This window comes from Arachis ipaensis, chromosome B6 (genome assembly GCF_059453495.1).
Source record: "Arachis ipaensis isolate K30076 ecotype BB chromosome B6, ASM5945349v1, whole genome shotgun sequence".
NCBI lineage: Eukaryota > Viridiplantae > Streptophyta > Magnoliopsida > Fabales > Fabaceae > Arachis > Arachis ipaensis.
The window spans coordinates 137,928,954-137,999,423 of record NC_142441.1 but is presented as its reverse complement, the minus strand read 5'-3'; the positions used below and the strand labels follow the sequence as shown (position 1 = coordinate 137,999,423).

Below are 70,470 nucleotides of genomic sequence, written 5' to 3'. Positions count from 1 at the left end.
TACTAAAAATATATATGTTGTCTTCATTTAAAAATTTATAACATTTGAAATTGAAATTTAAATATGAAGTTAACCTTCATTGTTGCTGGTTTTATTTCCTTTTAATTACAATAATATTGAATTAATCTTATCCACTATAATAATGTTGGAATGTTCAGTTTTGGTTTATTTTGGTTTACTTACCTTGTTCGCTGCTGAATGGGTTGAAACATCAGAACTCATGTTCCTCGTAACTTTCTCCTTCTTTACCGAGACCTTAGCCCTACCTTTCTCTTTTCTCCTTTTGCTAGCTGTTGCCACTCTCGCCTTCCTGCCTTGATCTTCTCTGTGGGTGTTGTCATCCCGATTCTTCCGTCACCACCGTCAACCCAGTTTTCTTTATCCCATCCAATTCATGTTTCTGGATCCTTTCTTGGATTATCCTAGTTTTCTCTCTCTATGTACATTGTGCATCAAGGTTACCGACTTCGATCGACGTTTTTTTGTCTCGAACGACCTCTCAGAACAGTATTGGTATCATCATCGTATTTTTTATGATTTGTTTGCTTTTGTTTCAAATAGAATTCTAATTTACTAATTTTTATACTATAATCTGTTGGTAGATGAAGATGTATAAGAGATCAATTGAGAATACAGCTGGTTTTGGATCTAAAATTGCAACCCAGTTCTACTGAAAATGAAAATGGGGTCAGAAAATTTGCAAGAAAGTTAAGTTAAATAATTTTTCTTCTGATCTATTTGTGTATAAACTATGTTCAATTGTGATCGGTTTTTTCATTTTGCTCACCAACTTTTTGGGTGATTTCGTTTCTTTGTGAGTTTTTTCGGGTACTGAAGGAAACAAGGGATTCAAGTGGGAAGCATGCAAGGGACTATACCGTTTACACAGGGGCTCTTGGGACAGCATACTTCTTTCTCCTTTGTAGATTTTTTTTCCTGTTTGGTCTGAAGAAAATGGTGTCATTAAAATCTATGCTGATAAGAATCAAACTAGGATGTCAAGATTTCTTCAATTGAAATATCTCCAAAGCCTGTTGTTATTGGGAGCTCTACTATCTTTAAAAGCGAAGAATTTGAAAAAGGGATGCCCTTTTTTTGTGTTCATTTCTGTGTTAGGTTAAAAACAAAATTATCGAAGGGGAAAAAAGTGATTAGTTGAATTTGAATTAGTGTGGGTTGGTCTCAAATTTATCTTTTTTTTTTGTGTAGTTTTTACTTTGTTTTTCAGCTCTTTTGGAGTTTCAGCTGAGCTCTTCGGCATGATTCATAAAAGTTTCTAGCTTTTATTTTATTTTTATTTGGGTCAATCTAGATCATGTGTTCTATTTAACTACTCATATTGATGGGGAACAGTATAATTATATAGTCAAAGATAGCATGAATCAATAGGTATGGTTTGTTTATAGATAGATAGATACATGTATATAGATTCATAAATAGGTTGATATGACATAGCTATATATAGAGGTATGAGTATATGTAATTTAATTAGGTATGGACACATTAAATGTCATATGTCAATCAATCAATCAATCAATCTATCCAAGGACTTCAAGAGAAACGTATTTTACAAGCTTTGCCTTACAAGCTTGCTCATTTCTCTGCTATAAGTAGTGATGAGGTGATGGAGTATTGTGTTGATCTCTCAAAAGCTATCACTTGTTCCTTATTTGCCTTTCTTGTTTTGCATTCCCTTCCATTGAGATAAGACTCAGATCCAACACAGTTTTCTGTTGCCAAGATTTTTCTTTTTATTTTTTTCATCTACATTCTTTCATCTCTACTATTTATTATAAGATGAGTCTTACTATTGATGCTCTTGGGAAAATCTCTCCATGGAAGGAAGCTTGGAGTATTGAGGCTAAGATCTTGACCATTTGGGAAGATGCTAGGATTGTTAATGAAAATATGCAGAAACTCTTACATATGGTCTTGATGGATAAGCAGATGAATATGTGTGTGTGTGTGTTTGTGTGTGTGTATGTTCTATCAATAACTCACTTTTTAGTTAACTAAATTCTGTTTTTTAAAATTGTGTATGTGATAATTTTTAGCATGTAATATGTCATGGTATAATATTTATAAAGGCTGAGATGATTTTTTTCTTTTTTATTTTTCAGCACCACAAGATCCAAGCAACTGTTAAGGATGATTTGATCACAACTTTTATTCATAAGTTAAAAGAAGGAGATGTATTCATTATTTTCGACTTTAAAGTGATACCTAATGGTGGATTGGTTAGGGTTACAAGACACCGGTTTCGCATCCTTTTCAAGTGTAGTACCTTTGTTGTTGCAGCTTCAAGTACAGTCATACCTAACCCTAGTTTAAGTCTAACTTCTATGGACCAGATTCTTCAAAAGCGCATTGATTATGAGTACTTAATAGGTAAGTTTCACTTTTTCAAATATGAACCATTATAAAGGTGTTTTAAATTGAAATTAATAAGAATTCAAGGAAATGTCTCATGGTATTCTATCTGAGGGTTTAATCTTGTCTTCTATAATTTTACTAAACAGATTTTGTCGGGGTCCTTTGCGGATTGAAAAAGAGAAGGGATGTTGAGTGTAATGGAAATATATTGAAAGTTATGATCCTTGAAGTTTTTGTTGATGGGTATCGATTATCTTTCTATTTCTGATCCTTTTTTTAAATTACCTTATGCCTCTTTTTCTTGTTTTTTTACTGCTATTGAATTATTCTATTGTTGTCCATCCTTTCCTATAATCATTACCCAGAAAGAAAATCTCCTGCAATCTTGTTGGTGATTGTTCTGCTCATATAGACATGAATAGTTTGAAAAGGTATCAGAGACCACCTGCTGTAATTCTGCAATCTTTCAAGATCAAAGTCAATGGAGGTGAAGAGTTGTCCATGTTGGACATGTCTCAGTTTGATTTGTTTAAATATTTTTTTTCGAATGAATAGTTTCTTTATGAATTAATTTCTTCTTATTGTCTTTTGTGATTTGTAGATAAAGTCAGTCTCTAAAATGTGATCAATATTTCTCAGGTTTCCATCAATCCTGATATGCAAAAAACTATGAATTTTCTGAATCAGTTAGTTGTATTCAAATCTCCTTAACTTTTGTCTCTCTAAACTCAAAATTTGCGCCTTCCTCTCTCTCTCTCTCTCTCTCTCTCTCTCTCTCTCTCTCTCTCTCTCTCTCTCTCTCTCCCTCTATAACTGTCTTGTTGAAATTCTTTTATCCTAATATTAATTAATTTTTTTACATAGATACGGTATTGCAAGCCACCATTTCAGTAGACTCCGTAGTAATGATGTTGGGGATTTAGTATCTGTAATTGATGATGAATCTTTTGATTAGAAACTAATACGAACTATTGATAATCTTAAGGGAAACAATGAGGTGCGCACTATTAGTTTTTTAACATCTTTTAGTGCTATGTAGGAAATACCCGTGTTAATTGATTTTTGAATATTGTAGATATGCCTTACCTATTCAATTCATTAATTTTTTTTTAATAGGATGGACAATTCTTTGTGGTTGGAAAAATTAAGGAGATTGTTGAAGATCCAGAGTGGTGGGTCTTTTTTTGTGTTTACGGTCATCCTATTGTAGGTGATGATAATGTGTTCCATTGTCAGCTGTGGAGCAGAGAGGTCTAGCATTTTATGATCAGGTAAATCGAGCTTATGAGTTACAAATTTTCTTTCGTGTGTTCTAATTCAATAATATAAGTAGCCTTCATGTATCAGCCTCTTCTTAGACTCACAAATAGGTGAATCTCATATTTACTTTCTTTGTTATAGTTACAAGATTAAGATACTTGTTGAAGACAGGACTTCTTGTGGAATGTTTGTCTTGTTAGACAGTGCAGTCACTAAGCTATTAGGGAGAACCTGTTCTGATGTCTTTTTGTTGTTAGAAGATGAAATGGATGTATGGTTTATCCACTTAAATTTTATTGCTATATACTCTATGAATAACTATTTCTTATACTTCAATTTCGTCCGCTAATTAGTGATCACTTTTCAATATCTATGACAGAGAATTGAGCACCAGTACTATCCACAATTTTTTCATCAACTCATTGGAAAAGAAATTGTTTTCAAAGTTCAAGCAAAGAGGATTAGTACTCAGGGTTATTGCGGTACCTTTAAAGTCATTAATGTCATTAGTGATGCACGTTTTTTCAACAAACTTCACGCTGACCAGTGCATCAAGGTTGGTACTCTTTCTTTATGTTAGATATGAATTGGAGGAATCGTTTTTAGATATAGTTTGTTGATCCCCAGTTTCTAATTCTTTGGCTGTTGTTTTGAATGGTATCCTTTACATGCCAACATGATTTTGCCTCATACTTTAAAAAGTTAGTTGTGTTTTATAATTCATGTTTTCCTTCCAAATTTTAAGGATGTTAGTTCTGATTTGGCCTTTAGCCCAATATTTGAAGACTTCTCTCAGTATGGATAGCTTGGAAGTTATACCAACCAAGTCATCTTTGGTGTTCCAATACAAGTGCATACCATTAAAGAGATGCTTGCTGACATTCTTTGTGCTAAAATATATTCTTCTGCATAAAAAAATGTTAGTATTTATGTTTATGTTTTCAGCCATCTGAACTGTATTTCAACATGTGTAGTATGATAAAACATGTTTCATAATATACGAATTACTGTTTTTCTATAGGATCAGATTTGTTTTTTGATCGGTGAGATTATTGATGTGCTGAAACATCAGAAATGGTGGTACTGCTGCTGTTTGTGTAATGCACCCGTTTGTCATGTTGGGAATGTATTTTATTGTTATCTGTGTAGAGTTGAGTGTGTTGATGCCATACGAAGGTATCTATCTTATCTCTCAGAGTTGTTGGTACCAGTTTTATTTTTCCTTTTATTTCATCTTCTGCACATGTTTCTTAGTGTATATCTTTCTTTTGTTTACATTATGTAGGTATCGCATCAAAATTATTGTTTTCCATTCAAATGGCAGCAATATTTTCATACTTGAGGATGATGAGGTGATACAAATACTCAAAAAGAGTTGTTCAAACTTTTTGATAGACGAAAGAAATTCCTCCTAAGTAATCATTTTGGTTTTAATTTCATTTAATTGTCCTTCTTTTCAGTTTAGTATTTATGGTTCAGGTATGTGAATTTTGCTAATCTACCTTTTCTTTTTTTTTCTTAGTCAACGGATGATTACACTATTCCGAATAGCATGATTTCTCAGTTGATGAACAAGAAAATTGTCTTCATAGTGGATCCTAGACCTGTTGAATATGAATTGAATATATCTATTCACGTTGTTCGTGCAATATGTGATGATATTGATATTGTGAAGTTTTTGGAGGACTCCACCCGTGATAATCAACAACAGGTGATAATATTATTATGTAAATATGATGTTGAGTTAGTCCACTTTGTTTCTGATCGAGTCAACCTGAATTGGCTATATTGTTTTGTGTTTTTCATGTGTCATGTGTTAAGAGTTACTGATGTTATTCCTCTGTTGTTCGATTTAGAAATTTGATCTGGATCCCTTTGTTCCTCATTTTTTTTTCGAATTTAAGAATCCAGTTGAGTTTCATTCCAATGCAAGCATTCAATGTTCATCGAGCTCAAGTCCTCTAGTGGGTCAGGTTTCACCGATTTCTATTCTCAACTGGAATTGTTGGGTATTTCTTGACCTAATGCACTTTGATTCTTTATCTCTTAGTAAACTATGTGAACAGTAATACATATATGCATACATATGTATCATTTAAATTTTTTTCTTTATTTGTTTAATATTTGTTTTATTAGTCTTCAAAGTTTGATCATACCTGATTTTTTTCTCATCTCATTTTTTTTGGCTTCTGTATTCGTTGTTCTTATATGTTGCTGTGTTCTCTATAGACGGTTAACCATGATTTTCATGCAAGAATTTCGTCCTCACAAGGTTCCAATTTATTTGGGAATCATCAGCCTCTCACTATTAGGGAAGAGCTTCGGAGTGCCTTTGGTCAATGTGAAAATACTGTTGAGCCTGTTGAAAGGATGGATAAGTGTAGTGGCTAATCATCAGTTTCATTACAATATATATAGATATCTATAATATAATTCCAAGTCTGTAAAGAATTGTCAGTACTTTGGTTAGTTCTGTTAAGTAGTTGGAAAATTGGTAAAGTATGTTGTGAATAGATCTATTTTGATATGTAATGTGAACTGATTCCCAGAGTTGTGATGTTTATGAAACTTATTGTTCTCTTTCGTATACTTAAATTTCTCTGTGTGAGTATGTTTCTCTGTGTTTTTGAATAAAGCATGATTATTATATATAGACATGTGCTTTGTTTGGTGTGTGTATATATATATATATATATATTGTTTTCTTACAAGTTATTAAAATGTATGCAATAATTTAAATAATGAACCCCAAAATCATTAAAAAAAATGTACTTTTTTCAAGCGTGTTATAATTTGTCTTTATTTTTTGGGATAAGTACGATTTTGGTCCCTAACGTTGAGGGCCAGAATCGAAATCGTCCCTCTTGTAATTTTCGAATTAAAATCGTCATTAAAGTTTTTTTCGTATTAAAATCGTCTTTTTTATTTTTTTTGAACAAAAATACCCTCACCACTACCAACATAATTACTTCCTCCACCACCACCACCACCAACACCACAACCTCCACCAACACCAACATACACCACCACCAGCACCACCAATACCACCACCAACGCCGCCGCCGTCCCCCTCTCCCTCCCCGCCTCCCCTTCCCAGCACCCCCACCCCCACCCCGCGTCACCCCCCTCCCTGTTTTCCCTTCCCCTCCCACCCCGCGGTCACCCCCCCTCTCTGTCTCCCCTTCCCAGCACCGCCACCCCCCCTCCCCGTCTTCCCTTCCCAGCACCCCCACCCCCACCCCGTGTCACCCCCTCCCCGTTTTCCCTTCCCCCCACCCCGCGGTCACCCCCCCTCTCCGTCTCCCCTTCCCAGCACCCCCCCACTCCCACCCCGTGTCACCCCTCCCCGTCTTCCCTTCCCAGCACCCCCACCCCCACCCCGCGTCACCCCCCCTCCCCGCCTCCCCTTCCCCCCACCCCAAACAGAAACAGAGAAACAGAAACTCAAGTAACAAATTAACAAATTCAAAACAGAGAAACACAAAGCCAAATCAGAAATTCAAAGCACAAAGAAGAGATCTGGACAGAAGAGAGGCAGCGGCGGGACGGCGAGACTGCGGCGGCGGGACGGCGGCTTACCTTCCCCCTTCATCGTCATCATCATCAGAGTTCTGGAGGAGGCGGCGGCGGCGACCACGGAGGCTCCCTGGCGCCGTCCCCCTTCCCCCTTCCCCTCTTCTCTTCCCCTCCCCTCCCCTCCCCCTTCGTATACCATTTTCTTCTTCCACCCCCAACGCGTTTTTACGCGTTTTTTTTTTTATTTTATTTTATAATTTTTATTATTAAAATAGGAATAGGGGTAGTTTAGGAATAAAACAAAAAATTTTATTAAAAAGTACGATTTTAATACGAAAAAAAATTTTAATGACGATTTTAATTCGAAAATTACAAGAGGGACGATTTCGATTCTGGCCCTCAACGTTAGGGACCAAAATCGTACTTATCCTTTATTTTTTCTTCCCTTTTTTATATAAAGAAAGTTATTTTTCACTGTTAATAGGATATAAATTCAAACATTTTAAATAATTATCACTCTTACATACATTATTTGAATGAGTTTTAAAAAAGAAATTTTTTTTTGAAAACAAGGTATATAGGTTCAGCCCAGATATTTTGATAACAAACAAAATTTTCTAAAAATAGTAAAAAATAAATTTATTTGAATCAATATTAAATAAAATAAGTTTCAATTTTTTTTTCTTGCTAATATTATAGTAGATTTAGAATTATAGTTTGTTTTGGGCAATCTTTCAGATCTTTGAATTTCAATTTTAATACTTTATATGAAACTAGCTGTGCCTTCTTTTTAATTCTGAATACTTTTTTGTTTGTCTTTTCTAGTGCTACATTTTGGTCTTGATCCCTTGAATTTTCACTATAGTACTTAAGGAAATTAGAAACTGCTTTGACAATAAATTCTGGACATATTTGCTTTGAAATATAGTATTTTTCTTTCGATTGTCTGCAAAAGTATTCATTGGTCTCACTTTGGACTTATGTCAATCATAGGCTCATATGGATCTATTCTGCGGTACAAGAGCATTGAACGTTTGAAGCCTATTGAAAAACATTCACTTCTCGGTGCCAGTGGGGAAATAAGTGATTTTCGGGAGATTCTACGCTAACTTGATGAACTTATGTGAGCATTTTTCCCCCAAAGCAAAAATTGTTACGGAGTATGCACTGGAATTTCAAATTAGGGAAAAATAGAAGGTCTTCTTGATTAAATGATTTAGGTCTCTCTTCGCCACTTTCAAACCCTAACGCTTTGGCTCATCCACACTCTTGCGGGGATCACTCTCGAGCTTCAATAGAGCCACCTCAATGTCACTGTAAGTTCACGCGCTTTCTCTCTCTGCCTCAAAACCCTAGCCTTTCTCTCTCTCTAGGAACCTTTTATTATCCCCCTTATTTTATGGCTCAATTTTTTTTTTTGCAAATCTATGGTTGATTCTGTCGCATTCTGCGTTGGGCGTGATTTTGGCAGCTCGTGCAGTCGTTTTTGTGTGTGGTGTGGTGAATTTGAATGCTGATTTTGGCAGCTCGTGCAGTCGTTTTGGGGTAAATTTGAGATTTTGGAGTGATTTTTGGTTTCGGGATGAGATTAGTTGAGGGGTAAGTTGGGGAAAGGGGGTAGTAATTGAGAGATTTTTGTCTGTTCTGCTTCCTCTCATTTTGGTTAGAAGTGGGATATTTTTTAAGAGTTAAGTGAAATTGTGCATAAGATTACATTCTTGGGTTTGGTTGTGGTTTCCTTTTCTCTGTCTCTTAGTTTTTGATTAGGTGTCTCTTAGGTATAATTGTATGCTTCTTGGGTTTCTGATGTACATGGAGGAGAGTTTGAATTATTGGCATCCCGATTGAAGTTAAGCTTCAGCACTTTCATATAGCTATAACTTCGATATGTACTGTAAAGAAAATGAAGGAGAAAGCTTTTTTAATGCAGATATTTTAAAGTAAGTAGATTATAAGGTTATGTGTAATGAGTGGGTTTTTTCTTCCCTTTAAATTTGATTTCCCGTGGATATGGATTCCTTGTGAGTTATTAATCTAGAAGAAATGAATCCGAGTGATGGATTTTAGTGCAGAACCTCAAAATGAAGTGTATGGATATCTCTAGAACTTATTGGGACAATTTTGAGACACTGAATGCTTAGAAGTTCGTGGATGAATGCAATCTTTGGGGTGGTTACTGGTTATGTATTTGCAACAAATGGTGGGTTTTGATTATTATGTATTTACAATCTTTGATTTTTTTGGTTCTGATTGTTAGTTAATTATGTGTTTTGAGAATCAATTTTATGCTTATTAGTTTATAGGAATTCATCATTAACATTAATTAAAACTATGTTAGTATATTTTCTAAGTTCTTCTTCTGATTTGATACATGATAAATAGATCACTCCCAATTTGGATTGCAGAATAGTTCAAGTACTGCTACAGGATGGGAACGAACGAATGGCACATCGAAAGAAGATCTAGCTTTGAAACTAAGTCGACTTCCATCGACGTTTTCTGTCCCAAACGACCTCTCAGAACAATATTGGTATCATCATTGTGTTTTCTATGATTTGTTTTATTTTGTTTCAAATAAATGCTAATTTACTAATTTTTATACTGTAATCTCTTGGTAGATGAAGATGTATAAGAGACCAATTGAGAATGTTGCTGGTTTTGGATCTGAAAAAGCATGTAGGAAGGTGTTTGGCCTCTGTGATATTAAACATCATAGGTCAACTGGTTTACTCATGCACCAAGAATCATAAGGCTGAATGGCGATGCATGCCTATAGAGAAGATCCAAACAGGTATACTGCTGAGCATTAGAGAAGATCTTTTCTTTGCTGCTTTTTCAATTTCATTGAAGTTTGATCTACTTTTCTATTCAATATATTTCACATTAACTTGTGAAAATTTTAATGTCAATTAAATATCGATGTTATGCCATCTATAATTTTTTTTTTTTAATTCTTTCTTAGATATTTTTCATGTTGTAATTTAATTTTATTGGCTTTTCATTTATATGTAGGCCACATTTCATAATTTTTCGTAATCTCTAAAATATGTTGTATAGTAGTTTTCTAAAGTGGTTTCTTGAGTATTTTTCATAAATATACTTTTAATTTGTTGCCTTTTATTTTTTTTTTTGGTATACTTAGTTAGTTGGTTTCTTGGTTAAAAGTCTCAATCTTAACCTCTAATGATATCATTATGTGCTAATAAGAGGTTTTTAGCAACCCAAGAATATTGGCCCAATGCAAAAGAACGGATTTTCAGATTTCTCCTTTTCAATAACCAGGTAACCAAATATATTCTGGAATATTATATCATGCATGTTAACCGATTAAAGAGGTGGGTTAAATCTTTAACTTCGAATGCTTTGTTTTTAATTTATATTCAGTTAGTGGTCTTTTCTACTTTCCTCCTTTTGATAGTTTCTTTTGCCTGTTAGTTAACTTTGATTAGCTAACTCTGACTTCTTGATCTTTCTAATCTGAAATGAGTCTAGACTACAACAACTCTAAAAATATTAATTTTGATAAATTATCAATGTACATTCAAAATAAATAAAGATAATATTTACTAATCATACATATAATGATAGTGAATTTGAAAATCCAACATTTATTAATACGTGAAAACATGATTGGATGTTTATGTAGGTGTTTTGGTTTCAGAATCCATCAAGATAACAGCAATTTCTTTTTCATTATTTCTTTCAAAACTTCAGTATTTTTTCCTCGACATTCAAAAAGACCTGATATGTGTTTCTTACTTAGTTACCTATTTTTGTGATGCTCATTATAATGTCAGTTCATTTAGGTGATTATTGTTCTCTTTTGTTGCTCAGTTGGTAATAATGGTAGATTTAAATGTATATATACCTCTCTTTGCTAAATGATTATGTAATATTATGTGATCCATTTTTAGCATGCTTTGTTAGACATGAATTAACTTTAGGGAAAAAATTGAATATAGGGTGAGAGAGCTCTTCCCCCAACTTTTGTTTCAACTCATGGCGAAGAATTAGGGACAATGTTCTATGTCATTGATGAGCTAGATAATTGTTTAGTGCTGGAAGTGAGAAGAAACAATGGTCAGTTGCTTATAACTGACACCTCATTTGAACAGATTAGATCTTTCTATTTTATCAATAGAGGGGCATCTGTTCAATTTAGATATGTTGGTTTCGGAATTTTTTTTATTTCATCGTGGAATCACAAGAACCAGCCCATCCAAATTCGCCTTGATCCTGACTCATATGTGCCTGAGCTAATGGACCCAGAGACACTTGATAACGTATCAAGAGTGTTCCACATAAAGTATACTAGGATTGATGAGGGCCCATCACCTGATGTGATGGTTCTATCTGGGTCTGAACCATCTGATGATGAGTTTTCATCATATGGTGATGAAAACAATGCTGAAGATGGGACATTGGAAGGGGATAATCCGCATAATCCCATAGATTTGTGTGGTGCAAGCACTTTATCAATGGAGGTCAACGAACAAAGTAATGAGACAAACGAATTTATCTGACCATGGGTAATGCTAAATGTAATTTTTTTTGCTTGTGTTTTCGATTTTAATATCATGTTATAGATCGGTATTTTTTAATGTGGTGACTAACATGTGTAAAATATCCTGAATCAGATACACTCCAGATGTTTATTATCAAAAGACCATCACAAATTCGGATCTGGGTCAATCTAGACTGGTAAGTTGATCTTAAAAGAGTGATTTCTTTATTTTTTTTCTTCCAAACTTATTAAATATTCTTCCTAAATCTGTTATTCATTGGGTATGAAAATACTATGTTTATCTTAACTATGAATTATTCATTGCAGTATCTGTCTTCGAAATTTCTTCATATCTCAAACTATCAAGAGATGGTTCGATTTGGATGATCACTGGTCCACATTCCAATGTAGAGAAGAATGTGTTCTTTTTCCACTTACTCAAGAGTAGAGGAAGAGATGGAGAATGGAAGTTTAGGGTCGGGTGGAATGAATGTTGTAGAGTATACAATTTAAAGGATGGGGACAACATTACCTTGAAACTCGACTCGCTACCTAACCGCCAGATAGAGTTGTCGATTCAACGATGTTAGGCCTCCTATGTATAACTCTGTTTGATAGATATTTTGAAGTATATGTTAAACTGTTTTCGACATATTTTGTTTTTTGATTAATGAACAAATTTATATATGTTATAAATATTTTCTTTTGCTGTCAATAGATATCTTGACAATCTATGTTTTTAAGATTATCCATAAACTACATCTCTCTTGGACTCTTTTTATCTTTTTTTTAGTGTCTAATAATTTTTAATATATTTTATTATCTTAGAAAACATGTTATACTATTTATTGACATATTGAATAATTGTTGTATTCTATTGTGATATTTTAATGTAGTGATAATTTTATTATTATCCAAATTTAATACAACATATGTGTCTTTATAGAATATATTTTAGTTATATTCTTAGTATTTTCCTTTTAAAAACCTTTAAATTACATGAACTTCGTGCAATGCACGGGTTATCACGCTAGTGTAACAAGAATATATGTAATATATATAGTTTAATCTTCATAGTTAACCCCAATTGAAATTATGACAAATTTATAAATTAATATTTTAGCCAAAATTTAACGGTAGTCAATGAATTCTTTTTTTTTAATTTCATTTGCAAATTTTAGCCATAATTTTAACTGTGCTAATTACTATTATATTGTGTCTAGCTAAAAGCCTCCACAATTTTAAAAATCGTTGCTAAAAAAATAACCGTCACAAACTATAAAACTAACGATCCGATTAATCGTAGTCCTATATTAGTGGCTAATTTATGTTAGTCACGATTTTATAAAATTTTAACAATATATAACTAAATGCCAATTTTACTGGCTTTGTAGAATACATTATGAAATTTGCTTGTCTATCTACAGATGAATGTATGATCAATTCTTTGATTTTTGTTCATGGATAATGCGTGAAAATAAACGAAGTCTTGAAAAGCCCGAATGTATACCAAAATGTTGCGTCCTATTTACATGAAAGAACGCAGTCACACATCTATGGAGCATGCAGGAATTATGTCTCGTAAAAAGGTATTTAATAAAAAGAATGGAATAAAAACGTGACTTCTAGTTCTATGTAATATTGTAATTTTCGAAGCTACTTTTCTTTTGCACAGTCATCCCCTATGTCCCTAACTACCTGTCGTGTTCCGTGGAATAATTCCCATTGCCTGAAAATAATCTCTCTCTGCATTAGCCATACGATCTTGAAACAATGTCCATTCTTTATGACACCTTTCTCTCACCTGATGCAAAATAATAATAATAATAATAAAGATTTAATTAGTGACACGAGTTAACTTTATTAATACGTTTATTATGAATTTTGCTAACGTGTATTTTAAAGATATATGTTAAACATATTATAAAAGAAAACATTTTATAAAAATTAATTTTTTTATGTTTTTAATATATTAAATATATCAAAATCATTAAAAAAGTTTTGTTATTATATTTTTAAAATGTGGCCTAAGAACACAAATTAGTTAAATTCAAAAACATTTTAATCTTACATGTTAGCAATACCCCCAATAATAAAAACCGATAACTCAATAAATATTCTCTCTTAATGCATATCTATAAAGATGTAGCATGAATGCCAAGATGTTTCAAATTTCGATGCATATAAGTTTAAACATTTGCATAAATAAAATTTTGTCCATTCATATAAGACATATATGAATGTAAAACAATAAAGAAAAGAAAAATAAAATTTTGTCCATTCATATAAGTTTAAACATCTGCATAAATAAAAAAAAATGGAAAAAGTTTTACAAACACAGACGTATATGAATGATCATAATCCAATTGTGGTAGGAAGACATGCATACATACCCCTTCCCATGGTGCTCTACCATCTTCTGCGTGCCCCTATTGAAGAAAACAAAGAAAGGACCACTTAATCCATGTAAAAGCAAGTGTTGTGATTTGGAAGAAACATTTTAAAGCTTCATTCACCTGGTTCCCTAGAGATGGAACACTTTGATGGACAATCCACTGAGTATCAACAACTCCAATATTCTCATGAGGAATCTGCAACCAAGCACAACAATACTTAATTTTCACCCAAAAATTCATATCAAACAAACACAAACTAGCTTGCTAGCAATAATAACCTTAACGCATCGTCTTAGAGCAAAATCAAGGCCCCATCCATGAATTAGATCATTCTGCGGCACATAATACACGGAGAATAATAGATAATAAGTACTAGTACTACCACTGTTAAAAGCGTAATTATCATTATTTGATATAATTTTATAGTGATAGTAAGTAAGTAATATAATCTATGCTTATATAGATACAAAACTTAGACATAAACCTGTATCATATGCCATACACAACGCCATGCATCTGAAGAAAAGACAGGAGCCATAATCTCCACAAATCTGATAAGCATTTAAAGAATCAAAAGAAAGAATGAGGATATATATATATATATATATATATATATATGCAAGATGGAGAATGGAAGAGAAGAAAAGTTGCGTATTGGCTTTGCTTACCCAGCACAAGGTGGCAAATGTGGATCACTACATTGCCACCACCCGCCATCATCAACCATCCTACACCATAGTTTCAGGGGAGAAAGAATAATTAATAGTTTAGCATCACGCTTAATGAACCAAAGGTAAAGAAATATGGTTTTCACAAAGTAGTATAACTGATTTATTTAACTCACATGTAGGCAACTTCATTGCCTTTGTTATTGAGGATGATAAAGAAGACAGAGGAAACATATCTAATATAAAAAAAGGTTTTCCACTTACTTGTGGACTTCACCTTCATCCTTTTTCTTTGTCATCTGCCATGTAAAACTACTAATTGGATCTAGACCGGGCTGTGATATCTCCAAGTTATGTTTCTTAACCATTTTTAAGTACCTGGAACAATAATGAAACTCAAATTTACGAAATTGTCACTAATACCTATAGTAACATACAAGATGAGTTTCTTGAGACTTACTCCTCTGCATCAAAATGTTCCAAACCTAAGTCCTCATCCCAAATAAAGATATATTCATAAGGAGCCACGATGTGAGGATGCAAAAAACGTTTTGCGTACCACCTTGAAACAAATTTTAAGGTTGTTCATATAAAAAATGAGTTTATAAGAGGTAAAGATCCATAATGCATCCTTTACCAACCATTTAGTTTGCTTGATTGCAGAGATATGGACAGCTCTCTTTGCCCATTCAAATTCATCCCACTCACTAGCCCGCCCATCATAGTGAAACAATACAATTGTGAAGTTTGAAGAGAACTGTGATAATCAAAGAGAGGCACCAAAAGCAATGGTTAGTGGATGAGCACAGATTACAATACATATTGATGATGGAAGGGAGAAACTGAAATTACCTTTTGCACTGCAGCATTAATGTTGTATCTTTGATTATATCCAACAGTGAAGGTTACAAGATACTTTGGCTTGACAATTAGGTCCTGCAAGTGCCACCTCCATCAAAAAGAGAGTCAGATAGGCGAAGATAAAACTGTCAATAGCTCATATTGTCATATATATGAGTGTGAAGCATTTTCCTTTTGTTTTTCACAAAATGTGCATATAAGTATACACACCTCACTGGGTTGGCCCCATAATCGACGAAGAAAGAAATCTGACTGAGGTTTGATTATACCAGGAGGAAGCCTTTCAGCTCCTCGAGGATTTGTAGCTACCCAGATCTGCATCAGAGTCAAAATTATTTACCTTATCAGTGCAATGCTGGTGCCTATAGTTTCCAACATAAGTGTACCATCATCAGTAGAACCATACCTTTGTATCACTTATGTTGTGATGCGCATGCAACATGCTTTTGTTTCCCTTCAATGAAGCCCATGCATCCCAGATTGATTTGGTTGGAAATCCCGTGTACTTATCATTAACATATGTAAGATCAAGGCATGGAAAGAGAGTACATAGATGACAAAAATCATCTAATAAAATTTAGAACTTATGTGCAAAATTCATTACATTAATTTAATAATATAGTTTGTGTATATAGATATAGAGAGAGAGTGAGAGAGAGAGACAGAGTGGGAGTCACCTTAACTAATGATACAGTTGGAAAAGATACTCCTAGAGAAAATCCAAAAACAATTCCAACTAAAGCTGCTAAAGTAAGCCTCATTGTCTCGTTAATATTTCCACTACCACCAAAAAAAAAAGCAAAAGAAAACATCATACATATATATATATATAATGCAAGGTACTATTCCAATCATGTTTAATTTCTCCTCCCTCTTTCTTTTTTACCCTTTCAAGGAAAAAAATCCATTACATATATAAGCATATCATATCACGTTAATACAGAATTTACACCCAAAAAATATAATGCAGACAGTATAACCTGAACTCGTGACATTAAAGTTACACAGACAATTCAAATTGTTAAGACAGAAAAAAAATTACAAAGAATATTCATTCCATGTGAAAAATAATGGAAGTCTTACCTTCTCATGGGAGTTCCCATATTATCATTCACTGTCTTCTATGGCATCTACCATTAAGTATCTCTCATTTTGGGGTTGAATCTGTATATGGTGTCTTATATACCCTTGAAATTAAAATACATGTCAAAAACATGAGAAACCCAACTTGATTATCACTCATGACATCCATAGCCATATGATATCTATAACACAGTGAAGCTGCTGATGAATTTGCAGCATTAATCCCTCACCTGAATCTACTAAGCTAGAACATTTATAGTGCTCCAAAATTATTAAAACGACAAAAAATTCTCAATTACTAGTAGCTCTTCACGGTAGCAAGGGCAGATTAAACATTGAATAGCTAAATATTCAGAATACTAATACATTTGTTATTATAAAGTGTAGTACTGTTATGATGAGTATTCTATTACTGTGTGTAAAAGAAAATTGTGCAAACATTATTGTTCATACATAAATAGCATGTGCATGGGAAAAAAAACCCTCTTTCGTTCTTAGACTTGGCTGAAGAATTTAAAAGTGCAAAACACGGTACACGAGTAGGGTAAGCGAATATATATGCATGACTTTGATCACAGATATCAAAAGAAACCATACACTAGTCACATTGCTTGAATTGAAAAAAAATTAAAAAAATAAATTAAAATAAAATTGTTGCATAGATCATAAACGTGATGACAGAAAAGAAATTATGATCATATTACGAATATATAAAAAAGAAACACACACACACAAACATAAGCGAAATGCAACATACCGCAAGGGATTCTTGCACGTAATTTGGTGTTGTCACGAAAGCTACGTGGAGAGAGAATTAAGAAAAGGATAAAATAAAGAAGGAGTATTCTAAATGGTTAATTAACAATGCAATTAGGATTATATGGTGATTTGAGGGGTTGCAGGTGATTGGGATTGGTTGGAGACGCAAAAATGCTTGCTTTCATTGTTTTTGTTTCTCACAGTGGACAGTGTCGGCGTGCATGAACGAATGCTTAGTCGATGAGGCCGAAGATAGAAAATAATGTAACGTGAGAAGTGTGTGTGCGCGCTTTTATCAGTTTATGGATCAAATGGAACGTACTGTGTTGTGGAGTTGAACCCTTTTTAGGGTGGGCCAACACTACAACAATAGGCCCCGCCTAACTCAATTGAAATTCACAATATTAATTATTATCTCATCATATGGATATGGCTTTGTTCGCCTTTCAAATTATGGGATAGGAAAAATTTGGCCCCTAACACTGCCACAATGGTCCCCAATCTTTTAATTACTTTCTTATAAAATTAAAAAAAATAGTCTTTAATTTTTCTTAAAAATAATATATTTAAGAGATTAAATTGTCTCAAATTCTAAAAGATAAAATATTAAGTTATAACTCAAATGATACAGTCTCATTTTTTCATTAACTAAATTGACAGTTCTTACAAAATAAGTTATAAAATAGTGTTAATAGACATTAAACTAGTACCTCATGGAATAAGAGTGATAAGTTTACCGTCCTTCTCTCTCTCAAATGCAAATTTGATTAAATTATATTTATAAATTAAAAAAATTATTAATTACAATATATTTTTTCATCCATTTTTATAATCTCTAAATCTCCGTACAATAAAAACTTGAAGTGCAAAAGTTTAATTAGATACAAAACTATAAAAACAAAACTAAAAAGAAAAACTTATGAAAAAAAGAAAAAAATAGAAATTTATATAATTATATGATTATTTAACTATGATCAGATAAAAAACTAGTGATTTAATGGTGAAACTAATGACCAATTATATAATTTCGCTCTTTCTTTTTTGCTTTTTCCTTTACTTATAGGTAGAGAGAAGTTATTATATACATTATATAACTATAAACACTATAGAAAAATCACTCAAAATCATCGGATTTTACATAATATTCGACTGAAATAATTATTAAGTTGGTATGTGCTTTGAGTCTCGTAGTCTTAAAAGGATTTAAAGACATAATATCTAAGATTTTAGGTTAGTGTATGATCAAATTTAAATCAACATTTAATTTGGAACACTTAAAAAAATATCTATTTGTACACTTATTCAAATAGTAATAAAAACTCTCAAATTTTATTAATGAAAGGTACGAGACTCCACATTTGAGAGTTTGAGACTAGAAAAAATAGGAATCATACTTCAGAGAGTGAGAAAATGATTTTATTGCCAAAGAATCAATTACATGAGTGTATATAGTTGGATTTGGTTTACTTGTTGTACTAGTCACAATACTAACTATTATTAGTTACAACTGATATCTATTCTTATTAACAACAATTAGTTTTTAACTAATTCTCTTTCATCCTCCCTCAAACTCAGGCTGCTAAAACTTTTTAATCTGCGTTTGTCTCTAAATTCCAAAAACTTATTCGAAGAAATAGCTTTGGACCTTTGGTCATAATATCTACAACTTGCAAATCACCTGGAATATGTTCCACTCAAAGAGTCCCCTTGGCAACATGGTCTCTAAGAAAATAGAGATCCATTTCAAAGTATTTTGAATGAGAATGCTGAACTGGATTGGCTGCCAGGAGTATTGCTTCTTGATTGTCTTAGTGAATCACTAGTACTAGTAGACTTATGTTGATTTCAAGCAAAAGCTTCTTGATTGTCAATAGTTCAGTGGCAAGGCTAAAAACTCCTTTGTATTTAGCTTCGGTGCTAGAGCGAAAGATCGAAGTTTACTTTTTTGATGACCAAGAAATGAGACTCGGACCCATATAGATACAGAAACCTGCCGTGAATTCTTTGTCTTCCATATTAGATACACAGTCCGAGTCGGTATACCCTAAAATGATAAAATCTGAGGCCTTTTGGAGATGTAGTCCTAAGGTACTAGTGCTCTATAAATACCGTAGAATGCGTTTGACAGCTCTCCAATAAACTTCAGTTAGCGCTTGCATAAATTGACACACTTTAATTTGTTAATTGCAAATGCCAATTCAGACTGAGTAATAGTGATATATTACAGACTGCGAACGATGAATCTATAGAGGCTAGGATTCTCAAAAGATGCACCATTGGTGGAGGTTAATCTAAGATTTAATGTCATAGGTGTTGGTAATGTCTTACAATCTTCTCAACCAGCTTTCTTTATCACATCAAGAATATACTTAGATTGTGTGAGTAAGAGAGCATCAAGGTTTGGCCTCCCTTCAATCCATAAGAAATAATGAAGATCCCCTAAATCTTTGAGTGAAAAGCAAGCATTTAAGCTTTTAACCAAGTCTGAAATTGTAGCAGCTGAGCTATCCGTTACGATAATGTCATCCACATAGACAAGCAAGAAAATTGTGGAGTTACCTTTGGTTCTGTGAAAAAAGAGAAACATCTGATTTGGTAGCTGTAAAACCAAGGCTGATAAGAGAGCTAGTGAGCTTAGTGAACCATGCTCTGGGTGCTTGCTTCAACCCATACAGGGATCAAGTTAGTTTGCACACCATTTTATCATTTCCAGCTTTATATCCAAATCAAGTTAGTTTTCACACCATTTTATCATTTCCAGCTTCATATCCAAATAGCTGCTTCATGTAAACTTCTTTCTGCAACTCCCCATTCAAAAATACATTATTAACATCAATTTGCTTGATTAGCCAACCCTTTGACAAGGCGAAAGTCAACAAAATTCTAATTGTTATTAGATGAATCATAGGACTGAATGTCTCTTTGAAGTCAAAATCAGGCCTTTGGTGACAGCCAAGAGCAACGAGCCTTGCTTTGTACTTGTTAATAAAGCCATCCGGGTGATCTTTCATTTTAAACACCCACTTATTTCTGATTGCTCGACGGTTTGGAGGAAGCTCAACAATGTTCCAAGTGTTATTTCTCATCAATGCTGCATATTCTTCATTCATGACTTATTTCCAATGAGGAATGATCAGTGCTTCCTTTGGTAACTTTGGTTTAAGAGGTTATATGATGCAAGTGAAGGTGTTGGGTTTGCTGTTCCCAATCTTTGACCTTGGTCGCATTGGGTGTGTGTTGGTTGTGGGATGAAAAATTAAAGGAAAAGAGGTAGTAATTGGATCAGGGTTGATTGTGGATGAATCTAATGTTGGAGTTTCATGGGTTTGTGGCTGGTCTACAATGGTTGTTGCTGGTTTGGATAGTAGTGTAGGTGTAGGTGGATGGAGTTATGTAGTTGGTGTAAGAATTGGGGGTAAGGGCTGTATTAATAGAATTGAAGGCACTGAATGATGTTGTATTGGAACTGCCGGAGTGAAGCCATAACTCTTGTCTTTGAAGGAAAATACTCTTTCTTTAAACACAACATTTCTCGTGATGATGATCTTGCCTGACTTGGTGAGGCACTTGAATCCCTTATAATGTGGGGATGGTCCTAGGTAAACATAGGCCTCTGATCGGAATTCTAACTTGTCTTTGTTGTACGGCCTCGTGTGAGGGAAGCATAGGCAACCGAATACCTTAAGCATTGATTAAGATAGAGCTTTTCCAAACAGTCTCTGGGATGGTGAGTCAAAATTCAGAACTGAAGTGGGGAGTAAATTAATAAGCTGAGCAGCTGTCACAAATGCCTCTCCCCAAAATTTCTTGGGAAGACCAGCTTCAGCCAAAAGTGTCAACCCTATTGTGGTAATATGCTTATGTTTGCGCTCTGATGTGTTGTTCTGTAAGAACTCGGTTTTCGGTAAACAGATTTTCTGGCCATTTTAAAATTTATTTCGCAAAATTATAAACCACAGCCTAATAAGAAATAGTGAGGCTGGCCCAATAGTAAAAAAAAAACAAAATTAAAGAAAAAATAATAAATTAAATAGAAAAAGAACATTAATAAGGTCAAAATTGATTTTATGAGGGTAATTAATCCCTCTAAGTCAAGTTTGACTAGTAAATAATAAATATTAGTTTACCATTAGTTTATTTTCCTCACTAGAGACTTTTTGAGCCGGAAATTCACTTTTAGTGACGGTTTTGCGTGCGCCAAGAAAAATTCTTGTAACCAAAAACTTCGAAACCAGTGGCAAAAATAATTTCTACCTTAGTAATTGTGTCCCATGATTAATATTAGCCATCTATTCATGATTTATTTCTTTAAAAATAAATCTTAGCCATTAACTATTTTACCACACGGTAAAATTTACTCCAAACCGAATTTCTGACTAGTATTCCGCAAACGACTCTTAGAGGTCCAAAAAAATCTTCTTACTTGCCACCCAAGTAACTTGTCTCTCCTTCTCAGCCTCTGAACTGAGACTATCTCAGCCTTTCATCCCTCTCTGTTATATTTTTAACCTTGAGTAACTAACTGTGGTTAACTGTGGATAAGCTCGACACGCAAGTGCAGACCAAGCTTCCTCGTTTTCACGCCCCTTATTCATTGAAGCCCAGCCCTTGACTACGAAAATTTCAGCCACTTTTATCATCATAAATTTAGCAAGACTTTGATTTTTTATTTAAGGAAGCATTGACCACAAAATTCACAAAATACTTTACACATTTTTAGACTCTTTTGACCGAATTCTTGAGAGAGAAAGAGAGAAAATTCTTGCACCTATTATCTGCGCCCCAGCCCATATTTCAACTCTCATTCCATTTTTCTTAATGTGTTCTTTAAGGACTCAAACCATACAAGCACAAACTCTTGCCCGTTTTCCCTAATCCTTGCGTTTATATCAAAATTTCAGCTAGGTAAACTCTTGTTCTTTCTCCTTTTCTTTTCTTTTTTAAAAATGGTAGCCATGATGAATTCTTACTCTCCTCCATGTACAGAGAACTCCTCTAAAAGCACTCATGGAGCACACCTAAGGAGTTAGAGAGATTCGAGCTCAAAGTGATTAAATTTCGACGTTTTTGCGACACTTTCGGCCAAAATAAAATTGCACCATCACCAGCTGTGCTTCTGCCACTGTGTGCATATTTTCTAGTATGTGAAAGGTTTAATAACTGAATTACATAAGAGATGCAAATTGGCGAGATCTTCTTTAAATTTCTAGCCTTGGGACTAGCGAGCAGTAGTAGCATTACCGAAGGGTTAGAGCGACTTTTTTTACTTCCACATAGCACTTCCGTATTTCTTCAGCTGCCAAGGATCACCACCAGTAGTTATAATAGTAGCAGTGGTGGTAGTAGTCTTTGCCATCACTTTGTATAGACTTTTAGAGGGTTAGGTGCTTTTGTAAATACCTATATAAAGAAGTTAGAACGGGTCCCAGACTAGAGTGACTCTTGTGAGTCGAGGCCTATTAGTATAAATATGGAGTCTGTAAATATTTTCATGAATAAGAAACGACGTAACACGATGTGAATTATGATGTACTAAATGAGCCTTCGGGCATATATGTATGATATTACTATATTTTCTGTATTTTCTATGCTTCATGTATATATTATCTATTTATCTAATACCTATTTCGTTATATCTATATATCTGACACGCGATCTCGACTAGTGCTATAGGCTCATATGTATATATTTAATATAAGGTCTAGAGTCTTTAAGAAAAGCCCTGAAGTAGCGCCTGGTGGCTAGCATCAGTCATGACATGTTGGAAGTTGGGTCGTTACAAATTGTATCAAAGCAGGTCGTCCTTGGTAGAGCCTGGGGATGGACTGACCATGCTTCACCACATGCTCTGCTTGTGTATTTTCATGCTACTAGGGTACCTCTAATGATACATTTTGCATGATGGTCTGAGAGCATTCATTTAGGAAATGTTAGCACTTAAATTAGATATGTTAAGACAGATCACCTTAACGTTGATCGTTTGGTGTTAACAGGACCTCAATGTCTGCAAACAAGTGTAGCCCCCGTCAATTAAGTCCAAGTTTCGAGTTGGCATTTGACTCGGTCGCCTTGTTAGAATCTATGAATGCAATGGCTGCAGTTGTGCGCGATTCCGTCGCTGCAACCAATAGAGCGGTGGAAAGAGTGGAAGACAGCAGAGAACGGTAATGGGAACGGCCATGAAAATGGAAATGTATTGGAAAATAGCGTACCCGAGGGGGATAGGCCAATGACTTTGGCATCTTTTCTTAAAGTTAATCCTCCCAATTTCTTTGGAACCACCAACCTGACTGGGACAGATGATTGGTTTCCTACCATAGAACAGGCTCTGTAGGTGTAACATGTCCCTGAAGGAGAATAATGGAATTTGCCACTTACATGCTGAAAGGGGATGCACAACATTGATGGCAGGGAGTAAGCCAGTTGTTGGGACAAGGAGGCATTGAGATCACTTGGGCTGACTCCGCACTGAGTTCTACAAGAAGTATTTCCCTCCGTCCACTAGCACTGCCAAGGAGTTGGAATTGCTTCATTTGAGACAGGAAAGCATGATGGTGGCTGAGTACTCCTAGATATTCGAGGACGTGTGCCTATTTTCGAAATTGTGCCATGGAAATCTTGCAGAATATGAGGAGTGAAAATGTATTAAGTATGAGAGAGATCTCAGGGAGGAGCTATTAGCCTTAGTGGGTCAAATGGAGATAAGGAACTTTGCTGAATTAGTCAATAAGAGTCAACTGGTAGAGGAATGTTCAAAGAAGTTGGCAGTTGCAGGAGCAAATCATCGAGAGGCTGCACAACAAAGTTTCGATCGGAGACTAGCCCCTCGGGATAGAGATTTCAAATCTAAATGGTAGCAACAGCACTGGAACCGAGCTGGAGGCGACCTTCCCATTCGTTTCAATAGTAGTAATAATAATCATGACCTAGGATGGGTACAGGGAGAACAACCTCAGCAAATTCAGGATGGCCTCATATGCCCAAAGTGTGGGAAAAGTCATGGCGGTAGGCCTTGCTAGTTTGGTACAAATATATGTTACTACTGCAATAAGGAGTGACATCTAGTAAGGGACTGCCGCAAGAGGATTACAGATAGGGCCTCTAGACCCCATCAACAGGGCAGAATTTTACCGTGACTAATAACAAGTGCCACTAGACCCAGGCACTTCTCTTGAGGTGAATGTTACGCTAATTAAGAACCTTAAACATAACATAAGACATGGATGTTCGTATAATTCCTTGTGCATAGCTGAAATTTTTAGGGCAAAATTTTCTTTAAGAAGGGTAGAATGTAAGAACCCGGTTTTCGGTAAACATATTTTTTGGCTATTTTAAAATTTATTTCACGAAATTCTAAACTACAACCCAATAAGAAATAGTGAGGCTGGCCCAATGGTAAAAAAACAAAATTAAAGAAAAAATAAAAAAATTAAATATAAAAAGAACACTAATAAGGTCAAAATTGAATTTATGAGGGTAATTAATCCCCCCTAAGTCAAATTTGACTAGTAAATAATAAATATTAGTTTACCATTAGTTTATTTTTCTCACTAGAGACTTTTTGAGCCGAAAATTCACTTTTTAGTGACGGTTTTACGTGCGCCGAGAAAAACTCTTGTAACCGAAAACTTCAAAACCAGTGGCAAAAATAATTTCTACCTTGGTAATTGTGTCCCAAGATTAATATGAGCCATCCATTTATGATTTATTTCTTTAAGAATAAATCTTAGCCATTAATTATTTTACCACACGGTAAAATTTACTCCAAACCGAATTTCTAACTAGTATTCCGCAAACGACTCCTAGAGGTCCAAAATCTTCTTACTTTCCACCCAAGTAACTTGTCTCTCCTTCTTAGCCTCTGGACCGAGACTATCTCAGTCTTTCATCCCTCTCTGCTGTGTTTTTAACCTCGAGTAACTAACTACGGTTAACTGTGGATAAGCTCGACACACAAGTGCTGACCAAGCTTCCCCGTTTTCACGCCCCTTATTCATTGAAGCCCAGTCCTTGATCACAAAAATTTCAGCCACTTTTACCATCATAAATTCAGCAAGATTTTGATTTTTTTTTTAAAGAAGTATTGACCACAAAATTCACAAAATACTTTACACATTTTTACACTCTTTTGACTGAATTCTTGAGAGAGAAATAGAGAAAATTCTTTCACCTATTCTCTACGCCCCAGCCTATATTTCAACTCTTCTTCCATTTTTCTTTATGTGTTCTTCAAGAACTCAAATCATACAAGCACAAACTCTTGCCCGTTTTCGCTAATCCTTGCGTTTATATCGAAATTTCGGCTAGGTAAACTCTTGTTTTTTTCTCCTTTTCTTTTCTTTTTTAAAAATAGTAGCCATGATGAATTCTTCTCCTCCATGTATAGAGAACTTCTCTCGAAGTACTCATGGAGCACGCCTAAGGAGTTAGAGAGATTCGAGCTCAAAGTGATTAATTTCGACATTTTTGCGATACTTTCGGCCAAAACGAAACTGCACCATCACCAGCTATGCTTCTGCCATTGTGTGCATGTTTTCTAGTGTGTAAAAGGTTTAATAACTGAATTACATAAGAGATGCAAAATGGTGAGATCTTCTTTGATTTTCCAGCCTTGGGACTAGCGAGCAGCAGTAGCATTACCGGAGGGTCAGAGCGACTTCTTTTACTTCCACACAGCACTTTCATGTTTTTTCAGCTGCCAAGAATCACCAGCAATAGTTATAATAGTAGCAGTAGTGGTAGTAGTCTTTTCCCTCACTTTGTATAGACTTTTAAAGGGCTAGGTGCTTTTGTAAATACCTATATAAACAAGTTAGAACGGGACCTAGACTAGAGTGACTCTTGTGAGTCGAGGCCTATTAGTATAAATATGGAGTTTGTAAATATTTTCATGAATAAGCAACGACGTAACACGATGTGAATTCTGATGTACTAAATGAGCCTTCGAGCATATATGTATGATATTACTATGTTCTCTGTATTTTCTATGCTTCATGTATATATTATCTATTTATCTAATACCTATTTCACTATATCTATATATCTGACACGCGATCTCGACTAGTGCTACAGGCTCATATGTATGTATTTAATATAAGGTCTAGAGTCTTTAAGAAAAGCCGTGAAGTAGCGCTTGGTGGCTAGCATTAGTCATGACATGTTGGAAGTTGGGTTGTTACACGTTTTGCTGATGAATATACGGGCAAGAAAACTTGTGCTGAATGCCTTTACAACTCAAATATTTTGTTAAAGCAACATATTCTTGTGCATTGTCTGATTGAATTGCTTTAATTTTAACACCTAATTGGATCTCAACAATTTTCTTAAAATGCATAAAAATAGTGTGCACTTGTGATTTGTGATGCAATAACTAAATCTAGGTAAATCTAGTGTAAGCATCAATGAAATGTAAGTAGTAGCGAGCATCATTTATTGTTGGTACAGGGGCTAGGTCCCAAATATCAGTGTATACAAGCTCTAATGAACTAGTGAACTTGGTTATTGAATCAGGGAATGGAAGCTGTTTTGATTTACCTAAACAACAAGAACTGCAAATAGAATTTGGGTGTTTGAAAGAAATGTTACAGGATTTCAAGATTTTAGATAAAATATTTATGGAAGGATGCTCTATCTCAAGTGCCAAAGCTTGAATGTAGCATTATCCTGAACAATAGTGATATGTGCAGTGGGTGAGATTCGATTTTTATTAGAACCAAAATAGTAAAGTACACGATTAACTAATCCTCGGAGAAGAGTCTCCTTAAAATCCTAGCATTTTACATAAAAGCCATCATCATGAAATTCTATCCATACTCTATTGTCAGTCACAAATTTATATACACTAATAAATTCTTTGTCAAATCAGGCACATGCATCAGTTTATGTAGTTTAAAAGTATGCGAAGAAGAAAATGGTTTGAACAAAGAGTTATCAATATTAGAGATTACCAGAGCATTACCATTTCCAACTTGCACTTGTTCATTTCCTCTATAAGGTGTATATTCTGGCAATTGAGATGCCTCTGGCATCATATGATGCATAGCATTGTAACATTTACAGTTTCATCTAATTGTACACCTATTGAAATCAATGCATCCATAGTTTTCTTTATATCTAACAAGTAATCAGCTATAGATTCCTCTTTCTTTATGCAATTCAGCTTGTTTCTTAATTGATTTTCTTTAGCTCTAGTTTGTGAAGCAAGGAATGTCTCTGACCTTTTCCACACTTGACACACAAAAGTACAACCAATCATTCTTGAAGTGATCGATGCACTCATCGAAGCTAGGAGCCAAGACTTGAGCAACACATCCTGCCATTTTCAGATCTTGTATTCTACAGAGGGGTTTCTATTTCTTCGATCTTCTTCAGAGTTGAACATGATTGGTATATTGACTCCAAAAATGTGATCTATCAGCTCGTAACCTTCAATCGTCGATTTCGCCTGGTCTTTCCATGGCAGATAGTTGTTGTCATCAAGCTTGAGTCTGATCGAGGTGGAGAATGCGTGAACCACTGCTGAATTTTATGGATTCGCCATTTTCAGAACCCTAAAGCTCTCATGCCCTAAAAGGTATCAGACTCCATACTTGAGAGCTTGAGACTAGAAAGAATAGAGATCAGAATTTAGAGAGTGAGATAATGATTTTATTGCCAGAGTTAATTACATAAGTGTATATATATAGTTGGATCTCGTTTGCCTGTTATACCAATCATAACACTAACTACTATTCGTTACAACTGACATCCGTCCTTACTAACAACAATTAATTTCTAACTAATTTCCTTTCAATTAAGGGCTAGACATAGGCTTTTTGAGTTGATCTAATATACTTGTATGTATAAATCTTCTAGATCTTGCCTCTCTTAACTTTCAAATTTTCATCTAGGCTTTATTTAGAAGTTATTTTAAAATGGTTCTCAAGATTTTTCTATAACTTATAAGTGTTTTTACAATTGATAAGAGTTCTACTAAAATATCATAAATTGTTTTATATAATTTGTTAACCTCACAAATAGTTTTAAAATATCTTTACCAAAATTTTTTGAACATTTTCTCACATATTTCATTTTCTATTAAATTCTTAAATTTAATAAACTTTTAAAGTTGATTTATTTGGAAAAGAGTCAGCACAATTTTATTCTCTCTCCATCTATTTTTCTTTCTCTTCACTTCACCATCAGTTTTTTTTAGTTAAAGAATCAATTCTTATAGTTGAAAAGTATTTATTTTTAATAAATTAGTTCAACAATCAATTTTTTTAAAACAATCCATTATTTTCCTTTTTTTTGGCATTCTCCGTATTTTTTATTAAAATGTTTAGATTAGTGCTTTTTAAAACCTTTGTTTATGAATCAATTTTACATGTTATAAAAACCCATATTTTCAAAAAATTTTAATGCATGTATGAAAGAGATATTTAGGGCTTGTTTGGGTGAGCTTTTAAGAAAAGATCTTTTTTCGAGTTATTTTTTTTTAAAAGATCTTATATAGAAGTAAAAGTAATTTTATGTTTGGATATCTCATGTAAAAAGGTCTTTTTATCTATCAATTATGTTTGGGTATAATAATATAAAAGTACTTTTTTTGTTTATTTATTACATGAAAAACATCTTTTTTTTTTAAGGAAAAAAGATCTTTTAAAAAAAGATGTAAATTACAGCTTCTCAAAAAAGATCTTTTTTTTATTTTACTAGTACTTTTACTTTTACTATTAAAAATTTGTCAAACACATTAAAAAATAAAAAAAAAAATTTCATTGAAAAAAAATATTTTTTTTAACAAAATAATGGCGCCCAAACATGCACTTAACTTATGATTCTTAAAAAGAATTGTTTGAGTCCTATATGCTAAGCACTTCATAACTTGAATTTGGCTTTTTTGTTTTGTTTTTTTTTTTTGTTATTTTTGTTGTTGCATGATACTTAAACTCTAATATTTATCAAAATACACATAGACACATGCATGTATGTGCACGCAGGCCACAACACACATATAAAAAGAAAGGAGAGAAGAAAAAGACATAATGAATTAGAGACATAGAAAAAAGAGGAGAAAAACAATTAAAAGCAAAAGAAGAAGGAAAAAGGACAAAAAAAAAATAAAAGAAGACGTTGAAGAAGAATTAGGAGTGAAACAAATAAAAAAAGATGAAAATATATAGAATGAGAATAGATTCTCTTAATTTTTTCTTTTAGTTAAGTATGTCAAGTGTAATTTTTATTATTCAACACTTTTTATATATATATATTTTTTAATTTCACTTAATGAATGTACGATGAGAAATTATATTTTACAACTTCACTTGAAAAAAGTTTTTTGAAAAGAGTCATTTGCTATGCAAAATACTCAAAACTGAGGAAATATATGTAAGAAATGAAAAAAAAATAGATCTGTTTGATTGGACATATATAACTACAAAAGATAAAAGACATATTTTATGTTTACATAAAATATTAAATAGTATTAATGGTTGGATTTGAATAGATTATCATAATTAATTAATTAATATTAATGAATTAGGTAAAATAAATTAGGAAAATTAATCTCAATTTCTAGTAAACAATTTTATCATTTTATTATTAATTTTATCTTATGATGTACGGACTTACACAGCACGACACATGACACATAAACACGCGAATTTAAAATTCTTATAAGATCCAGGGACACGTCGTATATATAAAATATAAAAATTTTTTAAATAAATTATAATGATATTTTGATATTTTATTGATATTAAAATATAAATAATTTTTAATGTCTTTTTTAATTATATAAAATATTTAAAATATTTTTAATAATTAATAATATATATTATTTCTAACTCATTTTAAGAATACATGTTAAGAATAAGGTTTAACACGTTAATACGTGATGGTATTTAGGTGTGTCCAAACGTGTTTGAAAATTTTATTTTTTATTTTTTATTAAGATACGGTTGAATACAGAAAACACACATACATGTCAAACAAATATCGATGAATGTCGTGTCCAAAAATGTCACAAACACCGACAAATAAAAAAATGCCCATATTTCATAGATTTTATCATAAACTTCCAAGCAACGTTCAATTAAAAAATATATATTTTTTACTATTTTTATCCATTTGAAGCAAGCTTTTAAAATGACTAAAAATTTACAAAGAAAGGTTAAACTATGCTTTTTATTTAAAAATAAATAAATATAATCTCAAAAACTATATCAAGGTTTTGGATTTGTAAGTAATAAAAAAAATAAAATTTAACTTTATATCTATAAAAAATAAAATAAATAAAATTATCTAATTTTTAAAAAATTATTTAAAATTATTAAATTATTATATTTTTAACCTAATCGAATTCTGAATTTTTAATTCACAGCTTTTCACCATTACCACACCCACTAGAAGCCACCAACAGCCCCCCCCCCCCCAAATCTATCCTACCTTACCCCTTCATGTCATCACCTGAGATCAAGAAGAACGAGCGAAAATGGGTTATTTCATGTCGAAGAAGTAGAAGAAGATGATGATTGTTGCGCATCGCCACCATCAGAAGATGCAACAGCTCCATTTTTTGTTCAATGTTTCTAATTTAAATAATTCATCGAAATTCTTTTTTCCTCCACCTTAAAGCGCACCGTCTTTATAATAAATTTTTTAGTTTTTTCAACTTAACTTCACTGTAAATCAAAGTACAAAGTACAAAATTTTGTGTATGAGATAGGCTACAGAATTTGAGATCTATTATACGATAATATCTATTCATAAATAAGGACTCTTAGTGTGTGTGATTAAGTTTAAAATCTATATTAGAATTATTAAATTATGTTCTTCGAGATAAGTAGAGATTCTCTTTAAGGTAAAAAGATGACGCACTTAAAAATATTCGTGTAACATTTCGCTAGTTCTTTTAAGATTTCTTGAAATCATACGGAAATATTAATACAGAAAGATTAGAGAAAATTAAGATGAAAAGAATGAATATTCCTATTATATTTATCTAACTGTATGTTAAAAGAGAAGTGCTACTACACATACAAGTCATTTTAGTTTACAAGTCATACAAGTTGGGCCAAACCTAATAAAAAGAACGTTCATCCATACGAGCGTGTCAACACGTGCGCTACTTAATAGTTTTCATAGCGCGCTTCTTCTTCTTCTTCTTCTTCTTCTTCTTCTTCTTCTTCTTCTTCTTCTTCTTCTTCTTCTTCTTCTTCTTCTTCTTCTTCTTCTTCTTCTTCTTCTTCTCCTTCTTCTTTGCGTTTCTCCTCTTTTTTTCTTCATGTGTTTCATCTTCATTGTCGTTTTTACTATTGTTGTTATTTTTTTTTGAACAAGTGAACTCAACACAATAAAGTGGAGCGACAAAGTCACAAACAAAGTCTCAAACATAAAAAACAACCAATCAAAACCTGAAAATAATCCCTAGTGTTATCTCCGGCAATGCCATCTTCTTCTCCTTCTTCTTTGTGTTTCTCCTCTTTTTTTCTTCATGTGTTTCATCTTCATTGTCGTTTTTACTATTGTTGTTATTTTTTTTTGAACAAGTGAACTCAACACAATAAAGTGGAGCGACAAAGTCACAAACAAAGTCTCAAACATAAAAAACAACCAATCAAAACCTGAAAATAATCCCTAGTGTTATCTCCGGCAATGCCATCAACAACCAAAAGGATCCAAACTACACCATTCTCTGTAGCTGGTCAAAGATCTGAGAGACACCTCTTCCACTCCGGTTTCCTTGTTATTAAAGATCCGCCTATTCCTCTCTAGTCATACATTCCAAATAACTCTCGGTCCACCTTTTAATCGAATTTCCGGAAATTTCTCAAACCATTTTACGTTCAATAGAACTCTATCAATACGACTGTAGGAGCGGCCTCTGAACCAAGTAAATTTTCGATCATTCAACAGTAGGTCCACTAACTGCATATCTTGAACTCAATCCTTGAACTCTTCTGCCGATGCTGTAACCTGTCCTGACTTTTCTTCTTTTCAATCTGTATAACCTCATTAAAGTCTCTCATATATCATATAACATATCAGACCTCGACCTAACCCAACTACAAAACTCAGTTCCTCTCATACAGCCAGTTTCTCCGATTTAGTATGAGCACCATATACTAAATAGAACGTATAATTGAACTCATTTTTTAACAGTACTCCTTTAACACATAATCATCTTTCCTCTTTGTAACTATTATTTATTTTAAATTGCATGTCATCCCACATTGATAACAGACCCCCGAATGTGCCTGCCGACTTTACAAACTCCCACCCTACAGCATCGCTCCCCCAAATACGCACTACATCAAACTTAGTCACAACTTGCATCTTAGTTTCAACCAACCCTAACATATTCACTTTTGCTTCTTTTTTAGTTCTTTCACCATACTCAATTTTCCAACACCCCCTAACCCCTTAACAATTCAAGAACTAAAACTCATTTTAAAACTCTTTTACACACCTTTTTGAGATTTTTTGGTCTGCATCTTCGTGCCTTTTCTTTCTGCTTTGCTAATCTCCTCTTCTGTGCTAAAGCCTCATTCTGTTCTCGAAGAATTGCCATGATATCATCTTCATCGTTGTACTGCACGGCTTCTGATTCAACAGCCAGCTCCCACGTCTTCCTATTTTTCAGCATCTGCTCCTCTCGTTCTAAATCCTTACCATCATTGTTCCCTGGATTTTCAACACTAATGTCCCTGACACTCCCAGCCCCGATACTGCCTTTATCAACCCCTGCACCGTTCAAAGTTAAACCGTCTACAGGTGCGTCATCTCCACCTATAACAGGACTAACTTTCGGACTAGCACCATTTTTTCGAGGCACTAGACAATGTACCGCCGCTTCCATGTCAACATCACCGTCCATGAAAGAACGTAACCCCGCCATCGCCGGCGTTGAGTGATACCCTGACGAAGACACAATCTCCAATAGGGGGCGTACCTCCGGTTGAAGATTACAGGCAGCATACACCGCTACAGGCCCGACGGCACCGTCTCCTCCACTAGTCCGTCGCTCCTTGCTAGCTACGAGCTTTCCCAAGCTTCGTTGATCTGTTGTGGCATCACACCCTGAGATCTCCCCTTCAACTTGATAATGAACCGCCGCGCATAACCAGGACTTGGAGCAACTTCGACCTAGTCAACCCTCGCCCGACTCGGATTCACCAGCCCACCTCCTATAGCTGCATCAGCATGAATGTTAGCATGATCTGGGCTTTCAACTAAGAAAAAAAAGTCCAAGCTCTCTCCTTTGGCACACCTGTTACAATAAACTTTTTTGGGTCTACTAAGAAGCCTGCTTTGGGTTTCTGTTAATCCTTATTCTTTAACCCATCATTATTATAATCATAGCTAATTATTTTTTCTGATTCAGCATCATTAATCATCAAATCATTATATCCCATAAAATCCTCACTACCCTCTAAAACAGGATCATCTGTTTCCCTTGCTGTACGAATTTGAATTAAATTACAATTACTCCATTCATTCAAAATATCCTCTAAAATTACTACTCTACCCTTATCTGTTTCTTCCTCCCTTGGCACCGCCATCACCAACTCAGCCACCGGATCTCTACTTTCCACTTGTACCATAGCGCTTGAACTGCTAGCAACCATCTCGCAAGCTTTTGGGAGATAAGGATTACCTACCTCTTCATTCTTGCACTCCACTCCATAACTCTCATGACCAACCTCTTTAACCAGGACATCGAATCCGCTAGTACCAATTGTGACGTGAATCCACTCGTTGATGATGTCCATGATACAAGTATCTATTTGCACCCGTTCCACACTGAATGAGAGGCATGATTCCATGGCTTTGTCACATCTAATAACTTCTCCCTATTGGCTTCCTATTATTCTGAACGTCTCCGTTGACCATGTACGCAGAGGAACACCAAAGCACTCTAACCATACCCTTCGAGTTTCACTGCGCTTCTCCTCATCCCATCTCCATACGCTGTAAAAATTTGTAGTAGGTTGTTCATTTTGAACGTGTAAGCTTTTTCTGCACTCAAGACACTATCAAAAGTCATGAGTGCCTTGTACGCTCCTAGTTCTTGTACTTGCACAACTTGAGAAAAATTCTTCCCAGTCATATACTTCAAAGAAGAAAAGTCTATAGCCTTTGTCGTCCCGCCTATTAGACTCCTCTGTAACCAGTCCAAATTCTCTTTTGCCACCAGAATTTTCATCTTCTTCGTTCACCCATTGCCATGTGGATTCTCTTTTTTTCCTTCCTTCCTCGTCTCTTCCACATTCTTCCTCGGGACTCTTGTACTTTCCTCATGTTGAGTTTGAATCTTGACACTATTTTGGACGACACCCGCCTCATGAATTATCTTTCTATTCTCCCCTTCATTCGTGCGTCGATACCTAACTTCTCCGACTGAAATAACCTTCCTTCGTAACCTCGTTCTATTCATCTCCGCAATAGCCTTCAACGCTCCACCCTTTGTTGTATACCGGATGAACGCAAACACGTGAGTATTACCATTTTTTATTTTCGTGAGAGATAGATATCATTTATACGTCCAGTCCAGTTGAACAAGTGGTACAACTTCCTTTTTGATATATCTACAGGAAGATAATCTACAAAAATAGAGAACGATTCATTTTTCAAATGACAGTACTCTTCTCGATTCTAAACCCTCATATCTCTACTAAATTGCTAATTCTACCCCTCCCGGTGTTTCCCACCCATTCTGGCCCTCTCCCCTCTCGCTCTCTCGTTCTCTAGTTTTGTTAATAAGCATTCTAAGGAAATTACTATTGTTGTTATTGCTGCATTTTTCTCCTTATTCTCTTTCTATTGATTTTGCAACATTATGTATTGGTTTTTTGTTTGATTTTTTCCTCCCAAGAAGAATGATGAGAATATGAAATAAGAAGATGAAGAATAAGAAGCAGCAGAAGATGAGAAGGAGAAAGAAGAAGAGTTTTAAATTATGCAGAAGAATAAAAATACATCCAAATATCTTCGTATTACACTCAAATATCTTCGTGTTACACCCAAATTTGCTGCAAATACAAAAAAATATTTCTTCTAATACTGCACTTTTTTTTCCTTATTTCTTTCTTTCTTTTAGTTAAATGACTGTAAGTTCATCCTCTTCCAAGTAATATTATATCATTATGTGTTTCTTCTTCCTCTTTGTTTGATTTTTTTGTTTTTTATTTTATTTAAGAGAGTAAAACAAGAAGAAACTTAAGAAGGTAAACAAAAAGAAAAAGACGAATAAGAAAAAAAAGAAAAAGATGGTGATGATGAAAAAAAAGAAGAAGAAGCAACAGAAGATGAGGAGGAGGAAGAGGAAGAGTTTTAAATCATGCAAAACTTATCAGAATAAAAATACACCCAAAATTCTTAAAATACACCCAAATATTTTTGTGTTACACCCAAATATCTTCGTATTACACCCAAATTTGCTGCAAATATAGAAAAATATTTCCTCTAATGCTGCATTTTTTCTTCTTATTTTTTTTATTTCTTTCTTTCTTTTTAGTTAAATGAATGTAAGTCCATCCTATTCCAAGTGATTTTGCAGCATTACGTATTTCTTCTTCTTCTTTGTTTGATTTCTTCTTCTTCTTTGTTTGATTTTTTGTTTGTATTTTTGTTAAGAGAGTAAAACAAGAATAAACTTGAGAAGGTAAAACAAAAAGAAAAATATGAATAAAAAAAAAGCAGGAGGAAAAGGAAGAATTTTGAATTATGCATAACTTATCAGAATAAAAATATACCCAAATATTTTCGTGTTATACCCAAATTTGCTGTAAATACAGAAAAATATTTTTTCTAATGTTACATTTTTTCTTCTGAATTGAATCATATCTCAGCCATTTGATTGGATTCAAAACAAAAATCAATTTTGTTCTGATTCAATTGATAATCTGAACATGAATTATTCATTATCTTTAACAACGAGATAATTGATGATGGAGGAGAAAGAGAAAAAGAAAGGAGAAGAAGAAATTCCAATAAAAAAAAAAGAGGAAGAGGAGGAAGAGGAAGAGGTAGTATTGATGACAACGATAATGAAGAATAAAAATAAAGAAGAAGAAGAACGTGCAATAACGATATGGAGCGCATGAATATAAATAGAGTTGAAAAAATTTGTATGAAAAAAACGTTTATATGTGAAGATTAATTCATGTTGAATATCAATTAATAATTATATATATATTTTTGAATAGTTTAATTAAAGTATCAATAAAGATGTGCAAACGGGAATACGGGATGGACTCGAGCAGTCAAGTTAGATAGGTAACCGGCTATTATTGGTTAAGTTTTCTTGTAAGTAGTTAAAGTGTTAAACACAAAAGATAAAAATGCAAAAAAATGCCTAAATTGCAAGCAAATTTTACAAAAATAAAATAAAACAAAACGATGAGTAATATTAAAAAAAAATATTTTTTAATTAATATTGTTTATTTTTTAAATTATTTTATTTATTTTAATCTTTTTAATTTTAATTTTAAATAATAAGCTTAAATCTTAAATTTAGCTGTTAGTTACCTTTTTTGTTAAATAAAAAGTTATTTATACATTATTAATTATTATATATTTGTGTATGATTATGTGTAGTTTAAGTGTTTAATGGTTGTCAATGAATAATAGCTCAAATGATATATAGTCTTTTGATACTCAATTAAGAAATTGCGGGTTCGAGTTTTGTATGTTTGGTAAAAAAAAAAAAAGTGTTTAACGGTTTTTAACGTGTTTTTCTGCATCTGAAGACTGATTTTCTAAATTGATACGTGTGTATTTCAAGTTGCAATGCCTCTGTTCGACGATCTTCGTTGAATCGTTTCTGGTTTGGTTGGAAATTTTAATTGTCACAGCTCTCCACACTTCACCTGATTCGATCCGTCATCATCTCCATCCTCATATTCGATCTTCTACTCCATTTTTCTTGTAAGACGACGATGATTCGTTCGAACCCTAAGCCCCTTTTGCACCTCCTTTTGTTGCCCTTCTTTCTTCACCGTCACTCTTCTCTCTTCAACGTCGCTGTTGCTCAGTAATCTCTCTCCACCTGCTGCAACCTCTGAGCTCGTCGCCGATCTGCTCTCTTCTATTCTTCTGTGCCTCTCTCCGCCGCTGCTCTGTTTTTGCTGCAAATCTGCTCTGGCCGCCGATTAGATATCGCGGCAGCTCTGCTCTTGCCGTTGCTGCTGTGCTCTCTGTCGCCGCCGGTCAATTCTCTCAATCTGTCTGCTCGCTTGTAGATTTCTGTGCCTACGCCGCTGCTCTGTTTTCGCTGCAAATCTTCTCTCACAGCCGTTCAGATCGCTGTCTCTGCTGTTCTTTCTGCTTGCGCAATCTCCGTCGCTTCCTCGTACTCGCTCGCCGCCGGTCAGATCTCTCCTCCGATCTGCTCTCTGCTAGTCCTTTTCTAGTCTTCTGTGCCTCTCTCGAGATATTGTTTTTCTGATTACTTGATCATGAATTATTGAATATTGATGAGTTATGTGCTAACATATATGGATTAGTTCAATTTTTAAATTTCTTTGTTCATCAGGCTATTTTATTAGATTAGTTTTGGTTTTGCTCTTTATGAGATGAAAATTCAGTGTGTCATTAAACCTGATTAAATTTAGCAGGAGCTCTTTACTCTTTGTGCTTAGTTCTGCCCAAATAGAGCCTTAATTTGCTTGCGTGTGAATTAACATTCCGGAGGCTTAATTTGCTTCTATTTTGCTTGTCATTTTCGGTTAATTAAAGACAAATGGAAGGAGGAAGGCCTTAATTTGGTTCTGTTGTGCTTGTCATGTGCGCTGTATAATAGGATTTGCTGCATCTTGATAGGCCATTTCCCCTGAAATTGCTTGCTTTCGTTCTGCTGTAAAAATAATCGGAACTCTCGTCATTTGAAGAAATTTCAATCTACATAAACATAATTAGTAAGAGCAATATGGACGGATCAGTTTGGTACTTGATTTGCTATTGTTTTGTGATTTTCTGTTTCTATTGCTGAGTGATGTGGTGTTACTGATTCGGTCATGTGATCCTGAATTCAACTGTCATTTCTCATTTTTGCTTCCGAACCTTGATTTGCAATTGTTGCATCTGATTCTAATACCAAATTTCTTACTTGACTTTCTAGCAATGATACAACAGAAAACTATTTGAATTTCTCACACACTTCCAATAAAGATTACACAATATGAACTCTTGAAACAATAATTTCTCTTTTTGAGCTTGAAGGACTTCCTTTTATAGGAATTTGCATACTTGAAAAAATGTTATACCCTTGTTATCGGTAATGTTAGTGGCTGAGAAAGAATGTTATACCTTTATTGCACTCTCCTTCCCTTCAAGCAGGCTATAATGAAAGGAATTGAAATAATTAGTATATTTGGAAGAGAAAATTATGAGTGTTGCTCAACTCCCTTTATATAGCCCAATACTTATCCTTTATTTGCTATTGTTATGGGACATGGTCTTGTTGAATGGATGTAGGTGAGTGGTGAGAACATTTCAACTATGGCTGTAGATATATTGGCTTTGATTTTCAACCACAGTAGCCAGTGGTCAATGACACATGCCATGACAATAGTAAACTGTAAAAACATGGCAAGGTTTTTTGGAGAGATTGGTGGCTGTAGGAGGGAAACTCATGTAGGTGTTTCTAAACCAAGCATGCCCAAAGTTGTTGAAAACATACCACATCAGCCAAATTTCCGCACCTATGGTTGTTCTTCTAAGGAGAAGGAAGATTTCCACTTTTCTATTGCCACATCAGAACTACTTATAATATAAAAAATTTAAAAAATAATCAAATAAAAAACAAAGGTCTCTTGAGCCTCAACTCCTTCCCCTCTTCCTCTTTCTTCCCTATCCATGGCACATCTAACTCATCCATGAGGCTACTAATTTCCTTAGTTGATTCTGCTATATTATTTCTTTGTATTTTTTGTTTTGTTTTATTTTGTTTTTCTTTCCAATCAGAATGATGTCGTCTTCAGACATTACTGGAATCTTGGATAACTCAAAGGAGCTTGATCGGTTAAGGAAAGAGCAGGAGGATATTCTGCTTGAGATCAACAGGCTCCACAAGAAGCTTCAAACAGGTCAGTCAGTCATTTTCTTTCTGTTTCTTTAGGTGATGTGTCTTGATCCATTCTGCGATTCAATAAATGTCGAAATCAGTCATTGCTTCTTTTTGCAATTCTAGTAATTGCAAATTTTATTTCTAAATAAAATTTCCACTTTAAGGCATAAGCTTAAATGTCAGGTGTGCTTGCCTTTCTATATATATATATATATATATATATATCATTAATTTTTTGAATGTTTTAATTTTTGAACCCCTTTACTGGTGGCTCAGTCAACAATGATTCTTGGATGCAAATGTGTGTTTTGATATTGATACTGTGATACTAATATAGAGAGACATTCAGATATTGGGAGTGATCATTTCTGCTGAGAAATTGTAGTTAAATATGGTATAAATTTTAAATTAAAAATTAATCATTAGTTTTCGGGTACAATTGTTGATAGTTTCTTCTAATTTTGATGCAGCTCCTGAAGTAGTTGAGAAGCCTGGGGATAATTCATTAGCCAGGCTTAAAATTTTGTATACTCAAGCAAAAGATCTTTCAGATAGTGAAGCACAGTATGTTTATTGTATATGGCTCTGAAGCATTTTATGTAAATGGCATTTTCTTTTCTGTTCACTGATTCATTGTAATCACGAGTATGTATTTTCTAAAACTGGATTGACTCAACTATACTGAGCAGTTCCAGCTTAAACATTTCCATGCCATAATTGATTGTTTCAAATGCATCTTTTTCTTTTTCAAATTAATTTATTGTTGTTGATTGTTGATTTGGTTTTTGGTTTCAGAATTTCCTCTTTACTGATAAACCAACTTGATACACTACTGCCTTCAGGACAAGGTCAACCGCGAAGAAGAATAGGTGTGTCTCAAGTTATTGACACATCAATTTTTTTATTGAAAATGTTGCTTATGTTGTCTTCTTTTTGGTATTTTTGACATATAAAATGTTTGTCCGTTGATTTAAGCTTATAGTCTTATACATTATAATTCATCCATAATTAGAAATAGATGCTTCAATATATATATATATAGGCACAGGGTAAATGAATGATTGGCCAATATTATAGAACCATGGCAAGTATCTAAAGCATTAGACCATAGCTTTTCCATGGAAAGGAAAGTATGAAAAAATAAAATGAGAAGAGTGATAATATGTCTTTCAATCAACCAATCTTTGTGGCTTATTATATGTCAAATTTCCCTAGATTTGTTCAAAGAAGTTGCAGATTCTGATTGTATAGGATTTTCTTTTTTCTTTTGTTTCCTTTTTCTTTTCCAGGGAAAGGTAAAAGTCGACTGCTTTGGATACTCATCAATATAGTTGACGTCTCTGCTGCCATTTTCATGAATCTCATATAGTCAAAGCTACAAGAAGGGAGGAAAGGGGCAGGGAGGGAATGTTAACCTGTAACTTTAAATAAAAAGTTGAAGATAGTGTGTTAACTGATCCAATTTTTAATCTATTCCTTTTCTAAATATATGGTGGACGGAGAATGGTTTGGAAAGCTACGTAGGGTTCATCTACAGTGATCAATGATTTAGCATTGCTGCTTAGACAACTTTTAACTCATTAAGCAGAATGCTTTTGCATCCTCTTGTTAACCCTGGATAATTCATGATGATGTATTGCTTCCCCAACATTGTGCTAATGGCATTCAGTTATAGTATGGAGCTTTGCAAGCATGAGAATCAAAATTTGTTAAGATGTAAAAGGGTTCATGAAATACTTCAGTTGATGTTATATATTTTTTTTGCACCTATTTTTGTCTTTAATTACAAACATAAATTGCATTATTATGACTTAAGTTTCAATGAGATGTCATTTCTTTTTTAAAATTTTTGTGCTTACCGTTACTATGTTACAGAAGGTAATGAGCAGAAAAGGAAACGAGTGAAGACCGAGTCAGATATTTCTAGGATGAGCAATCTTAAGGGTGAGCAGGTATGAAGAATTTCCACGGAGTTTAACTGATATAAATCATTGAACATCAATTTCTGTTTTATTTGTTGATAAAATTTATTTTTCTAGTATGATTCATCTGAATGTTGTGCTTCACTAGGTTAATTTGTTCTTGCTTCTCACTTCTTAGGTAGCAGCTAGGGTCACACCACGTAATGCTGATAAGGATGAATGGTTTGTTGTTAAAGTGATCCATTTTGATAAGGAATCAAAAGAGTAAGTGTACATTCTTTACCTAAGTTGTCAAGTATTATGTTCAAGCTATAAAAAATCAATTTACATTCAGCTTGCATAATATTAAAATTTGAAAATATATTGCCAGATGGCTTTGATATGATATGCTATATAGTTTAGGATACTATATATCATGAATTAAGCTCTAACAAATGCATATTGAGCTTATTCTAGCCAGTGAAAGAATATTGTTTAATGACAAATTGAGTTATTACAGATTATTAGATTTATAATTTTATATGCTTAGCATAGTTCTACTACCAAATGAACGTATAAACAAGGTTCCTTGTATTTTTATTGTGTTTATTCCTATCTCTGAGTTTTTGTTATAGTAGATAAATTCGTTGATCCTACAATAAATTATGGCATATTGTTTCCCCAGGAGGATAATGTACTATATCTTGTCAAAAAATCTCCCAACTTTCTGAGTATCTGCCAAGGAGTAACTAATATTAAGGTGTTATGTAGCACAACCCTGTTAATACCGGGCTTGGTGATTCTGTTATTTTATTCTCTGATATGCTTGCTGAGCCCCTAATTTGCCTAGATTCAGCCTTTGATTACAGTACAAAGGTCAATCATGAGCTTGATGTTAACTTGAGTCTGCTTGGCTGTACTTAATTGAATGAGTTGTTATTTGACCATCTTTAAGTTGTTGGAAGACGTTACATTTCTCGGTGTTAGTTGCTATTTCTTGTGTCTGTCTGGTTTCAAATTGTTGATGCAGAGAATAGTACCAGTGGGACATTCAATCTTTTTGTAATTGCCCTTATCACCATCATTTTGTTGTTTGCTGAATCTTTCGCAACATGATTTTACAGAGTTGAAGTTCTAGATGAAGAACCTGGTGATGATGAAGAGGGAAGCGGCCAAAGGTAACCTAAGAGAAACTGTTTTGTTTTGTTTTGTTTTTAAATCGTGTGAATACCATATTTTTGTCTTAACATATCTAATAACTAATATAGTATATATTTGCATCAATAAGGACTAGATTGCATAAGAAAATAAAAAATATTCTGCACCAATTAGAAAAAGATTGCATTAAAATATAAATATAGAAAAAAAATTCTGTACTTTTTTGTACTTTTTTTGCTCTCTTTTTCCAATGCCCACCGTGATCCCTTCTCTTATTTCTTTTGTGATTTAGGTCCTTATTTGCTTTTCTTTTCATCTTATTTTGTTTTCAAAAAGTATACAGAAAAATTCCGAAGTTTAAACCTTTTAATAAAATCCATCAACATATGATTTTTCCAATTTTTAGAAGAAATACATTGGTTTTGATAGTGTTCTGATAGTGTCCTGTTTGTGTTGCTTTTAACCTTAACATGGGTTCTTTTCTGCTCCATTCAGACAATACAAGCTTCCCATGGGGAATATAATTCCTTTCCCAAAGAGCAATGATCCTTCAGGTGCTCCGGATTTTCCGCCAGGCTCACATGTTTTGGCGGTCTATCCTGGAACTACTGCACTTTACAAAGCAACAGTTGTACATGGCCATCGCAAGGTAATGGTTTCTTTGTTTCCATGTCAAAGGGATTATTTCTTGTTTTTTCATCTAACTTACAGTGAGTTGTAGTGTCTATAATTCCTTCCTAGATAGATAGAATTCTGTTGATGCTGACATGCTACTGAGTACTAACCAGCAATATTGTGCATGTTCTGGGGCAATCTTTTTCATTTCACACTTGTGCAGAGGAAGACAGACGAGTAAGTATAGACTTTATGGAATATGTAATTCTTTAGTTCTAATAGTAAATATAAATTTTGGTAGGAAATCATTTGGCACTATATCTTGGCAAGCATTCATATTTATTATCCCCTTTGGTGGGGTCGGTAACTATAAACAATGGACATGCATCTGAGAGTTCATTTTGTGTGTAAAATAAGATAGGAAAAAGACAAGAATAAGAAGAAAACAGCATTTGATAGCATGAGGCTGGTTCAAATTTCAACACCATATATATATATATATGTTTTTTTTTTTTCTTTTTTTTTCCTTGACAAGAATACTATATGTTTAGTCTTTGGTATTTTACTGCATAATATAATGTTATCGAAGTTGTATTTGTTCTAATTATTTAAGTATAAGTTCATACCAAATTTATTATTTTATTATTTTTATTTCCAATTATAATTGATATAAGATTTTACTAATTTTTCTTCTGTACTCTTATAATTTATATTATTGATTATTTTACACTTTTATAAATTACCAAAATTGAAAGAGTACAATACTTTCTAAGTTATTCTTAATCTTACATGTACTCATCATCTTCACCTTTTATGTAAAATGAAAAGAAAGAAAATGTGCTAAATTAATTAGACAGTTATTAGCATTGAAAATTTGAAATATGATTTGTTGACTTCAAGTTTGCAATGATCTATTAATATTGAAATAGTACAATATTTAGTATTGAAATATTATTGATTTGTTGAAGTATTCACTCCTCAACTGCACTGTTGACTATTGTGTTGTCACTGTGTTATGGTTGTTAACTTCTGACGTGTTTGGCAGCTATGTGTTGGAATTTGATGATGATGAAGAAGATGGGTCTTTGCCTCAAAGGACGGTTCCCTTCCACAAGGTGGTTGCTCTGCCAGAGGGTCATCGCCAATGAATTTAAGCAATTTAGGGTTGGTTTGTGAGTTGGGTTAAAAAGGGAGAAAATGAAAGGTTTGTAATGTAAATTTTAGACTAAATGCTCCGAACTCCAAAGCCAAACTTATGAACAACCCTTATAGTTTGTGTATAAAGTAGGAATGGCGTTGTTGCTTTACGTGCTGGTTGTGTAATATGATTTGTTATATTCTCATTTTTGTGTAATGATCACTGACTAATATACGTTTGGATGGGAAAAAGGTTTGGATGGGAAAAAGATTTTCTTAAGCGAGGAGATTGTAAAGTGATAAAATGAGTAATTTAATTAATTACTATTGAATTTGTAAATTTTATTATATGAGTTTTATTATTTTAATTTCAGAGTGGTAATATATTTAATTTTTTTACTTTACCAACTTCACTTCAGCAGAATTTGATCGAGAAGAATGAATTGTATTTTATTTGTGCTGCTATTGCAATGAAAATATCCAAAATATAGTTGGTGAAAGCTTTATAATCTTTAATGAAGTAGCTTTTCTAAAGATTTTTAAATTTTGGATAATAGTCAAAGCAGTTTGCACATGTCAATTTAATCTTGAGTAATACTATAGGGTTATTAAAATTTAGGATTAAGTACTTTTTTCGTCCTAAGGTCTCGGGCGAAAATTAAATTTATACCCGATCTTTTTTTATTATTAAAATCATCCCTAACGTTAAAAATGTTTTAAAATCATTCTTTCCTCTATTAAACAAAATTTTCTGACACATTTGCCCTTTTTATTGTTATTGGTAGTTGAAGCATTTAATGACTAAAATAATTTTTTTTTTCTATAACTGATTGGAGAGGGTGGGATTAAATCAAAATCTCACCCCAAACCAACGTAATCGAGCGACTGCTAGGGTTCGCGAAGCTGGGTGGAGCCATGGCTGCCGAGAGCTCATGATCGTCTCGTAGTCGGTCGTCTGCGCAGAAGAGGGAACTTCTCTGTGGACATGGTGAGAGACCCGTGCTAAGAATTTCGAAAACGAACCTGGGCGACGATTTTGAGGCTGTGTCTACTATGAGGTTCGTTTTTTAAATTTTTGTTCGTGATTGATGGCAATGTTTTCTTTTTTTGGGTACTGACTCTGGTGGGATGCTGTAGATTAAAGAAGAGTGTGAGTTCTTCCGATGGACAAACCCAGAAGCAGAGAGTGAAGATCCGTAGGTTGCAAGGATGAAGAGGAAAGTTGCGGCCCTGAAAGCAAAAGTGAGGGACATTGAGTGGAAGTTCAAGGTTGCTGCAGTGTTGGGCACGATTGGATGGGTTGGTTTAGTTTTGTTCTGGTTGAATCAGAAGCAGGGGTTACCTTGTGTAATGCCACTGAAATATGCCTGTTGGACCTCTTCCTACCTCTAGTTGCAGATTGCATAGCAGGTTGTGATGAGCACCTCTAAATGTGTCCCCTCCTAGACAAGTGGGACTGGCTGCTGTCCTCAGCTTCATCAGATCCTTTCTTCCTCTTCTTGACTGGTCTGTGGCTAGGCTTTCGATAGGGAGGCGGCATCACATCATCAAAGTCCGTCTTTTTCCACAAATCTGGACCATTTAGAGGGTTGATCACCGAATTATAGCATTTGACATAGGCAGACTTCTTGTAACAGTCATCCCCCTTCTTGTTTGCACTGCATACACTGTTACAGTGTCTTTGAATTCCTCTCTTGAAGCATATACAGTTCCAACCTCCCATTTACAACTCGTCATGTCTTTAACATCTTTGTGAATCGGATACCAAGTAGCTTCATCATTATCATCATCTTGTCTATCCTCCTTATCTGAACCACCACCAACTTCATAATCCAAATCCACTTCCTCACTATTGAAGCCTTCCTCATCACTGAAATCACCGTTCACAACCCCTTTGCCTTTATCAACTCGATCACCATCCGTAGCACCTCTAAGTTCCTCAAACCCACTCTCATCATCGTACTCCTCTTCACTATCTGTAAACTGAACATCATCTGCACTGTCAACCTCAAGATTAGACGGAATAAACTCCTCATCATCGCTATCATCGTCACTGTTTGATTCAACCCGTGCATTTTCAGCCTCTACATCCGGGTACAATTTATCTCCTTCATTAACCTGCTCCGCATTGTCCCTTTCCACCTGTTGATCCTGTTCACCCTCAAAGATCACAAACTGATTCCTAGTATTTTCCTCTGTTTGGCCCTGTTCACCCTGTCCGCCAACATCAATATACCCTACTTCAGGAAAACCTTCAGCATCCTCAACCTTATGCACCACAAAAAGCTCAACATGACTCTTCAACTCCACTATTCTACACATCTCAAGTACATCTCTGTCACCTGCAAATAACTTCAGATCCTTCTCTAACCACTCAAAACTTGGATCCTTATACCACAAAGTTGAAATGTTTTTCTTTGTGTACCCAAACTGTCTCACCTCAGCATATGCCTCAAATACAGACCATCAATCACTCTCAACATCTTCGATCAATGTCTTCTCTCCCCGTATATACTTCAATGTCCCATTGTTATATCCAAATCTTCCCCATGGTAGACATTCTGGTTAAAGGTTCCCATACCTTAAAACGAAAAAATAAAAAACCATAAATCAAACCCTACCAGTTTTTGGAAACTACCGAAACTAATGGTGCATACATACTTGATTCGAGATTACTACAGTGAAACGACCTCCTCCCACACTCTTGCCAACGCAATCCAAATACAATAACGCTACTCCTCTGGTGACGACGAATCTCTATTAGGGCATCATTGAAGGTGAAAGATCAGTTTTCAAGTGTGCAACGTAAATCAGACATTGAAGCCCTTTCGTGAGAAGAAAATGAAGTGTTAAAGGCTTCAGGGGCAAAGGTGTCCAAAAATTTTGTTTAATGGAGGGAAGGATGATTTTAAAGCATTTATGAGTGTTGGAGATGATTTTAATAACAAAAAAAGTCGGGGACGAATTTGATTTTCGCCCCAGAACTTAGAGACGAAAATAGTACTTAATCCTAAAATAAATTATTTTAGTTATCAGTTACTTATTAATGTTTAAAACAATAGGATAAAATATGTTGTTAGATTATTGGAATAAATATACTAGACTAGAAAAATTAAGTTAATAATTAAAAATAATAAATTTTGATTGCTCTCTAACATTTTTCTTTAATCTTCAAAGATTGAGTGTCTCAAATTGATTCTTGAATAGAAAATTAGATGAATTTTTTATTAATTAAATGATGATATATAATATAATTATTTTGTAACAGATTATTATGGAAAGATTAATTTGACTTATTATTATATTTTATTTTTAGGTATTAATTTCATAATTTGAGATATTTAATATTTTAAAAGCTAAATTAATGAACTTGTGATCTTTTAGACATTATTTTGACTATTAGCCCTTTTAAATTTCTATTTTACGTTGCATGAGTTTTTAATTTCTAACACCAGAGAGGCGAAGAAATTTTAAACAGACCGCACCATAATCAGAACAAATACAGTAACATGGAAAAGTTTGTACCTGTAAAAAAAAGCATGAAGATAAATTATATCTCATGTTATTATTCAGGTATACTTAAGTGAAAAAGACCCCACCTACCCTAACAGAGATGGATTTATTAATAATTTAATATAGCTGTGTGGGGCTGTGGGCAATGTCTCCATTAAAATTTTGTAAAAATATTAGAAAGTACATATATATAGTTGTATACTAGTATATATATGCCCATATTATGAAATTTACAGCATCCATGCCTATAACTAACACTAAAACACATGGTAATAGTATTATCTCTACAAATACATGCTACACTCCTACAAGCGTGACCCATAAAGCTTTTCACATGCATATTACACATTTCACGTGTTGGATTTTTGGGTTCCCTTCCTATGTAGAGAAAAAGTTCAAATACTAGTATCCAAATTCATGAATAGTTGAAGTGGCTGAGGTGAGTTAGGGTTGAAAGAGAGAGAGGTCATTTTGAAAGGAGAACACCAAACACTAGAGAGAAAAGAAGAGAGAAAGTTATTTTCGCACATACACAAAGCTGTCTCTGTAAATTGGTCGCTGCAGATTCATTAACCGTTGGATCGAGCTTAAATTTGAACAGTGTATTCTACACATCTGGTTCTTTGATTTCACTGTTCAGATCTTCGATTCAATGTCTAGATGGAGATATTTGGCCACGCACAGTAGCTATGTTTTTGTGGTATTTTCATCTTCTTGTTCTTGTTTTGTAAGTTTTGAAGCTTGAGTTGTTTGGCTTTTTGTATGCACGTTTTGTGCAGTAATTTGTGACTCTCTTGTACCCTATTTTTCATCATAGTGAAGCAATATCCTGGTCTTGGTAACTCGTGATTTTCACTTCTCTCATTGAGGAGGTTTTTCACGTTAAAAATCTTGGTGTGTTAGCTTGTTTCTAATTTCTGGTTTATATGATTTTTCCGCTGCTATTGGGTATTATTGTGCTGGTGTTAATACTTGTTGTGAGTGGATATTGTTGCTCCTCTAATTCTTGCAAGTAGAAAATTGTGTGTTTTATTCTTATTAATTGGTATCAGAGCTCAGTTTTGGGTATTTGGTTATAACTTGCTTGAAAGATGGAAGCAAATAATTCTACTAGGATGATAAGTTTGAATGGCACTAATTACTATCTATGGAAAGGCAAAATGAAAGATTTTTTGTTTGTCAAAAATCTACATTTACCCGTATTTTCTACACAAAAACCAGAATCTAAAACAGATGAAGAATGGGAGTTTGAACACCAACAAGTTTGTGGTTTTATTAGGCAATGGGTGGATAATAATGTTTACAATCACATTGCTAATGAGACTCGTGCTAGGGCTTTGTGGAATCAAATTGAATCCTTGTATGCTTCCAAGTCTGGCAATAATAAATTGTACTTGTTGAATATGTTGATGAATTTGAGTTACAAGGATGGGTCACAAGTATTAGATCACTTGAATGCATTTCAAGGGGTTCTGGATTAGTTGTCAAGCATGGGAATCAAGTTTGAAGATGAGATTCAAGGATTGTGGTTGCTAAATACTCTACCAGATTCTTGAGAGACATTTCGTATCTCTCTTACTAATTCTGCTCCGAATGGTAAAGTGAGCATGCAACTTGTTAAAGGTGGCATTTTAAATGAAGAGATGAGAAGGAGGACACAGAATTCTTCGTCACACTCTGAAATGTTAGTCACTGAAACCAGGGGAAGAAATCAGAATAGAGTTCAAAAGGGTAGAGGTAAAAGCAGGAGCAAATCCAAGGGAAGATACAAGAATGTTGAGTGTCACTACTGTCACAAAATGGGTCACGTTAAAAAATATTGCTATCTTTGGAAAAAGGAAAACAAAGGTAAGCAAGAAAAGAAGGATGATAGTGGTAATGATCGTGTATTTTCTATTTCATATGATCTTCTTACTGTTGATATTGCTGATTATGAGTAAAAGGTCAATCTTATTTCTCATGATGAGTTCAGCTGGGTAATTGATAGTGGCGCCTCAATACATGTTACACCGAAGAAGGAGTTCTTCACTTCTTATACTCCAGGTAATTTTGGAGTGCTTAAGATGGGTAATGATGGCTTGGCCAAGGTTATTGGTGTAGGAGATGTTTGTCTTGAGACTAATATGGGAATGAAGCTGCTACTCAAAGATGTTAGACACGCTCCAGATGTTCGCTTGAATTTGGTTTCAGTTAAAAGGCTTAATAATGAAGGCTTTGTAAACACTTTCGGCTTTGGACAATGGAAGCTTACTAAAGGTAACTTAGTGGTGGCTCGGGAAAAAGGTACTTCAAGTTTTTATATGATGCATGCCATGATTGCAAAAGGTAGTGTGAATGCGATTGAAAGTAAAGAAGTTTGTAGCTTGTGGCACAGACGACTTGGTCATATTAGTGAAAAAGGACTTAATTATTTGGCTCGAAAAGATGCTCTTTCAAGTTTGAAGAATGCAGAGTTGGAGAAATGTTCTCATTGCATGGCTGGCAAACAAAGAAGATTATCCTTCAAGAAGCATCAACCGTCAAGAAAATCAGACTTCTTGAAATTGGTGCACTCCGATATTTGTGGTCCTTTGAAGGTACGGTCTTTTAGCAGAGCTATTTACTTTATTACTTTATTGATGATCATTCAAGAAACCTTTGGACTTATGCTTTGAAAACAAAGAATCAAGCTTTGGAAAAGTTCAAACAATTCCAAGCTTCGGTTGAGAGGCAAACAGGTAAAAAGCTTAAATGTATTCGCACTGATAATGGTGGTGAGTATTGTGGACCATTTGATGTGTATTGCAAGCAGCAAGGCATTAGGCATGAAAAGACACCTCCTAAAACACCTCAGTTGAATGGTTTGGCAGAAAGGATGAATAGAACGTTGATTGAAAGAGTTAGGTGTATGCTTACTGAAGCTAAGCTACCTAAATTCTTTTGGGGTGAAGTGCTACTTACAGCGGCTCATATGATTAATCTGAGTCCTACAATTGCTTTGGACAATGATGTTCCGAATCATGTTTGGTCGGCAAAGATGTCTTGTATGGTCACTTGAGAGTCTTTGGATGCAAAGCATTTGTTCATGTTCCAAAGGATGAGAGGCCCAAGTTGGATGTGAAGACAAGGCAGTGCATTTTTATTGGATATAGTCAAGATGAGTTTGGTTACAGGCTTTATGATCTAGTTGAAAAGAAGCTTGTAAGAAGCCGTGATGTAGAGTTTATTGAAGACCAGACCATTGAGGACATTGATAAGGCAAAGAAGAGTCAATCACAAGAGAGCAGTGACGTGACTGATGTAGATCCAATTCAGCCTTCTTCTTTGTCAGAACTAGCAGAGAATCAAGATCAGGAGCATATGCAGCAAAATGAGCCTTTGGTTCTTGATGACCAGGAGATGGGAGATCCAATTGATGGTCCAGTTGATGATGATGCTGATAATCAACCTGAGCTACCTGAAGATCCACCAGGTTTCTATCCTAGGAGGTCTACTAGAGAGCGACGACCTTCAACGAGGTATCCTTCTAGTGAGTATGTAAGTATGTAACATTTACTGATGGATATGTGACCTTGACTGATGGGGGAAAACCTGAATGTTATGCGGAAGCTATGGAAGGTGACGACAATAAGAAATGGTTTGATGCAATGCAGGATGAAATGAAAATCTTGTATGATAATCAAACATTTGAGCTTGTGAAGTTGCCAAAAGAAAAGAAAGCTTTGCAAAACAGATGTGTTTATAGGTTGAAGCATGAAGAAAATTCTCAGTGTCCAAGGTACAAGGTTAGATTGGTAGTCAAGGGCTACAGGCATAAAAAGGGAGTTGACTATAATGAAATCTTTTCACCGATTGTGAGAAGATCTTCTATTAGGATTGTTTTGAGTTTGGCTGCAAGTCTTGATTTAGAAATAGAGCAGATGGATGTGAAAACTGCTTTCCTTCATGGTGATCTTAAGGATGAAATTTACATGGAACAACCTGAAGGCTTCATGGTAAAAGGCAAAGAGGATCATGTTTGCAAACTGAAGAAGAGCTTGTATGGCTTGAAGCAAGCTCCAAGACAATGGTACAAAAAGTTCGAGTCTGTTATGACAGAACAAGGCTACAAGAAGACTACTTCTGATCATTGTGTATTTGTTAAACATTTTGTTAGTAATGATTTTATTATCCTTTTGATATATGTTGATGACATGCTTATTGTTGGTCAGAATGCTTCTAGGATTGATATGTTGAAGAAGCAACTTGCAATGTCATTTGCAATGAAGGACCTTGGGCCGGCAAAGGAGATTCTTAGTATAAGAATCGAGCGTGATAGAAAGGAGAAGAAACTTTGGTTGTCACAGGAGAAATACATAGAGGCCGAGTTTATTGCCATTATCGAAGCGTGCAATGAGATGTTTTGGATGAAGAAATTCTTGAAAGAACTCGGGTTTAATCAAGGGAGGTATGTGTTGTTTTGTGATAGTCAAAGTGCTATACATCTTGGTAAAAACTCTACTTTTCATTCTCGATCCAAACATATTGATGTGAGGTATCATTGGATACGTGATGTTTTGGATGCTGAGTTGTTAAAACTTAAAAAGGTTCATACTGATGAGAATGGTTTTGATATGATGACCAAGGCATTACTAAGATGGAAGTTTGAAGTTTGTTGCTTAATCGTCGGATTGGCGGTTACCTCCATATAGTCGTGAGGAGGAGATTTGTTGGGTTTTTGGGCTCCCTTCCTATGTGGAGAAAAAATCCAAATGCTAGTATCCAAGCCCATGAATAGTTGAAGTGGCTGAGGTGAGTTAGGGTTGAGAGGGAGAGGTCATTTTGAAAAGAGAACACCAAACACTAGAGAGAAAAGAAGAGAGAAAGTTATTTTCGAACATACACAAAGCTGTCTCTATAAATTAGTAGTTGCAGATTCGTTAACCGTTGGATCAAGCTCAAATTTGGACAGTGTGTTTTATACATTTGGTTCTTTGATTTCACCGTTAGGATCTTTGATTCAATGTCTGTAGCTGGAGATATTTGGCCACGCACAGTAGCTCTGTTTTTGTGGTATTTTCATCTTCTTGTTCTTGTTTTGTAAGCTTTGAAGCTTGGGTTGTTTGGCTTGTTGTAAGCACGTTTTGTGCAGTAATTTGTGACTCTCTTGTACCCTATTTTTCATCATAGTGAAGCTATATCCTGGTCTTGGTGACTCGTGGTTTTTACTTCTCTCATTGAGGTTTTCCACGTTAAAAATATTGGTGTGTTAGCTTGTTTCTAATTTCTAGTTTATGTGATTTTTCCGCTGCTATTGGGTATTATTGTGCTGGTGTTAATACTTGTTGTCAGTGGATATTGTTGCTCCTCTAATTCTTGCAAGTAGGAAATTGTGTGTTTTATTCCTATTATCATGAGAAAATGAATGAATAATGTAGTGTAAAAATGAATTCTGATGTGAAGAAGAGAAAAAAAAAATGAAGAATTAACTGAAATGAAATTTTATTGAATAGTACAAAATACTTAGTGGGTTTAAGGTCTCATGTTGATACCAATGGCATAGCAAGAGGCAAGTTGTAACACAATGACATAATAAAATTGTAGGCTTATCTCCCTGTATAGGTATAGCTAGGGAAATCTTATTACATCAACAAAAGTGAAACACAAAAGGAATAATATAGCGAAATTTGAATGAATCTCAAATGGTAGGAGGGGCTAGAGCACTGACAAGAAACGCCTCGTCGACAGTTTCATCATGGCAGCACTGGAAAGTGGTGAGCATGTGCATGTAGCGGCGGCACTCAGGGCAGCGGAGCTTCTCCGGGATCCTCCCCATTGCGTGGGAGAATTCAAACCTACAACAAGGGTTATCGACTGCATGGAGCTTCCCATAGTGATCGCGAAAACCTGGCTCAAAGCCATCCCTCTCAGCATGCACCCTCCAAATGTCCTCATACTCCATCAGAGTCTGCAATCCTGTGTTGGCATGTCCATTGACTATGATGCGAGATCCTCTTGCGAGAACAATCCAGCCGCCCATCTTGTCATAGCTGAGAAGCCTCTTCACTTCCTGCATCACCAGGTCAGAGTCGTCGTCCGCTTGCTTCAGCTGGATCTTGGAGAACAGCATGCTCTCCAGGCGAGTCCAGAAGAACCATATCATGCTGTGTTCTTGCCAGCTATGACTTGGCAGCTTCTCACGACTTATGGTGTCTAGAACTTTCTGCACTTGATCGCTTTTGTTGCTCTTCCCCACATATACCATCTCTAAGTTTATTTGTGATGCCACCGCAACCCTGCGAGCTTCCCTCACGAATTTTCTAACCCAATCAGGGTCATTCCCTCCATATAAGAAGATGAATTTATCATCCTTGATCTGTCCAAATATCAAAATTAATCATGATTATAAAAAACCAACAAGTCAAGAAAGGCTTTTAATTATGTTATGCTCACCCAGTTCAATATTTCAGAGTCAATGCCATCCACAAGCAGTTCAAGTCTCCAGGTCTCTTCCTTCCACAGAGCTTCTTCTCTAGCGCTTGTGAATGGAAATGCAGCACTTCCCCAAATCCACATCATGTGAATAGCATTAGGACAAGCAACCCTCCCTTGAGGATCAAGAACCACAAGAATTGGCTTATTCTTGTACTTCCATTCCCTCTGGATGAACCAGATCACCGGCTTGCTTATCACCGAAGGATGATAAACAGAGAACCATGGCATGGTTAATTGCAGCTCCTCAAACTGCCTTTGCTTTCTCTGTGTTGATTCACCTTCATTCAGGTCCAGAATTGGGATCCATACAAGCTCATATCTATTTTCATATCTATTATCAAGCCTTGATGATGTGTGTGCCCTTGATTCATTATAGATTTGTTCAAGGATCAGAAGCTCATCATGGGAGAACTCCAACCCTGAAATCAGAAGTAACACATTCTTCCTTCTCAGTGGTTCCAGGCTAACCTGTTTGGTTTCAATTAAATTACACCAATATTAGCTTCACCAACTTGTGAAAATACTAGTGCATCATCATATATGCAATTACAATGTTGGAAAAAATGTAACCCTTTTCTTGGTTGCACCATCATATAGAGGTAGAGTATCGTCCTTCGCAGAAATCAAAGCCTTGAGAACCTTCATGTTGTCAATGAGGGGTGTCGTGAATAATTCGCGCAACATTTCATAAGCTTCAGAGTCCATTCTTTTCTCTGCATTCAATGTTAAACTTAAAATTAGCAGTCATGATCCAAAGAATTTCACTAAATGTATCCAATTGAAACTAAATTAATTAGACCAATCTGTCTGCAGCAGCTATCCAGATTCTTCCTTAGATGTTCAAGTATGTTCTTAAGCTTGTGAGCCAATGTAGATAGCTCCCATGACTCGGTAGTTGATGGCATGAACCTGGAACAATGTTTACTTAAAATGATGAAACAAACACAAAATAAAAGAAATGGAGAACTGAAAGGGAAAACATACTCAAATCCAAGTGTATCTAGGCTTGCAAGCAGAGTTGCGCAGGCGATGATACCCCTGACGCTCCAATAGGTGGCAATGGGGATATGGTTAGAGGCAATGTTGTATGCTGTTGTGTCTTGAGCAATGTAGTGTCTTGGCAGACCATTGAACTTAATGACACACCTTGCCGCCTCCAATATGACCTTAACTAGTTCATTCAGGGCTTCAAACCGGGGTCGCAGCATGCTTACATGCTCCATGTCCTTGATGTTTAGAACTTTCTTCAGATTGGCCATGGATCTTGCAAGCTGGTTTGTTAATTGCATGTCTGCAAGAAGCCAGAATCTACCATATTTCAGAGCAAAAGCAGCCAAAGACAGCACCAACTTCACATCCCACTCATATGTTTGAAGCATATCAAATATTACAAGTGCTCTAGAGTGTGCATCTACACCCGCAAGAGACTTGTACGAAATCTGAAATTTTATTGTACCTTTCATATTGTTAAAATAATGATATATCCTAAAAATTTCAAGCAATGTTATCAAGTGTCAAATTTAATACAAGATCATTGTTTTTGTATAGATTGTCTAGGTTATTCTTGAATCACCTCAGAATCAATTCGATTAATCTCCTCCAGCAAGTTGGTGTAGCCAGGTTGATCGATCACATCTTCGATCTGGTCAACATGCGCAAGCGCACCCTGAAAGAAAGCAGAGTCACTTAGAAGATAGATAAACAAGAAAAAACAATAGAATTGCATGTTCGCAGATGCAACATTTTCTTCGCAATTTCATAAGCAACTAAGGTTTCAAACTATTATTAGAATTAGTATCATACCGTGGAAACACCTTCAGTACTCAAGGTGGAACGTTTAAGAATATCCTCAACAATATGGAGAAGTGGCTTGGCATCATATTCTAGACCATCAGGTTTATGCTCAGCCACTATTTTCTTCACCAGAATGCTGTCATCAGACAATGCCGTCCCCGGCATGGGCCTTTTGCCTCTCAGCTGTTGTTTCATAGCAGCCAATTTGCCAATGTTATCCATCTTGTGCTATAGAAAAACAAAGACGCTAGATAGGAGGCAGAGAACAAAAAACAAGGCTTCTGGTTTTAGCTGCCATGTTGATAGGCCAATATATAATACCCAGAAAGGAATAAAGCAAACATGAATCCACTTCTTTTCTTTCACCATAGTTTAAGGTGTTGGAACGTTAAGAAGAAGAAAGACTTTAGCTTCTTCAGTCTTGTGTCCTTACGCTTCACTCACTTTAGTATGTACCAAGTTAATGACACATGCAGTGGCAATACTACACTTTAGTAGCATACAGTAGCTTTTACAAATGGACCAATGGTCTCAAAGGACAATATCTACAGCTATGGGAAAACCAATGGCTAAATCCTGTGGTGTTACTTGAGATTTGCGGTATGCACCAATTTGGTTTTGAAGTTCCAATTGTACTATTATCATAGTTGAGATTGAGCTCCGGATACTAATAGTCCTTTTCTTTCAATAATGACTCGGCAACTAGAGTGATGAGCCGGAAGTCTGGCACTATCTGTGAAAAAATAATAAAGCTTATTTTAGAAAATATATAAATAAATAATAACTAAATAAAATAAAAGGTAATAAACAATCTTAGTTTATAACCTTAGAATTTTAATAATTGAAAAATAGAAGAATTATATACCTCTATTTAACGGATGGTTCATATTGAAGAGACTCACCTATAAATTGAGTTTTTCTTTAATTCATTTCAATCAAGTCATCCAGATAGAATAACATAATATTTCTTTGAGTAGTTTACTTCTATATATATAGAGAGAAGTGTGTTCTCCTTTTGTCAAGAGAGAGTATTATTGTAGTCTCCTTGTGATAGAGAGAAGTTGTAATTCTCAAAGAAAGTTATTCAATTGTTTCCATATTTTATACAAATTTCTAATTTTTCATCTCTATATTTTGCTGTGTCATTTGTCTGGTACCTAACAGTGGTATCAGAGCCTAAGGTTGCTGATTAATTTTTTTTTTCCGCTGCGAGTTACCATCTAAAAAAATTGGCAGCAAAGTATTAAATTCCAAAATTCAGTGGGAGTAATTTTTTCATATGGAAATTGAAAATAAAAGCCATTATGAGAAAAGACAATTGCGTGACAGCAATTGAAAGTAGACCCACTGGAATTACAGATAAAAAATGGAAGGAGATGGACAACAATGCTGTTGCAAACTTACACTTGGCACTAGCTGATTCAGTTTTATCAAGTGTAGCAGAGAAAAAGACAGCAAAGAAAATTTGGGATGCTCTCACCAAATTATATGAAGTCAAGTCACTTCACAACAAGATATTCTTGAAGAGAAGACTTTATACTCTTCGAATGAGTGAATCCACATCGGCAACGGATCACATCAACAATCTAAATACGCTATTTTCCCAACTCTCATCGTTGGAATATGCCATAGCGGAAAACGAACGTGCAGAGCTATTACTTCAAAGTCTACCAGATTTATATGATCAGCTTATCATTAACTTAACTAATAATGTTTTGACTGATTATCTTTCTTTTGATGACATGGCTGCTGCGGTTCTTGAAGAAGAATCTAGGCGCAAGAATAAGGAAGATAGATTAGAAAGCTCAAAACAAGTAGAGGCTTTGTTGATGACAAGAGGGAGATCAATGGAGCGTGGGAGTCAAAGTAGACCAAAGTCACAAAGTAAGAAACAGGTCAAATGCTACAATTGTGGAAAGAGAGGACACTTCAAGAAAGATTGTTGGAATAAGAAGAGCATAGAGAAGATTCCAGAAGGATCAAGTTCTCAAAGATGTGTTGCGAGCACCTCTGATGATGAAGAAATCCTGTATGGCGAAGCAACAATTGGTTCTAAAGGTAGCAAACAGCTCACTGATGTTTGGATTGTTGATTCAGGAGCAACATGGCACATGACTCCTCATCGTGATTGGTTTTGTACATATGAACCTGTCTCGAAAGGATCGGTGTTTATGAGAAACGATCATGCCTTAGAAATTGTTGGAATGTGTACTGTCAAAATAAAAATGTTTGATGGTTCTATTCGTTCACTTCAAGGGGTAAGACACGTGAAAGGCTTGAAGAAAAATTTTTTGTCGATTGGGCAATTGAATGAACTTGGCTGCAAGACCCATATTGAAGGTAGGATCTTGAAAGTTGTTAAAGGAGCTCTTGCGGTAATAAAAACAGAAAAGATTGCAGCAAATCTATACATGCTTGTGGGAGATACTTTGCAAGAGGCAGAGGCATCAGTTGCTTCAACAAGCCAAGAAGAAATGACGATGATATGGCATTGCAAACTAGGCCACATGTCAGAACGAGGCTTGAATATTCTTGTAGAACGTAATCTCATTCCCGGGCTCAAATCGGTAAACTTACCGTTTTGTAAGCACTGCGTTACAAGCAAACAACATAGATTGACGTTTGGTAGATCAACTGCTCGGAGCAAGCACATATTGGAGTTGATTCATTCTGATGAGTGGGAATCGCCGAAGATGTCCCTAGGAGGAGCAAAATATCTTGTATCATTTATTGATGATTACTCTAGGAGGCTATGGGTGTACCCGATCAAGAAGAAGTCAGACGTGTTTGCGATGTTCAAAGAGTTCAAAGCAAAGTTAGAACTTGAATCTGGAAAGAAGATCAAGTGTTTAAGGACAGATAATGGAGAAGAATATGTCGATGGTGATTTTCTAACATTTTGCAAGCAAGCAGGTATTCAATGGCAATTCACAGTTGCATACACGCCTCAGCAAAATGGTGTAGCAGAGCGAATGAATAGGACTTTCCTAGAAAGAGCACGAGCTATGTTACAAACTGTAGGTTTAGCTAAGTCTTTTTAGGCAGAAGCTGTTAAACCGCCTGTTATGTGATAAATCGGTCACCATCAACTGCAATTGGGTTAAAGACACCAATGGAGATGTGACAAGGTAAGCCACCTAATTATTCTTCTTTACATATATTTGGTTGTCCTGTGTACGTAATGTACAATTCCCAGGAAAGAACAAAGCTGGACCCAAAGTCTAGAAAATGTATATTCTTGAGTTATGCTGACGGAGTTAAGGGGTATCGCCTGTGGGATCCCACTGCCCGCAAGGTAGTTGTCAGTAGAGATATGATATTTGCAGAAGATGAATTGTAAAAGGAACAAGAAAATGACAGCACTGTTAAAGAGATAACCACTATTCAAATAGATAAAAAATGCAGAGAAGGTGATATTTCTGAAGCAGAACCACAACACGAAGAACAAGAAGCAGAGGCCAATGACATAGAAGTTCGTCGATCCACTCGACAAAGAAGAATACCATCATGGCACTCAAATTATGTTTTGACAAACCATGATGCATATTGTCTTTTGACAGAAGATGGAGAACCAACAACTTTTATGGAGGCTATGCGCAATCCAGACGCTTCTATGTGGATCACAGCAATGCAAGAAGAAATTGAGGCATTACATAGAAACCATACCTGGAAACTTGTTGAACTTCCAGCAGGTCGGAAAGCCATTGGTAACAAATGAGTTTACAAGATCAAACGAGATAGTAATGATCAGGTAGAACGATATCGTGCAAGATTGGTTGTCAAGGGATATGCTTAGAAAGAAGGTGTTGACTTCAATGAAATATTTTCTCCAGTGGTGAGACTAACTACTATTAGAGTAGTTTTGGCTATGTGTGCTGCATTTGATTTACATCTAGAGCAATTAGATGTAAAGACTGCTTTTCTTTATGGAGAACTTGAAGAAGAGATATATATGCTCCAACCAGAAGGTTTTGAAGAACAAGGAAAAGAAAGCTTGGTTTGCAGGTTAACTAAATCTCTGTACGGTCTAAAGCAGGCGCCAAGGTGTTGGTACAAGAGATTTGATTCTTTCATTATTAGCCTTGGATACAACAGACTTAGTTCAGATCATTGTACTTATTACAAGAGGTCTGGTGATAATGATTTCATCATTCTGCTGTTGTATGTGGATGACATGTTGGTGGTAGGTCCCAACAAAGATCAAATCCAAGAATTGAAGGCACAGTTGGCTAGGGAGTTTGATATGAAAGACTTGGGACCAGCAAACAAGATTTTAGGGATGCAATTCACCGAGACAAAAAGGATAGGAAGATTTGGCTATCGCAAAAAAATTATTTGAAGAAGATCTTGCAACGCTTCAACATGCAAGAATGTAAGCCAATTTCAACCCCACTTCCTATGAATTTTAAATTATCCTCAAGTATGTGCCCTAGTAGTGAAGCAGAGAGGATGGAAATGTCTCGAGTACCGTATGCATCAGCGGTGGGAAGCCTTATGTATGCCATGATCTGTACAAGGCCAGATATTGCTCAAGCAGTTGCGGTGGTAAGTCGATTTATGGCAGATCCGAGTAAAGAGCATTGGAATGTTATTAAGAGGATCTTGAGATACATCAAAGGGACCTCGAATGTTGCATTATATTTTGGAGGATCGGAATTCATTGTCAATGGATATGTCGACTCAGATTTTGCAAGTGATCTTGATAAACGAAAATCTACTACAGGATATGTGTTCATGCTTGCAGGAGGAGCTGTGAGCTGGCTATCTAAATTACAAACTGTTGTAGCTTTATCTACTACAGAAGCTGAATATATGGCAGCTACACAAGCATGCAAGGAAGCTATTTGGATCCAAAGGTTGATAGAAGAACTCAGGCACAAACAACAGAAGATTTCTGTGTATTGTGACAGTCAGAGTGCCTTGCACATTGCAAGGAATCCTACCTTTCATTCAAGAACAAAACACATTGGAGTACAATATCACTTTATTCGGGAAGTAGTAGAAGAAGGAAGTGTTGATATGCAGAAGATTCACACGAAAGATAACCTAGCAGATGCCATGACAAAACCAATCAACACAGAAAAGTTTGAATGGTGTAGATCCTCATACGACCTATAGAATACATGAGCAACATGAATTTTAAAAATTTATCAAAATTAGCTTTAAGTGGGAGATTGTGAAAAAATAGTAAAGCTAATTTTAGAAAATATATAAATAAATAATAACTAAATAAAATGAAAGGTAATAAACAATCTTAGTTTATAACCTTAGAATTTTAATGGTTGAAAAAGAGAAGAATTATATACCTCTAATTAACGGATGGTTCATATTGAAGAGACTCGCCTATAAATTGAGTTTTTCTTTAATTCATTTCAATCAAATCATCCAGATAGAATAACATAATATTTCTTTGAGTAGTTTTCTTCTATATATAGAGAGAGAAATGTGTTCTTCTTTTGTCAAGAGAGAGTGTTATTGTAGTCTCCTTGTGATAGAGAGAAGTTGTAATTCTCAAATAAAATTATTCAATTGTTTCCATATTTTATACAAATTTCTAATTTTTCATCTTTATATTTTGCTGTGTCATTTGTCTGGTACCTAACACTACCTTGTTTCATTGAACAATAGTAGAATGATGTCATTTGTTTTGATTGGACGATAAAAGCAAATGACTAGTTTTCAACCCCTTTACTGGTGGCTCAGTCAACAATGATTCTTGGATGCAAATGTGTGTTTTGATATTGATATTGTGATACTAATATAGAGAGACATTCAGATATTGGGAGCGATCATTTCTGCTGAGAAATTGTAGTTAAATATGATATAAATTTTAAATTAAAAATTAATCATTAGTTTTCGGGTACAATTGTTGATAGTTTCTTCTAATTTTGATGCAGCTCCTGAAGTAGTTGAGAAGCCTGGGGATAATTCATTAGCCAGGCTTAAAATTTTGTATACTCAAGCAAAAGATCTTTCAGATAGTGAAGCACAGTATGTTTATTGTATATGGCTCTGAAGCATTTTATGTAAATGGCATTTTCTTTTCTGTTCACTGATTCATTGTAATCACGAGTATGTATTTTCTAAAACTGGATTGACTCAACTATACTGAGCAGTTCCAGCTTAAACATTTCCATGCCATAATTGATTGTTTCAAATGCATCTTTTTCTTTTTCAAATTAATTTATTGTTGTTGATTGTTGATTTGGTTTTTGGTTTCAGAATTTCCTCTTTACTGATAAACCAACTTGATACACTACTGCCTTCAGGACAAGGTCAACCGCGAAGAAGAATAGGTGTGTCTCAAGTTATTGACACATCAATTTTTTTATTGAAAATGTTGCTTATGTTGTCTTCTTTTTGGTATTTTTGACATATAAAATGTCACGGCCCAAAATGAGCTATGACTGTCGCTCAGGAAAATAATCCTATAGCAAGCCTTATATACTCAAATATAAATTGAATAAGAAAGTTACAAATATTTTACAAGTTCTAAAATAAATAGTTATACATTTTTAACAAAAATTAAAATAATTAAGAATGGTTGGACCCTGCCTGTGTTATATGGAGCATATATACATCTAAGAACTCGTCAACGAATAAGTACTCATTGCAGATTGTTATATCTTGAATAGAGAGTCTCACATAGACAAGTAATTGTTTCTGAAAAATGTTTTTAGAAAAAAAACGGGGTGAGTTTTGCAACTCAGTGACTAGACAATACATCTATAATCGACATGAGACCATATAAACATCATATTAAAATAATTTTAATTAGAAAATAATAATTGATAATAATAAGTTAATCAATAAGGGAGTTCTCATACAGAAATCAAATCAAAAGTCCACACTTGGGCGGCTTCACCTCAATGAGTAGCCCTTTCCTCTCGTGTGTCCTAACAGAATAACAGATCTAACGTGTGGCCTACACGTTAGGCTAGCAACACCCCTGCTAGCTGGGGTCTGAGTTAGATGCATCTAAGTTAACGTCATAACCGCCGTTAACTACGGTTTTCTAATACGAGCCTTCCAAACCAATTCAAAACATATAATTTCAAATACAACAAATCTTTGATCTTTCCAATATATAAGGTATCGAATCAAATCAAATCATATTATACTTTCTCATCAGAATCCTTTCCAATCATACTTTTTTTTAATCAAAACACATTTCAAATATATTTCACAATCTTTAAACTAAGTGAATACCAACAAATACTTCAATGCTTCAAAAACAGATATTCAAGTAAACGCAAACATTTTAGAATAATGCAAAACTTTATCAAAAATATATATGGTCTCAAAAACAGATATTCAAATAAGATCAAACAATTTAAAATAATGCAAGACTTCATCAAAAATATATATGGTCTCATGTATAGTTCCGAAAGTATAAACTTCATAAAAAATGAATTATTTAATTTTAATAAATCAATTATTCTAATCAATTTAAAACCGTTCTAGACAAATATAGTGAGTATAATTCAAAGATCATAATAGATATATGCTATGAAGCACGGATTCTCCTATGGTGCCGGCGTATCCGTGTCGGACACGAATCCGACACCGACACTCGACGGATACTTCAAACGAGCGTATCGGTGACGTGTCTTCTTGCGATACAGAATTTTGGTGAAGCTGTCATGAATCCGAACGAGTACGACCCGATTTTGTGGTTTTATGGCTCAATTAACCGATTTTTTTTTTATTTTAAAATATTTTAAAATAAAAACAAATCAAAATTTAAATTTAAAAATAAAATAATTAATAGAAGCAGAGTTGATGACAATAGTCCAGATCTGAGTGAGGTTTCATATTTATCTTTAGATGAACCAAACATAGAAGTTGTGGTATTTGCGGATGATGGACTTGGAGGAGAAGAAATTGATACATTTTCTATTAGCAAGATGGTAAGAGTAGTTTAAAATTTTTTATTTTTTTAATAATTGCATAATTTTTAGACTTTTTTATGCAACTATATTTCCTCTTATATTTATAATATGATATTTTATTAATTTAATATATTATTTAAATTTTAATTTACAACGTATCCTAAACGTGTCATATCCAATATTTTATAAAAAGAACGTGTCGACGTATCCGTGTCGTGTCGTGTCTGTATCGCGTGTCGTATCGGTGCTTCCTAGGATATATGTCAAAATAATTATAGATGCACAGTCAAACAATTATAAATGTAAAGCCTACTCACAACTTGGTTCCGACCGAAGATACCGAATCGGGAGTGTCAAAATTGGAGGATTGACGTAGAATGGAATGAATGAGCGCAGAATTTGGATTAGGGCAACGACAAGGTGGAGCTGCGATAGTTTGGGTTATTGTCAGGAACGGTTCAGCTCCAGCGGCACCAACAGCTCCATTAGCAACCAAGGTTCACTCGAACGGCAACCGGTGACGAAACATCCCTCTATTCACGATGGCTCCTCTCGCACGTTCTGTTTCTCTCTCTTCGAGCTCTCTCTTCTCTCTCAACAATGGCGACGACGACTTGGCAAGGCGGCAGTTGAAGCTCAACAGTGACGGAGACAAGGCGCAGCGGCTGTCCTTTCTCGTCTCGTCTCTCGTGCTCGTCCCCTCTCTCGGACGCATCTCTCGGTTCTGGCCTCTGATGGCGACGCGACGGCAGCGAGCTGGACGCAGCTGGCGGTGACGTGACGGGACACGAATGGCGAGCTCCAAGCCGGCAGTGACAAGGCATGGCTCTCTCTCTCTCTCTCTCTCCTCGCGTGGTGGCTTGGTGTGGACAGCTCCCTTCTTCCTCCCTTCACTTCTTGCGATCTCCCCTATTCTCTCTTTCCCTTTTCTTTCTTTCTTTTTCCGTGGAGTCTAGGTGTGTGTGTTGTGGGGAAGAGAGTGTGAGGCGAGTGAGAGTGTGTGCGGCGGTGGGAGGTGAGTGAGAGAGTGTGGCTAGGGTTAGAGAAAGAAGAAAATAAAAATCTAGGAGTGGGTCCCACCGGCTTATCTATTTATTTATTTTTTTCTGGCTATTACATAAAATGTTTGTCCGTTGATTTAAGCTTATAGTCTTATACATTATAATTCATCCATAATTAGAAATAGATGCTTCAATATATATATATATATATATAGGCACAGGGTAAATGAATGATTGGCCAATATTATAGAACCATGGCAAGTATCTAAAGCATTAGACCATAGCTTTTCCATGGAAAGGAAAGTATGAAAAAATAAAATGAGAAGAGTGATAATATGTCTTTCAATCAACCAATCTTTGTGGCTTATTATATGTCAAATTTCCCTAGATTTGTTCAAAGAAGTTGCAGATTCTGATTGTATAAGATTTTCTTTTTTCTTTTGTTTCCTTTTTCTTTTCCAGGAAAAGGTAAAAGTCGACTGCTTTGGATACTCATCAATATAGTTGACGTCTCTGCTGCCATTTTCATGAATCTCATATAGTCAAAGCTACAAGAAGGGAGGAAAGGGGCAGGGAGGGAATGTTAACCTGTAACTTTAAATAAAAAGTTGAAGATAGTGTGTTAACTGATCCAATTTTTAATCTATTCCTTTTCTAAATATATGGTGGACGGAGAATGGTTTGGAAAGCTACGTAGGGTTCATCTACAGTGATCAATGATTTAGCATTGCTGCTTAGACAACTTTTAACTCATTAAGCAGAATGCTTTTGCATCCTCTTGTTAACCCTGGATAATTCATGATGATGTATTGCTTCCCCAACATTGTGCTAATGGCATTCAGTTATAGTATGGAGCTTTGCAAGCATGAGAATCAAAATTTGTTAAGATGTAAAAGGGTTCATGAAATACTTCAGTTGATGTTATATATTTTTTTTGCACCTATTTTTGTCTTTAATTACAAACATAAATTGCATTATTATGACTTAAGTTTCAATGAGATGTCATTTCTTTTTTAAAATTTTTGTGCTTACCGTTACTATGTTACAGAAGGTAATGAGCAGAAAAGGAAACGAGTGAAGACCGAGTCAGATATTTCTAGGATGAGCAATCTTAAGGGTGAGCAGGTATGAAGAATTTCCACGGAGTTTAACTGATATAAATCATTGAACATCAATTTCTGTTTTATTTGTTGATAAAATTTATTTTTCTAGTATGATTCATCTGAATGTTGTGTTTCACTAGGTTAATTTGTTCTTGATTCTCACTTCTTAGGTAGCAGCTAGGGTCACACCACGTAATGCTGATAAGGATGAATGGTTTGTTGTTAAAGTGATCCATTTTGATAAGGAATCAAAAGAGTAAGTGTACATTCTTTACCTTAGTTGTCAAGTATTATGTTCAAGCTATAAAAAATCAATTTACATTCAGCTTGCATAATATTAAAATTTGAAAATATATTGCCAGATGGCTTTGATATGATATGCTATATAGTTTAGGATACTATATATCATGAATTAAGCTCTAACAAATGCATATTGAGCTTATTCTAGCCAGTGAAAGAATATTGTTTAATGACAAATTAGGTTATTACAGATTATTAGATTTATAATTTTATATGCTTAGCATAGTTCTACTACCAAATGAACGTATAAACAAGGTTCCTTGTATTTTTATTGTGTTTATTCCTATCTCTGAGTTTTTGTTATAGTAGATAAATTCGTTGATCCTACAATAAATTATGGCATATTGTTTCCCCAGGAGGATAATGTACTATATCTTGTCAAAAAATCTCCCAACTTTCTGAGTATCTGCCAAGGAGTAACTAATATTAAGGTGTTATGTAGTACAACCCTGTTAATATCGGGCTTGGTGATTCTGTTATTTTATTCTCTGATATGCTTGCTGAGCCCCTAATTTGCCTAGATTCAGCCTTTGATTACAGTACAAAGGTCAATCATGAGCTTGATGTTAACTTGAGTCTGCTTGGCTGTACTTAATTGAATGAGTTGTTATTTGACCATCTTTAAGTTGTTGGAAGACGTTACATTTCTCGGTGTTAGTTGCTATTTCTTGTGTCTATCTGGTTTCAAATTGTTGATGCAGAGAATAGTACCAGTGGGACATTCAATCTTTTTGTAATTGCCCTTATCACCATCATTTTGTTGTTTGCTGAATCTTTCGCAACATGATTTTACAGAGTTGAAGTTCTAGATGAAGAACCTGGTGATGATGAAGAGGGAAGCGGCCAAAGGTAACCTAAGAGAAACTGTTTTGTTTTGTTTTTAAATCGTGTGAATACCATATTTTTGTCTTAACATATCTAATAACTAATATAGTATATATTTGCATCAATAAGGACTAGATTGCATAAGAAAATAAAAAATATTCTGCACCAATTAGAAAAAGATTGCATTAAAATATAAATATAGAAAAAAAATTCTGCAGCAATTTTCATTTTTTTTCTTGAGGCACGATGCCTCTTTCTTTTTTCAGTCTTTTGTACTTTTTTTTGCTCTCTTTTTCCAATGCCCACCGTGATCCCTTCTCTTATTTCTTTTGTGATTTAGGTCCTTATTTGCTTTTCTTTTCATCATATTTTGTTTTCAAAAAGTATACAGAAAAATTCCGAAGTTTAAACCTTTTAATAAAATCCATCAACATATGATTTTTCCAATTTTTAAAAGAAATACATTGGTTTTGATAGTGTTCTGATAGTGTCCTGTTTGTGTTGCTTTTAACCTTAACATGGGTTCTTTTCTGCTCCATTCAGACAATACAAGCTTCCCATGGGAAATATAATTCCTTTCCCAAAGAGCAATGATCCTTCAGGTGCTTCGGATTTTCCGCCAGGCTCACATGTTTTGGCGGTCTATCCAGGAACTACTGCACTTTACAAAGCAACAGTTGTACATGGCCATCGCAAGGTAATGGTTTCTTTGTTTCCATGTCAAAGGGATTATTTCTTGTTTTTTTGTCTAACTTCCAGTGAGTTGTAGTGTTTATAATTCCTTTTTAGATAGAATTCTGTTGATGCTGACATGCTACTGAGTACTAACCAGCAATATTGTGCATGTTCTGGGGCAATCTTTTTCATTTCACACTTGTGCAGAGGAAGACAGACGAGTAAGTATAGACTTTATGGAATATGTAATTCTTTAGTTCTAAATAGTAAATATAAATTTTGGTAGGAAATCATTTGGCACTATATCTTGGCAAGCATTCATATTTATTATCCCCCTTTGGTGGGGTCGGTAACTATAAACAATGGACATGCATCTGAGAGTTCATTTTGTGTGTAAAATAAGATAGGAAAAAGACAAGAATAAGAAGAAAACAGCATTTGATAGCATGAGGCTGGTTCAAATTTCAACACCATATATATATATTTTTTCTTTTTTTTTTTCCCTTGACAAGAATACTATATGTTTAGTCTTTGGTATTTTACTGCATAATATAATATTATCGAAGTTGTATTTGTTCTAATTATTTAAGTATAAGTTCATACCAAATTTATTATTTTATTATTTTTATTTCCAATTATAATTGATATAAGATTTTATTAATTTTTCTTCTGTACTCTTATAATTTATATTATTGATTATTTTACACTTTTATAAATTACCAAAATTGAAAGAGTACAATACTTTCTAAGTTATTCTTAATCTTACACGTACTCATCATCTTCACCTTTTATGTAAAATGAAAAGAAAGAAAATGTGCTAAATTAATTAGACATAGTTATTAGCATTGAAAATTTGAAATATGATTTGTTGACTTCAAGTTTGCAATGATCTATTAATATTGAAATAGTACAATATTTAGTATTGAAATATTATTGATTTGTTGAAGTATTCACTCCTCAACTGCACTATTGACTATTGTGTTGTCACTGTGTTATGGTTGTTAACTTCTGACGTGTTTGGCAGCTATGTGTTGGAATTTGATGATGATGAAGAAGATGGGTCTTTGCCTGAAAGGACGGTTCCCTTCCACAAGGTGGTTGCTCTGCCAGAGGGTCATCGCCAATGAATTTAAGCAATTTAGGGTTGGTTTGTGAGTTGGGTTAAAAAGGGAGAAAATGAAAGGTTTGTAATGTAAATTTTAGACTAAATGCTCCGAACTCCAAACCCAAACTTATGAACAACCCTTATAGTTTGTGTATAAAGTAGGAATGGCGTTGTTGCTTTACGTGCTGGTTGTGTAATATGATTTGTTATGTTCTCATTTTTGTGTAATGATCACTTACTAATATACGTTTGAATGGGAAAAAGATTTTTTTAAGTGAGGAGATTGTAAAGTGATAAAATGAGTAATTTAATTAATTACTATTGAATTTGTAAATTTTATTATATGAGTTTTATTATTTTAATTTGAGAGTGATAATATATTTAATTTTTTTATTTTACCAACTTCACTTCAGCAGAATTTGTTCGAGAAGAATGAATTGTATTTTATTTGTGCTGCTATTGCAATGAAAATATCTAAAATATAGTTGGTGAAAGCTTTATAATCTTTAATGAAGTAGCTTTTCTAAAGATTTTAAATTTTAGATAATAGTCAATGCAGTTTGCACATGTCAATTTAATTTTGAGTAATACTAGAGGGTTATTAGGGTTAATTACTTTTTTCGTCCCTAAGGTCTGGAGCGAAAATCAAATTCGTCTCCAACCTTTTTTTGTTATTAAAATCATTCTCAACGCTCAAAAACGTTTTAAAATCATCCTTCCTTCCATTAAACAAAATTTTCGAACACATTTGCCCTTTTCATTGTTACTGGTAGTTGAAGCATTTAATGACTAAAAAAAAATTGTTTTTTCTATAACTGGTTAGAGAGGGTGGGATTAAATCAAAATCTCACCCCCAACCAACGTAATCGAGCGGCTGCTAGGGTTCGCGAAGCTGGGTGGAGCCATGGTTGCCGAGAGCTCACGGTCATCTGCGCAGAAGATGGAGCTTCTCTGTGGACATGGTGAGAGACCGTGCTAAGAATTTCGGGAACGAAGAACAACCATGGGCGAGGATTTCAAGGCTGTGTCTGCTATGAGGTTCGTTTTTTAAATTTTTGTTCGTGATTGATGGCAATGTTTTCTTTTTTCTGGGTACTGACTCTGGTGGGATGCTGTAGATTAAAGAAGAGTGTGAGTTCTTCCGATGGACAGACCCAGAAGCAGAGAGTGAAGATCCGCAGGTTGCAAGGATGAAGAGGAAAGTTGCAGCCCTGAAAGTAAAAGTGAGGGACATTGAGTGGAAGTTCAAGGTTGCTGCAGTGTTGGGCACGGTTGGATGGGTTGGTTTAGTTTTGTTCTGGTTGAATCAGAAGCAGGGGCTACCTTGTGTAATGCCACTGAAATATGCCTGTTGGATCTCTTTTTACCTCTAGTTGCAGATTGCATAGCAGGTTGTGATGAGTACCTCTGAATCTGTCTCCTCCTAGACAAGTGGGACTGGCTGCTGTCCTCAACTTTATTTGGTCCTCTCTTCCTCTTCTTGACTGGTCTGTGGCTAGGCTTTCGATAGGGAGGTGGCATCACATC

The 70,470-nt window shown here is 34.7% G+C and overlaps 5 protein-coding genes and 1 pseudogene across 8 annotated transcripts; 2 read left to right on the top strand and 4 right to left on the bottom strand.

Annotated features, from left to right (window-relative positions):
• Positions 1-13,323: 13,323 nt before the first annotated feature.
• LOC107647475 (uncharacterized) lies at positions 13,324-17,530 on the bottom strand. 2 transcript variants are annotated; one of them, XM_088491226.1, is made up of 15 exons: positions 17,419-17,530; positions 16,662-16,765; positions 16,256-16,358; positions 15,985-16,083; positions 15,789-15,893; positions 15,570-15,653; positions 15,359-15,474; positions 15,178-15,279; positions 14,982-15,095; positions 14,718-14,777; positions 14,534-14,600; positions 14,328-14,381; positions 14,170-14,244; positions 14,047-14,082; positions 13,324-13,457 (listed from the first exon to the last, which is right to left on the bottom strand). In XM_088491226.1, the coding sequence occupies exons 2-15, from the start codon at positions 16,679-16,681 to the stop codon at positions 13,344-13,346; spliced, it is 1,149 nt and encodes a 382-aa protein (XP_088347352.1). In that variant the 5' UTR covers positions 16,682-16,765; positions 17,419-17,530; the 3' UTR covers positions 13,324-13,343. The 2 variants fall into 2 exon arrangements, with proteins under 2 accessions (XP_088347352.1, XP_088347351.1); XM_088491225.1 differs by lacking the exon at positions 17,419-17,530 and having other exon boundaries at positions 16,662-16,774.
• A 9,266-nt stretch (positions 17,531-26,796) lies between these two features.
• LOC148562887 (uncharacterized) lies at positions 26,797-33,523 on the bottom strand. Its single transcript, XM_088491044.1, has 5 exons — positions 33,514-33,523; positions 32,872-33,464; positions 32,332-32,404; positions 27,368-27,441; positions 26,797-26,940 (listed from the first exon to the last, which is right to left on the bottom strand). Exons 1-5 carry the CDS (start codon positions 33,521-33,523, stop codon positions 26,797-26,799), a joined length of 894 nt encoding a protein of 297 aa, XP_088347170.1.
• Positions 33,524-33,724: 201 nt separating this feature from the next.
• LOC148562886 (uncharacterized) lies at positions 33,725-34,910 on the bottom strand (annotated as a pseudogene).
• A 2,231-nt stretch (positions 34,911-37,141) lies between these two features.
• On the top strand, positions 37,142-44,622 carry LOC107605086 (SAGA-associated factor 29 homolog A). 3 transcript variants are annotated; one of them, XM_016306834.3, is made up of 10 exons: positions 37,150-37,772; positions 39,369-39,490; positions 39,942-40,035; positions 40,267-40,340; positions 41,347-41,423; positions 41,572-41,657; positions 42,497-42,550; positions 43,026-43,179; positions 43,369-43,382; positions 44,191-44,622. In XM_016306834.3, exons 2-10 carry the CDS (start codon positions 39,370-39,372, stop codon positions 44,291-44,293), a joined length of 777 nt encoding a protein of 258 aa, XP_016162320.1. In that variant the 5' UTR covers positions 37,150-37,772; position 39,369; the 3' UTR covers positions 44,294-44,622. The 3 variants fall into 3 exon arrangements, with proteins under 3 accessions (XP_088345859.1, XP_016162320.1, XP_016162318.1); XM_016306832.3 differs by having other exon boundaries at positions 43,319-43,382; XM_088489733.1 differs by lacking the exon at positions 43,369-43,382 and having other exon boundaries at positions 37,142-37,772.
• An 8,616-nt stretch (positions 44,623-53,238) lies between these two features.
• On the bottom strand, positions 53,239-56,322 carry LOC107647474 (protein SIEVE ELEMENT OCCLUSION B-like). The gene is made up of 7 exons (XM_088489394.1): positions 56,052-56,322; positions 55,822-55,914; positions 55,233-55,687; positions 55,048-55,157; positions 54,819-54,961; positions 54,207-54,716; positions 53,239-54,129 (listed from the first exon to the last, which is right to left on the bottom strand). Exons 1-7 carry the CDS (start codon positions 56,262-56,264, stop codon positions 53,452-53,454), a joined length of 2,202 nt encoding a protein of 733 aa, XP_088345520.1. The 5' UTR covers positions 56,265-56,322; the 3' UTR covers positions 53,239-53,451.
• A 5,446-nt stretch (positions 56,323-61,768) lies between these two features.
• On the top strand, positions 61,769-69,217 carry LOC107647472 (SAGA-associated factor 29 homolog A-like). Its single transcript, XM_088491043.1, has 9 exons — positions 61,769-61,791; positions 61,896-62,033; positions 62,265-62,338; positions 65,984-66,060; positions 66,209-66,294; positions 67,134-67,187; positions 67,707-67,860; positions 68,046-68,059; positions 68,863-69,217. The coding sequence occupies exons 1-9, from the start codon at positions 61,769-61,771 to the stop codon at positions 68,963-68,965; spliced, it is 723 nt and encodes a 240-aa protein (XP_088347169.1). The 3' UTR covers positions 68,966-69,217.
• Positions 69,218-70,470: the final 1,253 nt, after the last annotated feature.

Bases quoted from the DNA above. Each gene is read 5' to 3' on its own strand.
- LOC107647475 (XM_088491226.1), bottom strand. From the start codon at position 16,681: ATGGGAACTCCCATGAGAAG. The intron at 16,359-16,661 runs GTAAGACTTCCA...TTTTGGTGGTAG, and splicing joins ATGGGAACTCCCATGAGAAG to TGGAAATATTAACGAGACAA. The intron at 16,084-16,255 runs GTGACTCCCACT...GTTAATGATAAG, and splicing joins CAACTGTATCATTAGTTAAG to TACACGGGATTTCCAACCAA.
- LOC148562887 (XM_088491044.1), bottom strand. The intron at 32,405-32,871 runs GTGTGTAAAAGA...GAGGTTATACAG, and splicing joins GACCAAAAAATCTCAAAAAG to ATTGAAAAGAAGAAAAGTCA. The intron at 27,442-32,331 runs GTTAGTGGACCT...ATATGATGCCAG, and splicing joins GATTGAGTTCAAGATATGCA to AGGCATCTCAATTGCCAGAA.
- LOC107605086 (XM_016306832.3), top strand. From the start codon at position 39,370: ATGATGTCGTCTTCAGACATTACTGGAATCTTGGATAACTCAAAGGAG. The intron at 39,491-39,941 runs GTCAGTCAGTCA...ATTTTGATGCAG, and splicing joins CCACAAGAAGCTTCAAACAG to CTCCTGAAGTAGTTGAGAAG. The intron at 40,341-41,346 runs GTGTGTCTCAAG...ACTATGTTACAG, and splicing joins TCAACCGCGAAGAAGAATAG to AAGGTAATGAGCAGAAAAGG.
- LOC107647474 (XM_088489394.1), bottom strand. From the start codon at position 56,264: ATGGATAACATTGGCAAATTGGCTGCTATGAAACAACAGCTGAGAGGC. The intron at 55,158-55,232 runs GTATGTTTTCCC...ACATTGTTCCAG, and splicing joins CTAGATACACTTGGATTTGA to GTTCATGCCATCAACTACCG. The intron at 54,717-54,818 runs GTTACATTTTTT...GAAACCAAACAG, and splicing joins ATGGTGCAACCAAGAAAAGG to GTTAGCCTGGAACCACTGAG.
- LOC107647472 (XM_088491043.1), top strand. From the start codon at position 61,769: ATGTGTGTTTTGATATTGATATT. The intron at 66,295-67,133 runs GTAAGTGTACAT...ATGATTTTACAG, and splicing joins TTTGATAAGGAATCAAAAGA to AGTTGAAGTTCTAGATGAAG. The intron at 67,188-67,706 runs GTAACCTAAGAG...TGCTCCATTCAG, and splicing joins GAAGAGGGAAGCGGCCAAAG to ACAATACAAGCTTCCCATGG.